Source organism: Salvelinus namaycush, chromosome 32, assembly GCF_016432855.1.
Source record: "Salvelinus namaycush isolate Seneca chromosome 32, SaNama_1.0, whole genome shotgun sequence".
NCBI lineage: Eukaryota > Metazoa > Chordata > Actinopteri > Salmoniformes > Salmonidae > Salvelinus > Salvelinus namaycush.
In genome coordinates, this window is record NC_052338.1 from 28,551,967 (window position 1) to 28,612,789 (window position 60,823).

At 44.3% G+C, this 60,823-nt stretch overlaps 1 protein-coding gene across 1 annotated transcript; it reads right to left on the reverse strand.

Moving 5' to 3' along the window:
- Window positions 1-24,556: 24,556 nt before the first annotated feature.
- Window positions 24,557-42,808, reverse strand: LOC120027087 (cyclin-dependent kinase 6-like). The gene is made up of 5 exons (XM_038971927.1): window positions 42,390-42,808; window positions 37,627-37,762; window positions 27,877-28,058; window positions 27,705-27,738; window positions 24,557-24,682 (listed from the first exon to the last, which is right to left on the reverse strand). Exons 1-5 carry the CDS (start codon window positions 42,611-42,613, stop codon window positions 24,557-24,559), a joined length of 702 nt encoding a protein of 233 aa, XP_038827855.1. The 5' UTR covers window positions 42,614-42,808.
- Window positions 42,809-60,823: the final 18,015 nt, after the last annotated feature.

Below are 60,823 nucleotides of genomic sequence, written 5' to 3' on the forward strand. Positions count from 1 at the left end.
AACCCCATCCCCTCCCCCCCCCCCCCTACTTTTTTTTTTTTGACACAGAGTCACTGTGTTGGTGTGTAGAGACAGAGTGGAGAAGACGAGTTCACTGGTGTGGTGTGTGAAGAGGACAGAGTTCACTGGTGTTGGTGTGTGAAGAGAGACAGAGTTCACTGGTGTTGGTGGTGAAAGAGACAGGGTTACTGGTGTTGGTGTGGAAGAGGACAGAGTTCACTGGTGTTGGTGGTGAAGAGAGTACAGAGTTACGAGTCATGGGTGTGGTGTGTGAAGAGAGACAGAGTTCACTGGTGTTGTTGTTGTGAAAGAGAGAGACAGAGAGAGTTCACTGTGTTGGTGTGTGAAGAGACAGAGGTTCACTGGTGTTGGTGTGTGAAGAAAAGACAGAATTCACTGGTGTTGGTGAGTGAAGATGACAGAGTTCACTGGTGTAGTGTGTGAAGAGACAGAGTCACTGGTGTTGGTGTGTGAAGAGAGACAGAGTTCACTGGTGTTGTGTCGTGTGAAGAGAGACAGGTTCAATGGTGAGGTGTGTGAAAGAGACAGAGTTCACTGGTGTTGGTGTGTGAAGAGAGACAGGGTTCACTGGTGTTGGTGTGAGTGAAGAGAGACAGAGTTCACTGTGTTGGTGTGTGAAGAGAGACAGAGTTCACTGTGTTTTGGTATGTGAAGAGAGCAGAGAAATTCACTGGTGTTGGTGTGTGAAGATAGAGACAGAGTTCACTGGTGTTGTGTGTGAAGAGAGAGCAGAGTTCACTGGTGTTGGTGTTGAAGACGAGACAGAGTTCACTGGTGTTGGTGTGTGAAAGAGACAGAGTTCACGGGTGTGTGTGTGAAGAGACAGAGTTCACTGGTGTTGGTGTGTGAAGAGACAGAGTTCACTGGTGTTGGTGGTGAAGAAAGACAGAATTCACTGGTGTTGGTGAGTGAATGAGAGACAGAGTTCACTGGTGTTGGTGTGTGAAGAGAGACAGAGTCACTGGCGTTGGTGTGTGAAGAGACAGAGTTCACTGGTGTTGGTGTTTGAAGAGAGACAGAGTTCACTGGTGTTGTTGTGTGAAGAGAGACAGAGTTCACTGGTGTTGGTGTGTGAAGAGACAGAATTCACTGGTGTTGGTGTGTGAAGAAAGACAGAATTCACTGGTGTTGGTGAGTGAAGACTGACAGAGTTCACTGGTGTTGGTGTGTGAAGAGAGACAGAGTTCACTGGTGTTGATGTGTGAAGAGACAGAGTTCACTGGTCTTGGTGTGTGAAGAGAGACAGAGTTCACTGGTGTTGGTGTGTGAAGAGAGACAGAGTTCACTGTTGTTGGTGTTTGAAGAGAGACAGAGTTCACTGGTGTTGGTGTGTGAAGAAAGACAGAATTCACTGGTGTTGGTGTGTGAAGAAAGACAGAATTCACTGGTGTTGGTGAGTGAAGACTGACAGAGTTCACTGGTGTTGGTGTGTGAAGAGAGACAGAGTTCACTGGTGTTGGTGTGTGAAGAGAGACAGAGTTCACTGTTGTTGGTGTTTGAAGAGAGACAGAATTCACTGGTGTTGGTGTGTGAAGAGAGACAGAGTTCACTGGTGTTGGTGTGTGAAGAGAGACAGAGTTCACTGGTGTTGGTGTGTGAAGAGAGACAGAGTTCACTGGTGTTGGTGTGTAAAGAGAGAGAGAGTTCACTGGTGTTGGTCTGTGAAGAGAGACAGTTCATTTGTGTTGGTGTGTGATGAGACAGAGGTCACTGGTGTTGGTGTGTGAAGAGAGACAGAGTTCACTGGTGTTGGTGTGTGAAGCGAGAGAGTTCACTGGTGTTGGTGTGTGAAGAAAGACAGAATTCACTGGTGTTGGTGAGTGAAGACTGACAGAGTTCACTGGTGTTGGTGTGTGAAGAGAGAGAGAGTTCACTGGTGTTGGTGTGTGAAGAGACAGAGTTCACTGGTGTTGGTGTGTGAAGAGAGACAGGGTTCACTGGTGTTGGTGTGTGAAGAGAGACAGAGTTCACTGGTGTTGGTGTGTGAAGAAAGACAGAATTCACTGGTGTTGGTGAGTGAAGACTGACAGAGTTCACTGGTGTTGGTGTGTGAAGAGAGACAGAGTTCACTGGTGTTGATGTGTGAAGAGACAGAGTTCACTGGTGTTGGTGTGTGAAGAGAGACAGAGTTCACTGGTGTTGGTGTGTGAAGAGAGACAGAGTTCACTTGTGTTGGTGTGTGAAGAGAGACAGAGTTCACTGGTGTTGATGTGTGAAGAGACAGAGTTCACTGGTGTTGGTGTGTGTGAAGAGAGAGAGTTCACTGTTGTTGGTGTTTGAAGAGACAGAGTTCACTGGTGTTGGTGTGTGAAGAGAGACAGAGTTCACTGGTGTTGGTGAGTGAAGACTGACAGAGTTCACTGGTGTTGGTGTGTGAAGAGACAGAGTTCACTGGTGTTGGTGTGTGAAGAGAGACAGAGTTCACTGGTGTTGGTGTGTGAAGAGAGACAGAGTTCACTGGTGTTGTTGTGTGAAGAGAGACAGAGTTCACTGGTGTTGGTGTGTGAAGAGACAGAGTTCACTGGTGTTGGTGTGTGAAGAAAGACAGAATTCACTGGTGTTGGTGAGTGAAGACTGACAGAGTTCACTGGTGTAGGTGTGTGAAGAGACAGAGTTCACTGGTGTTGGTGTGTGAAGAGAGACAGAGTTCACTGGTGTTGGTGTGTGAAGAGAGACAGGGTTCACTGGTGTAGGTGTGTGAAGAGACAGAGTTCACTGGTGTTGGTGTGTGAAGAGAGACAGGGTTCACTGGTGTTGGTGTGTGAAGAGAGACAGAGTTCACTGGTGTTGGTGTGTGAAGAGAGACAGAGTTCACTGGTTTTGGTATGTGAAGAGAGAGAGAACTCACTGGTGTTGGTGTGTGAAGATAGAGACAGAGTTCACTGGTGTTGGTGTGTGAAGAGAGACAGAGTTCACTGGTGTTGGTGTTTGAAGAGAGACAGAGTTCACTGGTGTTGGTGTGTGAAGAGAGACAGAGTTCACTGGTGTTGGTGTGTGAAGAGACAGAGTTCACTGGTGTTGGTGTTTGAAGAGAGACAGAGTTCACTGGTGTTGTTGTGTGAAGAGAGACAGAGTTCACTGGTGTTGGTGTGTGAAGAGACAGAGTTCACTGGTGTTGGTGTGTGAAGAAAGACAGAATTCACTGGTGTTGGTGAGTGAAGACTGACAGAGTTCACTGGTGTTGGTGTGTGAAGAGAGACAGAGTTCACTGGTGTTGATGTGTGAAGAGACAGAGTTCACTGGTCTTGGTGTGTGAAGAGAGACAGAGTTCACTGGTGTTGGTGTGTGAAGAGAGACAGAGTTCACTGTTGTTGGTGTTTGAAGAGAGACAGAGTTCACTGGTGTTGGTGTGTGAAGAAAGACAGAGTTCACTGGTGTTGATGTGTGAAGAGACAGAGTTCACTGGTGTTGGTGTGTGAAGAGAGACAGAGTTCACTGGTGTTGGTGTGTGAAGAAAGACAGAATTCACTGGTGTTGGTGAGTGAAGACTGACAGAGTTCACTGGTGTTGGTGTGTGAAGAGAGACAGAGTTCACTGGTGTTGGTGTGTGAAGAGAGACAGAGTTCACTGGTGTTGGTGTGTGAAGAGACAGAGTTCACTGGTGTTGGTGTGTGACGAGACAGAGTTCACTGGTGTTGGTGTGTGAAGAAAGACACAATTCACTGGTGTTGGTGAGTGAAGACTGACAGAGTTCACTGGTGTTGGTGTGTGAAGAGACAGAGTTCACTGGTGTTGGTGTGTGAAGAGAGACAGAGTTCACTGGTGTTGGTGTGTGAAGAGAGACATGGTTCACTGGTGTTGGTGTGTGAAGAGAGAGAGTTCACTGTTGTTGGTGTTTTGAAGAGAGACAGAGTTCACTGGTGTTGGTGTGTGAAGAGACAGAGTTCACTGGTGTTGGTGTGTGAAGAAAGACAGAATTCACTGGTGTTGGTGAGTGAAGAAAGACAGAATTCACTGGTGTTGGTGAGTGAAGACTGACAGAGTTCACTGGTGTTGGTGTGTGAAGAGAGACAGAGTTCACTGGTGTTGGCGTGTGAAGAGACAGAGTTCACTGGTGTTGGTGTGTGAAGAGAGACAGAGTTCACTGGTGTTGGTGTGTGAAGAGAGAGAGTTCACTGGTGTTGGTGTGTGAAGAGAGAGAGAGTTCACTGGTGTTGGTGTGTGAATAGAGACAGAGTTCACTGGTTTTGGTATGTGAAGAGAGAGAGAGTTCACTGGTGTTGGTGTGTGAAGATAGAGACAGAGTTCACTGGTGTTGGTGTGTGAAGAAAGACAGAATTCACTGGTGTTGGATGAGTGAAGACTTACAGAGTTCACTGGTGTTGGTGTGTGAAAAGAGACAGAGTTCACTGGTGTTGGTGTCTGAAGAGGGACAGAGTTCACTGGTGTTGGTGTGTGAAGAGAGACAGAGTTCACTGGTGTTGGTGTGTGAAGAGAGACAGAGTTCACTGGTGTTGGTGTCTGAAGAGGGATAGAGTTCACTGGTGTTGGTGTGTGAAGAGAGACAGAGTTCATTGGTGTTGGTGTGTGAAGAGAGACAGAGTTCACTGGTGTTGGTGTGTGAAGAAAGACAGAGTTCACTGATGTTGGTGTGTGAAGAGGGACAGAGTTCACTGGTGTTGGTGTGTGAAGAGAGACAGAGTTCACTGGTGTTGGTGTGTGAAGAGAGACAGGGTTCACTGGTGTTGGTGTGTGAAGAGAGAGAGTTCACTGTTGTTGGTGTGTGAAGAGAGACAGAGTTCACTGGTGTTGGTGTGTGAAGAGACAGAGTTCACTGGTGTTGGTGTGTGAAGAAAGACAGAATTCACTGGTGTTGGTGAGTGAAGACTGACAGAGTTCACTGGTGTAGGTGTGTGAAGAGACAGAGTTCACTGGTGTTGGTGTGTGAAGAGAGACAGGGTTCACTGGTGTTGGTGTGTGAAGAGAGAGAGTTCACTGGTGTTGGTGTGTGAATAGAGACAGAGTTCACTGGTTTTGGTATGTGAAGAGAGAGAGAACTCACTGGTGTTGGTGTGTGAAGATAGAGACAGAGTTCACTGGTGTTGGTGTGTGAAGAGAGACAGAGTTCACTGGTGTTGGTGTGTGAAGAGAGACAGAGTTCACTGGTGTTGGTGTTTGAAGAGAGACAGAGTTCACTGGTGTTGGTGTGTGAAGAGAGACAGAGTTCACTGGCGTTGGTGTGTGAAGAGACAGAGTTCACTGGTGTTGGTGTTTGAAGAGAGACAGAGTTCACTGGTGTTGTTGTGTGAAGAGAGACAGAGTTCACTGGTGTTGGTGTGTGAAGAGACAGAATTCACTGGTGTTGGTGTGTGAAGAAAGACAGAATTCACTGGTGTTGGTGAGTGAAGACTGACAGAGTTCACTGGTGTTGGTGTGTGAAGAGAGACAGAGTTCACTGGTGTTGATGTGTGAAGAGACAGAGTTCACTGGTCTTGGTGTGTGAAGAGAGACAGAGTTCACTGGTGTTGGTGTGTGAAGAGAGACAGAGTTCACTGTTGTTGGTGTTTGAAGAGAGACAGAGTTCACTGGTGTTGGTGTGTGAAGAAAGACAGAATTCACTGGTGTTGGTGTGTGAAGAAAGACAGAATTCACTGGTGTTGGTGAGTGAAGACTGACAGAGTTCACTGGTGTTGGTGTGTGAAGAGAGACAGAGTTCACTGGTGTTGGTGTGTGAAGAGAGACAGAGTTCACTGTTGTTGGTGTTTGAAGAGAGACAGAATTCACTGGTGTTGGTGTGTGAAGAGAGACAGAGTTCACTGGTGTTGGTGTGTGAAGAGAGACAGAGTTCACTGGTGTTGGTGTGTGAAGAGAGACAGAGTTCACTGGTGTTGGTGTGTGAAGAGAGAGAGAGTTCACTGGTGTTGGTGTGTGAAGAGAGACAGAGTTCACTGTTGTTGGTGTTTGAAGAGAGACAGAGTTCACTGGTGTTGGTGTGTGAAGAAAGACAGAGTTCACTGGTGTTGATGTGTGAAGAGACAGAGTTCACTGGTGTTGGTGTGTGAAGAGAGACAGAGTTCACTGGTGTTGGTGTGTGAAGAAAGACAGAATTCACTGGTGTTGGTGAGTGAAGACTGACAGAGTTCACTGGTGTTGGTGTGTGAAGAGAGACAGAGTTCACTGGTGTTGGTGTGTGAAGAGAGACAGAGTTCACTGGTGTTGGTGTGTGAAGAGAGACAGAGTTCACTGGTGTTGGTGTGTGACGAGACAGAGTTCACTGGTGTTGGTGTGTGAAGAAAGACACAATTCACTGGTGTTGGTGAGTGAAGACTGACAGAGTTCACTGGTGTTGGTGTGTGAAGAGACAGAGTTCACTGGTGTTGGTGTGTGAAGAGAGACAGAGTTCACTGGTGTTGGTGTGTGAAGAGAGACAGGGTTCACTGGTGTTGGTGTGTGAAGAGAGAGAGTTCACTGTTGTTGGTGTTTTGAAGAGAGACAGAGTTCACTGGTGTTGGTGTGTGAAGAGACAGAGTTCACTGGTGTTGGTGTGTGAAGAAAGACAGAATTCACTGGTGTTGGTGAGTGAAGAAAGACAGAATTCACTGGTGTTGGTGAGTGAAGACTGACAGAGTTCACTGGTGTTGGTGTGTGAAGAGAGACAGAGTTCACTGGTGTTGGCGTGTGAAGAGACAGAGTTCACTGGTGTTGGTGTGTGAAGAGAGACAGAGTTCACTGGTGTTGGTGTGTGAAGAGAGAGAGTTCACTGGTGTTGGTGTGTGAAGAGAGAGAGAGTTCACTGGTGTTGGTGTGTGAATAGAGACAGAGTTCACTGGTTTTGGTATGTGAAGAGAGAGAGAGTTCACTGGTGTTGGTGTGTGAAGATAGAGACAGAGTTCACTGGTGTTGGTGTGTGAAGAGAGACAGAGTTCACTGGTGTTGGTGTGTGAAGAGAGACAGAGTTCACTGGTGTTGGTGTGTGAAGAGAGACAGAGTTCACTGGTGTTGGTGTGTGAAGAGAGACAGAGTTCACTGGTGTTGGTGTCTGAAGAGGGACAGAGTTCACTGGTGGTGGTGTGTGAAGAGAGACAGAGTTCATTGGTGTTGGTGTGTGAAGAGAGACAGAGTTCACTGGTGTTGGTGTGTGAAGAGAGACAGAGTTCACCGGTGTTGGTGTGTGAAGAGAGACGGAGTTCACTGGTGTTGGTGTGTGAAGAGAGACAGAGTTCACTGGTGTTGGTGTGTGAAGAGACAGAGTTCACTGGTGTTGGTGTGTGAAGAGAGACAGAGTTCACTGGTGTTGGTGTTTGAAGAGGGACAGAGTTCACTGGTGTTGGTGTGTGAAGAGACAGAGTTCACTGGTGTTGGTGTGTGAAGAGAAACAGAGTTCACTGGTGTTGGTGTGTGAAGAGACAGAGTTCACTGGTGTTGGTGTGTGACGAGACAGAGTTCACTGGTGTTGGTGTGTGAAGAAAGACACAATTCACTGGTGTTGGTGAGTGAAGACTGACAGAGTTCACTGGTGTTGGTGTGTGAAGAGACAGAGTTCACTGGTGTTGGTGTGTGAAGAGAGACAGAGTTCACTGGTGTTGGTGTGTGAAGAGAGACAGGGTTCACTGGTGTTGGTGTGTGAAGAGAGAGAGTTCACTGTTGTTGGTGTTTTGAAGAGAGACAGAGTTCACTGGTGTTGGTGTGTGAAGAGACAGAGTTCACTGGTGTTGGTGTGTGAAGAAAGACAGAATTCACTGGTGTTGGTGAGTGAAGAAAGACAGAATTCACTGGTGTTGGTGAGTGAAGACTGACAGAGTTCACTGGTGTTGGTGTGTGAAGAGAGACAGAGTTCACTGGTGTTGGCGTGTGAAGAGACAGAGTTCACTGGTGTTGGTGTGTGAAGAGAGACAGAGTTCACTGGTGTTGGTGTGTGAAGAGAGAGAGTTCACTGGTGTTGGTGTGTGAAGAGAGAGAGAGTTCACTGGTGTTGGTGTGTGAATAGAGACAGAGTTCACTGGTTTTGGTATGTGAAGAGAGAGAGAGTTCACTGGTGTTGGTGTGTGAAGATAGAGACAGAGTTCACTGGTGTTGGTGTGTGAAGAAAGACAGAATTCACTGGTGTTGGATGAGTGAAGACTTACAGAGTTCACTGGTGTTGGTGTGTGAAGAGAGACAGAGTTCACTGGTGTTGGTGTCTGAAGAGGGACAGAGTTCACTGGTGTTGGTGTGTGAAGAGAGACAGAGTTCACTGGTGTTGGTGTGTGAAGAGAGACAGAGTTCACTGGTGTTGGTGTCTGAAGAGGGATAGAGTTCACTGGTGTTGGTGTGTGAAGAGAGACAGAGTTCATTGGTGTTGGTGTGTGAAGAGAGACAGAGTTCACTGGTGTTGGTGTGTGAAGAAAGACAGAGTTCACTGATGTTGGTGTGTGAAGAGGGACAGAGTTCACTGGTGTTGGTGTGTGAAGAGAGACAGAGTTCACTGGTGTTGGTGTGTGAAGAGAGACAGAGTTCACTGGTGTTGGTGTGTGAAGAGAGACAGAGTTCACCGGTGTTGGTGTGTGAAGAGAGAGAGAGTTCACTGGTGTTGGTGTGTGAATAGAGACAGAGTTCACTGGTTTTGGTATGTGAAGAGAGAGAGAGTTCACTGGTGTTGGTGTGTGAAGATAGAGACAGAGTTCACTGGTGTTGGTGTGTGAAGAGAGACAGAGTTCACTGGTGTTGGTGTGTGAAGAGAGACAGAGTTCACTGGTGTTGGTGTGTGAAGAGAGACAGAGTTCACTGGTGTTGGTGTGTGAAGAGAGACAGAGTTCACTGGTGTTGGTGTCTGAAGAGGGACAGAGTTCACTGGTGGTGGTGTGTGAAGAGAGACAGAGTTCATTGGTGTTGGTGTGTGAAGAGAGACAGAGTTCACTGGTGTTGGTGTGTGAAGAGAGACAGAGTTCACCGGTGTTGGTGTGTGAAGAGAGACGGAGTTCACTGGTGTTGGTGTGTGAAGAGAGACAGAGTTCACTGGTGTTGGTGTGTGAAGAGACAAAGTTCACTGGTGTTGGTGTGTGAAGAGAGACAGAGTTCACTGGTGTTGGTGTTTGAAGAGGGACAGAGTTCACTGGTGTTGGTGTGTGAAGAGACAGAGTTCACTGGTGTTGGTGTGTGAAGAGAAACAGAGTTCACTGGTGTTGGTGTGTGAAGAGACAGAGTTCACTGGTGTTGGTGTGTGAAGAGAAACAGAGTTCACTGGTGTTGGTGTGTGAAGAGAAACAGAGTTCACTGGTGTTGGTGTGTGAAGAGACAGAGTTCACTGGTGTTGGTCTGTGAAGAGGTTGATTATGTGCATTAAAAAAAGTCATCATGTTCTTCATGTGAACTGATAGAATGGTCAGATGCTATTTCTGGGGGCACTATTTCAGATCATTCTTCCTGGTTTAGTGGAAATGGAGAGGAAGTCGAAGCAGAGAACAGTGTTGGTTAGCTCTTGTCACGTGACCTGAGATGAAATGCACATAACTCAGGCAGGCCAGTGAAGATTTTTGAGTAGTGAGGGGGAGTTGAGAAAAACCATGAATGAAATGGTGGTTGCACTGCCCAATTGGCAGGATCATCTTCTGCATGACAATGAATGTGATTTCATTTCATGTTTTTTTTCTTATCACATATATCAATCTCTCTCTCTTGCCACAGCTCTACGTCATAACCACATTGTATACAACTGAATTGAGTGTTGATGCGAGCTTTCATATTTCAGACCAAAAAAGGTCTCAAAATGAAATTACAGAACATACCACCACAATTAGAGAGACATAGATCACTCCGATAAAACATGGATAAAGGCATGTGTACGATATCAAACCCAATGAGGCTCTTTCCTGTGGTTATGTTTCTCAAAGGGAAAGACAGATGCCTGCTGTTTCTGCAGGTGACATCTATTTCAAACACCACAAAGCAGCTAGCAGCAGACTTCTAGGAAGAACCACATAGTCAATGCTAACTGATGTGAGTGTTTAAGTACGTATATCCGCTGTTATTCGAAGGCTAGGCCACAGACAGACACAGCAGGAAGTGCATTGCAGTAAGTGTTGTTACCATGCAGAACTGGCCCGGAGAAGACTTGCTGCAACACACAGTAATGATTTGTGCCTTTAGAGAGCCATTTCCTGGTCCCAGATCATCATGTGTTTGGTATGGCATACATACACCAGGTACAGCAATGATCGTCAAAGGAGTGTGACTGGCTGGGCTTGAACCCTGACCCCTGAGCACCACAAGACTGCATTGGCCTGCGGAGCGAACGCCTAGGGCCTAGGTACTAGCCCAGGGAGCAAACTCAAGTCTTCAGGTCTCAGCTAAGGTTATTCATCACGCAAGTCAAGTGTTTGTGTCCCCTATGGGCCCTGGTCAAAAGTAGTGCACTACATAAGGAATAGGGTGCCATTCAGGATACAGTCAGAGTATTCCTTTCGTTCTATTTGACAACTATGCATACTTTATAATGGTTAAAGGGCAATCATTTGGCATTCCTGAAGAAATAATATGCTGCATGTACCAAGTGGAAGTGATTCATAAACACCTGCATAAAGCCTCATGGCCTTTATGCAGACCCAGAAAACGGCAGGCGTCACTACTGCTAAAGATGACCCGCTGAAGCGCACGCGTCCTTTGTTTCTCCTCTCTCTATAAAATATCTACACATCTCTTTATATAATCCTTATGTGTCTGTAAAACACATACAGTACGTCTCTCTGTATTCCAAGGAAGCATATACACCTCTGTCCTATGTCTCTGTCTGCACACAGACAATTCACTCTCTCTCTCCATAAAACACATCGGTCGGCATCTCTCTATAAATCAGGATATACTCTGTGAAATAACGGAGCAGTTGAACAGTAACTCAATCAAGACATGAAGACTTCTGATTGTGGAAAGAGGAATGTCCAATTCAACATGTACAACTTAAAGGGGCAATTTGGGATTGATACATCACTTTTTGGACTTTTAAATGAATGGTATATATCCCCAAAAAGAGGCAGGGTGAAAGCTTGGTTGTCCCCCGAACCCCCCTGTTTCAGTCTCCCGTATCTCTGCTGCAATATCTTATGTGCCGGGGGGGTTATGGTCAGTCTATCATATCTGGTTACTGTGTGATCTTAAATTCTCCTGTCCTATCTGGTTACTGTGTGATCTTAGTCATGTTCCCTCTAATTCTCCTCAGTCTCTCTCTCTAGGAGCCCCAGGACCGTGCCTCAGGATCCAGTTCTGCCGTTGTGTCTGCGGTTATGGAACCCTGACTTGTTTCACCGGATGTGCTACTTTGTCTCGGACCTACTCTTTCTCTCCCTCTCTCCCGGACTTGCCGTCTCGACCTCTGAATGCTTGGCTATGAAAAGCCAACTGACATTTATTCCTGAGGTATTGAATTGCTGCACCCTCTATAACCAGTGATTATTATTTGACCCTGCTGGTCATCTATGAACGTTTGAACATCTTCAAGAACGATCTGAACTTAATGGCCATGTACTCTTATAATCTCCACCCGGCACAGCCAGAAGAGGACAGGCCACCCCTCAGAGCCTGGTTCCTCTCTAGGTTTGTTCCTAGGTTTCTGGCTTTCTAGGGAGTTTCTTCTAGCCACAGTGCTTCTGCATCTGCATTGCTTGGTCTTTTAGGCTGGGTTTCTGTATAGTACTTTGAAACAACTGCTGATGTAAAAAGGGCTTTATAAAATATATTTGATTGATTGATTTGATTGTTTGAATCCCAGATTACGCTTTTAAGAAAAATTATTAATCAAGGCTGTTATCATACTGATCTAATTTGTAAAAAAATCTTCTAACTTTCTTTCTACAGTCGTGGCCAAAAGTTTTGAGAATGACACAAATATTACTTTTCACAACGTCTGCTGCCTCACTTCGTATGATGGCAATTTGCATATACTCCAGAATGTTATGAAGAGTGATCAGATGAATTGCAATTAATTGCAAAGTCCCTCTTTGCCATGCAAATGAACTTAATCTCAAAAAAACATTTCCACTGCATTTCAGCCCTTCCACAAAAGGACCAGCTGACATCAGGTCAGTGATTCTCTCATTAACACAGGTGTGAGTGTTGACGAGGACAAGGCTGGAGATCACTCTGTCATGCTGATTGAGTTCGAATAACAGACTGGAAGCTTCAAAAAGAGGGTGGTGCTTGGAATCATTGTTCTTCCTCTGTCAATCATAGTTACCTGGAAGGAAACACATGCCGTCATCATTGCTTTGCACAAAAAGGGCTTCACAGGCAAGGATATTGCTGCCAGTAAGATTGTTCCTAAATCAACCATTTATCGGATCATCAAGAACTTCAATGAGAGCGGTTCAATTGTTGTGAAAAAGGCTTCAGGGTGCCCAAGAAAGTCCAGCAAGCGCCAGAACCATCTCCTAAAGTTGATTCAGCTGCGGGATCGGGGTACCACCAGTACAGAGCTTGCTCAGGAATGGCAGCAGGCAGGTGTGAGTGCATCTGCACGCACAGTGAGGCAAAGACTTTTTGAGGATGGCCTGGTGTCCTGAAGGGCAGCAAAGAAGCCACTTCTCTACAGGAAAAACATCAGGGACAGACTGATATTCTGCAAAAGGTACAGGGATTGGACTGCTGAGGACTGGGGTAAAGTCATTTTCTCTGATGAATCCCCTTTCCGATTGTTTGGGGCATCCGGAAAAAAGCTTGTCCGGAGAAGACAAGGTGAGCGCTACCATCAGTCCTGTGTCATGCCAACAGTAAAGCATCCTGAGACCATTCATGTGTGGGGTTGCTTCTCAGCCAAGAGAGTGGGCTCACTCACAATTTTGCCTAAGAAAACAGCCATGAATAAAGAATGGTACCAACACATCCTCCGAGAGCAACTTCTCCCAACCATCCAGGAACAGTTTGGTGACGAACAATGCCTTTTCCAGCATGATGGAGCACCTTGCCATAAGGCAAAAGTGATAACTAAGTGGCTCGAGGAACAAAACATCGATATTTTGGGTCCATGGCCAGTAAACTCCCCAGACCTTAATCCCATTGAGAACTTGTGGTCAACCCTCAAGAGGCGGGTGGACAAACAAAAACCCACAAATTCTAACAAACTCTAAGCATTGATTATGCAAGAATGGGCTGCCATCAGTCAGGATGTGGCCCAGAAGTTAATTGACAGCATGCCATGGCGGATTGCAGAGGTCTTGAAAAAGAAGGGTCAACACTGCAAATATTGACTCTTTGCATCAACTTCATGTAATTGTCAATAAAAGCCTTTGACACTTATGAAAAGCTTGTAAATATACTTCAGAATTCCATAGTAACATCTGACAAAAATATCTAAAGACACTGAAGCAGCAAACTTTGTGATAATTAATATTTGTGTCATTCTCAAAACTTTTGGCCAGGACTGTATATCCCCACCCGTCTCACTGTCTCCCCTCCCGCCCCATTCTCTCTCTCTATTATTTTTCTCCCCCCTGTGCCTCCTTCCCACCCACCCTCCATCTCCTCTTCTTCTCCCATGTCTGTGCAGGCCAGGGCCAGGGGGCTGGGACTGTAGCCTGACTGACAGGTATGCAGGCCTCTCCTTTAGCTCTGCTTGTGTGGAGCTGCTGCTTGTCTGCTAACAGAACAGAGGCGGTCAGATAAAGCAGCCGTGTCCTGGGCTGGCTGACTCCAGATTAAAGGACAACATTCTGGGCATTCCTTTCTGCTGAGAGCATCCATCCCGTCTGGCCCAACTCGCTCTCTGCTACACACTGGAGAGGAAATGGCAAACAGGCAGCACAGGCAGACAGGCAGGCAGAACAGGCAGCACAGGCAGGCAGACAAGCAGCACAGGCAGGCAGACAAGCAGCACAGGCAGGCAGAACAGGCAGCAAAGAAAGCAGCCATGCAGCAGATCCTCCAAGGCAAGCTCCACTGGCCGAGCACATCCGCCTTCCTCCCTCTCGTGTTGCCCCTCTCGCTCTCTCTTTTGTTGCCTTTCTCCCTCTCCCTCTGCCTCTCTCTCTCTTTCCGTCTGCCCGTCTCATTCTCTCTCTCTTTCCCTCTGTCTTTATCTCTCTTTCCCTGTCTCTCTCACTCACTCTGCCTCTCTATTGTTCTTTCCCTCAGCCTCTTTCTTTATCTCTTTCCCTGTGCCTCCCTCTCTCTCCCTCTGCCTCTCGCTCTCTCACCTCTTTCCCTCTGCCTCTCTCTCTATTTCCCTCTGCCTCTCTCTCTCTCTTTCCCTCTGCCTCTCTCTTTCCCTCTGCCTCACTTTCCCTCTCTCTTTCTCTCTCCGTCGCAGCGCTGTGTCCAGTACAACTGTACTGTTAAAGACTGGACCAGTGTGGAGCGCTAAAGAGATCATTGGGCAGGCATTGTGCCCTGTTAATAGAGCCTTAAACTACCTCCATCCCCCCTTCTCCCCCCTCAGCCAGTACTATCCACCCACCCCAACCCAGCACTATTCCACTATTGCCCCAGCCAGCGTCTCTCTTTGATATCCCCTGTGGAATTAAAACAATCGAGACACAATGTGATTAGTCGTAAGCCTGGCTGATGGGCTTGGCCGGGGGCCCGTGTTTACATTCTCTCTCTCAAAGGAATCTCAGGATGAAAGGCCCCTGCCTTCAACACAGTCTGTGTCCCAAATGGCACCCTATTCCCTATGTAGTGCAATACTTTTGACCATGTGGCCCGCGGCCACATTCTTTTCTACATGTAGGGCTCCCGCCCCGGATGGACTGACACCTTTAAAAGGACCAGATCCACCAAACGTTTTGCTAAGGACAAAATGGCGATAAAGAAAGTCGCACACTCCATATTTAAACTCCCAGAAATGTAATGGGTATTTACCAACGTCTCGGCATCCCTGCGTCTTCCTCAGGGCCAGTTAGAGTTCATACAGTTCAAGTCGGAAGATTACATCCACCTTAGCCAAATACATTTAAACTCAGTTTTTGACAGTTCCTGACATTTAATCCTAGTAAAAAATTCCCTGTCTTAGGTCAGTTAGGATCACCACTTTATTTTAAGCATGTGAAATGTCAGAATAATAGTAGAGAATAATTATTTCAGCTTTTTTTCCCATCACATTCCTAGTGGGTCAGAAATTTACATATACGAAATTAGAAATTTGGTAGCATTACCTACAAAATTGTTTAACTTGGGTCAAACGTTTCAGGTAGCCTTCCACAAGCTTCCCAAAATAAGTTGGGTGAATTTTGGCCCATTCAGCCCAGAGTCAGGTTTGTAGGCCTCCTTGCGCACACACTTTTTTTCAGTTCTGCCCACAAATTTTCTATAGGATTGTGGTCAGGGCTTTGTGATGGCCACTCCAATATCTTGACTTTGTTGTCCTTAAGCCATTGTGCCACAACTTTGGAAGTATGCTTGAGGTCATTGTCCATTTTGGAAGACCCATTTGTGACCAAGCTTTAACTTCCCGACTGTTGTCTTGAGATGTTGCTTCAATATATCCACATAATTTTCCTGCCTCATGATGCCATCTATTTTGTGAAGTGTACCAGTCCCTCCTGCAGCAAAGCACCCCCACAACATGATGCTGCCACCCCCGTGCTTCACGGTTGGGATGGTGTTCTTCGGCTTGCAACCCTCCCCCTTATTGCTCCAAACATAACGATGGTCATTATGGCCAAACAGTTCTATTTTTGTTTCATCAGACCAGAGGACATTTCTCCAAAAAGTACGATCTTTGTCCCCATGTGCAGTTGCAAACCATAGTCTGGCTTTTTTGTGGCGGTTTTGGAACAGTGGCTTCTTCCCTGCTGAGTGGCCTTTCAGGTTATGTCGATATAGGACTCGTTTTACTGTGGATATAGATACTTTTGTCCCTGTTTCCTCCAGCATCTTCAAAAGGTCCTTTGCTGTTGTTCTGGGAGTGATTTGCACTTTTCACACCAAAGTACGTTCATCTCTAGGAGACAGAACGCGTCTACTTCCTGAGCGGTATGACGGCTGCGTGGTCCCATGGTGTTTAGACTTGCATACTATTGTTTGTACAGATGAACGTGGTACCTTCAGGCGTTTGGAAAAATGCTCCCAAGGATGAACCAGACTTGTGGAGGTCCACAATTTTCTTTCTGAGGTCGGCTGATTTCTTTTGATTTCCCCATGATTTTCCCAAAGAGGCACCGAGTTTGAAGGTAGGCCTTGAAATACATCCACAGGTACACCTCCAATTGACTCAAAAGATGTCAATTAGCCTATCGGAAGCTTCTAAAGCCATGACATCATTTTCTGGACTTTTCCAAACTGTTTAAAGGCACAGTCAACTTAGTGTATGTAAACTTCTGACCTACTGGAATTGTGATACAGTGAATTATAAGTGAAATAATCTGACTGTAAATAATTGTTGGAAAAATGACTTGTGTCATGCACAAAGTAGATGTCCTAACTGACTTGCCAAAACTATAGTTTGTTAACAATAAATTTGTGGAGTGGTTGAAAAACGAGTTTTAATGACTCCAACCTAACTTCCGACTTCAACGGTATATGGAGTGTGTGACTTTCTTTATTTTGATAGTTTATGGTTCATTCGACGTTAATCAACACCTCCACACAAACTACATTTTTCTGGGTGTGCGTCAGCTCATGTTTTTTAAGGACAAAATGGTGACAGAGAGAGAGACAGCAGGTTCCTTTCAGTGGTTTAGGGCCAAGAGTTTTACCTGCCTGGTCAGGTCGTGTGTTCAGGAAAATAATTAGGGCCCTGACCAGGAAAACCTCCTGACCCTAACTGTCATATGTAATAATGCATAATTTAGGGCCCTGACCAGGAATACCTCCTGAGTAGGTGGCTCGTTTCAGGTTGTTGTATCTTGTTCTTGATACCATGTCTTGTTTTTAGGTGTTTTGACTGATATCATGTCTATGCTAATATGGCTCAAATTCACTAGCAAGCTAACGACGTACAGTATTTGAGAGACAACAAGTGCTCATTGTGCAAATGTATTAATGTTCTCAATAAACATTCTAAACTAAATATAGTTGACATGTTGTCAACAGTCTAACCAACCCGTCTGTTTTGCCCCATAGTCAAGTCGGTTTTGTTGCTAAAAAAGCAAGCCGTCTATAGTGAAGCATGGTAGAGACGGTACTTACTGTACTTTACTGTACTTACTGTACTTTACTGTACTTACTGTACTTTACTGTTTTTACTGTACTTTACAGTACTTTACTGTTTTTACTGTACTTTACTGTACTTACTGTACTCTACTGTACTTTACTGTTTTTACTGTACTTACTGTACCCTACTGTACTTACTGTACTTTACTGTTTTTACTGTACTTACTGTACCCTACTGTACTTACTGTACTTTACTGTATTTACTGTACTTACTGTACTTTATTGTACTTTACTGTACTTACTGTACTTTACTGTACTTTACTGTTTTTACTGAACACTTCACCATGATAAACATGTCCTGTTTAGAAAGACACTTCACCATGATAAACATGTCCTGTTTAGAAAGTAAGCTCAGCAGTCAGATAGCCAATAGACACCACTATTTTCAACAGAGTCACTTTGACTTTTAACCTTTTCTCTTTCAAAAGAAAATTGACATGAAAGACAACAACAATACCCTCACTGCAGGCCAAGAAGGACAACAATACCCGCACCGCAGGCCAAGAAAGACGACAACAATACCCTCACAGCAGGCCAAGAAAGACAACAACAATACCCTCACAGCAGGCCAAGAAAGACAACAACAATACCCTCACAGCAGGCCAAGAAAGACAACAACAATACCCTCACAGCAGGCCAAGAAAGACAACAACAATACCCTCACAGCAGGCCAAGAAAGACAACAACAATACCCTCACAGCAGGCCAAGAAAGACAACAACAATACCCTCACAGCAGGCCAAGAAAAACAACAACAATACCCTCACAGCAGGCCAAGAAAAACAACAACAATACCCTCACAGCAGGCCAAGAAAGGAAAGAAGACTCAGAGTTAGAGTCACAAGCTTACAGTAGAGAGCAGCCGCAGCATAAACTGTATACAGTTATAAAATGGAGCACAACAGTTGCCAAAGTATACACAGTGTACAGGAATGCTGCATGGGGCCCTCTCCCAGCGAACAAAGACAGCACAGTCAGCCTCTTTCCCCTCAGTGCTATAGCTACCACATCCGCACATCATTAGTTGGAAAATTCCTCATATATGCTGTAATTTTATTTTCTTCATTGCTGTTACAGGCAAGGCTTTAATATCCAGATGCCCTTAACCTCCCCACTCCCCCATTCCCTCACCCCCCAATCATTCCCCCTTTTCTCGACCTGAACCGTGGCCAAGAGCCCGTCAACAATTAACACAGATGGGGCCTGAAGTGCAGGGGGTGCGCTGCCTGGCTGGCTGGCTGTAGAGGTTACACAGGAAATACCAAATAAGACGTTCACTGTGCATTGTGCTCTCCACCGCTGTGTGTGTGTGTGTGTGTGTGTGTGTGTGTGTGTGTGTGTGTGTGTGTGTGTGTGTGTGTGTGTGTGTGTGTGTGTGTGTGTGTGTGTGTGTGTGTGTGTGCATTCATATCCTCGTGCGTGTGTTTGGGGACAGCCCTCTTCTCCCGCTGCAGTTGGAGCATGGAGAGAGAGAGGAGAGAAAGAGGGAAGTTTTCCTTTTTCCGTTGAGGAGATATCTAAACATTCCCAGAGAGGGCTGCATGTGCTCTGCTGCATGATGTGTGGGGTTTTTCCCTTTCCAAACTAAGCTGAGTTGTTGCCTGAGTGTCTGTCCAGAGTGGAAGCACATTGTCTGGCAGTGAGAACATAAAGGACTGGAGTCAGACAAAACCTTCCAATGAGATTCATCCTTGGCTATGACTGAGAAATTCATATTAAAGCGTTTTATTTTTTCCTCCATTCTCACACAGTAGTGGACTAGACCGACATTAGCTGTTGAGGTACTGGGTCTCAAGAGACATGGAACGTACTGATAAATGTATTGATTACTTATCATTACTGGCACGGCCATGAAATCCAAGATAGGGTCATGGGGAATTCAAAAAAGTGAAAACAGAAAGCAATGAATCATTGAATAAGAGACATCTGACTGGCTTCTAATCAAAATCTGGATCCTAAAATGACTAAAAGTGGTGAGTAAACGGTAAGTGGTTTCCCCACCCACACTCATAGTTGAACTGAAATGCGTGCAATCATGCTTATTTAAGAGTTTTTCAAACTCAAACTGACCTCATCTAATTCAACACTACTTGCTGTGGAGCCGCGCAGCGTACGGTGACAATGTCAGACAGGAAAAGTGGAGCCTGGTCCCAGATCTGTTTGGTCATTGTCACAGAGCTGGCAAGAGGGCACAAACAGATCTGGGACCAGGCTACACTTTTCGCGCTGCGCGGCGACAACAAGTATGTTGTTGTCGTGGGAGTCATCTGGAGTCTGTCACTTCCTGCCCGGCCAACGGAATGAATTCCTCATGTTGGCAACACCTAGCGACCGACCAGCCGACCACTTCTCAGGTCAGCTTCCTGCTTGCACCCGCTGGCTTGCTTGCCAGCCTGCCTCATTCTGAATGTTCCCTGTATCTATGTGGAGAAACATACCCCACACTAACACCTGTATCTATGTGGAGAAACATACCCCACACTAACACCTGTATTTATGTGGAGAAACATACCCCACACTAACACCTGTATCTATGGGGAAAAACATACCCCACACTAACACCTGTATCTATGTGGAGAAACATACCCCACACTAACACCTTTATCTATGTGGAGAAACATACCCCACACTAACACCTGTATCTATGTGGAGAAACATACCCCACACTAACACCTGTATCTATGTGGAGAAACATAACCCAGACTAACACCTGTATCTATGTGGAGAAACATACCCCACACTAACACCTGTATTTATGTGGAGAAACATACCCCACACTAACACCTGTATCTATGTGGAGAAACATACCCCACACTAACACCTGTATCTATGTGGAGAAACATACCCCACACTAACACCTGTATCTATGTGGAGAAACATACCCCACACTAACACCTGTATCTATGTGGAGAAACATAACCCAGACTAACACCTGTATCTATGTGGAGAAACATACCCCACACTAACACCTGTATTTATGTGGAGAAACATAACCCACACTAACACCTGTATCTATGTGGAGAAACATACCCCACACTAACACCTGTATCTATGTGGAGAAACATACCCCACACTAACACCTGTATCTATGTGGAGAAACATACCCCACACTATCACCTGTATCTATGTTGAGAAACATACCCCACACTATCACCTGTATCTATGTTGAGAAACATAACCCACACTATCACCTGTATCTATGTTGAGAAACATACCCCACACTAACACCTGAATCTATGGGGAAAAACATACCCCACACTAACACCTGTATCTATGTGGAGAAACATACCCCACACTAACACCTGTATCTATGTGGAGAAACATACCCCACACTAACACCTGTATCTATGTGGAGAAACATACCCCACACTAACACCTGTATCTATGTGGAGAAACATACCCCACACTAACACCTGTATCTATGTGGAGAAACATAACCCAGACTAACACCTGTATCTATGTGGAGAAACATACCCCACACTAACACCTGTATCTATGTGGAGAAACATAACCCAGACTAACACCTGTATCTATGTGGAGAAACATACCCCACACTAACACCTGTATCTATGGGGAAAAACATACCCCACACTAACACCTGTATCTATGTGGAGAAACATACCCCACACTAACACCTGTATCTATGTGGAGAAACATAACCCAGACTAACACCTGTATCTATGTGGAGAAACATACCCCACACTAACACCTGTATCTATGTGGAGAAACATACCCCACACTAACACCTGTATCTATGTGGAGAAACATACCCCACACTAACACCTGTATCTATGTGGAGAAACATACCCCACACTAACACCTGTATCTATGTGGAGAAACATAACCCAGACTAACACCTGTATCTATGTGGAGAAACATACCCCACACTAACACCTGTATCTATGTGGAGAAACATACCCTACACTAACACCTGTATCTATGTGGAGAAACATACCCCACACTAACACCTGTATCTATGTGGAGAAACATACCCCACACTAACACCTGTATCTATGTGGAGAAATATACCCCACACTAACACCTGTATCTATGGGGAAAAACATACCCCACACTAACACCCGTATCTATGTGGAGAAACATACCCCACACTAACACCTGTATCTATGTGGAGAAACGTACCCCACACGAACACATGTATCTATGGGGGAAAACATACCCCACACTAACACCCGTATCTATGTGGAGAAACATACCCCACACTAACACCCGTATCTATCTGGAGAAACATACCCCACACTAACACCTGTATCTATGGGGAAAAACATACCCCACACTAACACCTGTATCTATGTGGAGAAACATACCCCACACTAACACCTGTATCTATGTGGAGAAACATACCCCACACTAACACCTGTATCTATGTGGAGAAACATACCCCACACTAACACCTGTATCTATGTGGAGAAACATACCCCACACTAACACCTGTATCTATGTGGAGAAACATACCCCACACTAACACCCGTATCTATCTGGAGAAACATACCCCACACTAACACCTGTATCTATGTGGAGAAACATACCCCACACTAACACCTATATCTATGTGGAGAAACATAACCCAGACTAACACCTGTATCTATGTGGAGAAACATACCCCACACTAACACCTGTATCTATGTGGAGAAACATACCCCACACTAACACCTGTATCTATGTGGAGAAACATACCCCACACTAACACCTGTATTTATGTGGAGAAACATACCCCACACTAACACCTGTATCTATGTGGAGAAACATACCCCACACTAACACCTGTATCTATGTGGAGAAACATACCCCACACTAACACCTGTATCTATGTGGAGAAACATACCCCACACTAACACCTGTATCTATGTGGAGAAACATACCCCACACTAACACCTGTATTTATGTGGAGAAACATACCCCACACTAACACCTGTATCTATGTGGAGAAACATACCCCACACTAACACCTGTATCTATGTGGAGAAACATACCCCACACTAACACCTGTATCTATGTGGAGAAACATACCCCACACTAACACCTGTATCTATGTGGAGAAACATACCCCACACTAACACCTGTATCTATGTCTCTTCACCCTGGGTATTACAACGACCACCGTTTATTTTGGTAGCTGGAAATATGTAACAACAATCAGTGGGAATGAAGCAACACAGTGCACATGATGCTTCCCCGGGAGAGAGAATGTGTGTGTTTGTGTGTGTGTATGTGTGTATGTGTGTGTGTGTGTGTGTGTGTGTGTGTGTGTGTGTGTGTGTGTGTGTGTGTGTGTGTGTGTGTGTGTGTGTGTGTGTGTGTGTGTGTGTGTGTGTGTGTGTGTGTGTGTGTGTGTGTGTGTGCCTAATTCCATTCATGGGACAATCCAGTCAGTCTGCTTCCCATTATAATGACTGACCGTGGTATGAATGGACGGACGGACAGGGAAACCCCCACAGGCCGAATCAATTATAATAATGAGCCACTATATGGTTCTAAATATGCCTTGAGGAAACAGACCATTAGGAGTTTGTTCTGGTGTGGCCAAAGCGTCTTGAAGCGAGGGACAAGATCTCATAGCTTTTGATTTAGGGACCAAAATACATAAAAAACAAACATGTTTTCCCCTCAATGTGCTGCATGTGCTTGTGAGAAAAGCAAAAGGTTGATAATCCTCAGTTTGATGGGAGGAAAAAGGACATGGTTGTCTCTTTTCCTCTTTCCTAAGCCATCAGCTTAACTCTGCAGCTTTACACATCGGCTTGTCACTCAGAGACAGACAATCAGGTGTCAGGAGCCTGAGGTCATTATAAAACAATAAACAAAGCATTGGACCCCCAGCCACTCCCAGGGTCAGCCTGATCTGCACCTCCGCGCCACCCGATGGGTGGTCCCTGAGTCCCCCTTTCACTCAGGGGAGGAACTGTCAGGGGGCCTCTGAGGGATGCAGCGACCCCATCACACACACACACACACACACACACACACACACACACACACACACACACACACACACACACACACACACACACACACACACACACACACACACACACACACACACACACACACAGACACATGTAACACATAAAAGAGAAGTTCAGTTGTCATAAACCGTCAACTGCCTTTCTGAATTAGAACAGTTTCAGTTGAGGAAAGAAAAATCCAGAAGAGGCCCTTTTTGTACCTTATGCAAATGCAGCTCTCATATACTCTGTAAGAAAGCAGAATATGAATCATATTGATTCATATCCTGACTGTGATGGAGACAGAACAGACACATCTTCTATTCAGAGACAGCATTTCTCAGTGCCCTGGGTAGTTTGGAATGAGTCAAGCGGAGCCAGGTGTGGTAATGAGTTGTATGTACCTGGGCTGCCTGTAACTGTGCCCTTTTATAACTAGACAGGCCACTCTCAGTGTGCTGGTAACTGGTGGGTATCATCCTTTATCATCGGACAGAAAGGGACAAATCCTACTATGAGTGTGTGTGTGTGTGTGTGTGTGTGTGTGTGTGTGTGTGTGTGTGTGTGTGTGTGTGTGTGTGTGTGTGTGTGTGTGTGTGTGTGTGTGTGTGTGTGTGTGTGTGTGTGTGCCGCGTCTCTAACTGTGAATGGGTTGTGTTTTTGCATACTGAGTGAGAGCACAGTCACGGCAGGGCATTCTTTATCTGAGCCATAGGAAACATCACTGGGGAGGGAGATAGGGGGATTCCAGACACACACACACACATACAGGAACATTAATCTGGAACCCCCACACACACGCGCACACACACACACACACACACACACACACACACACACACACACACACACACACACACACACACACACACACACACACACACACACACACACACACAGGATCTGTATTTCTGTCACCGATGCCTAAGGTGAATTCCCAGGTGAATTTCCAGAACAGAAGCTCTAACTGTCAACCTAACAAGATGTGGCCATGCCCCGTCTATCATAAAATAACTGAACCCAGCAAATAGAACCACAGGCCAGGTACACATTGGATGACACATCTTAACTTGACTGTCTGTTCATTTCTCTAGGTAGTGCTTCATAAAGTTGATCCTCAAACATTTAGAAATGAAACAACAATGTCTCCCTTGGACATATTTGGCCATCTTTACTTTGTATAAGTAATATAATACTATACATATTTGTATATTCACATCACTATTCCCACAGATAAATGAATGTCCTCAGTTAGTCCAGAAATACTCTTGTTAAGGTCTGCTAATCTAATAACGTCTCATCTCTCCCTGCTCCCATCCCTTTCAGACCTTCTCCCTCTCTCTGTCATCCTCTGTCCTGCTATTTCTGGACATCAGAGCCCAGTGCAAGACAGTCCCACTTCAAAGCCTTGATGGAAGAAGGGTAGGAGGAGGAGGAGTAAGGGGGGGTGGTATCGCTGACTCAATCTCTCTCCGTCCCCCCGCCAGGCTCCCTCCCTCACTGTCTATTTCATCCTTGTCACGTCCACTTCAGGGATTCCTGAGACTTGCGTCTCTTCAGCCCTTCCTTCAATCTCACTCTGCACACCCCATATCGTTTACTGGTCTTCTCTCTGCCGTGCAGGCTGGTGCCCTTCAGTGCCCGCTACATCACATTAGCCGCTTTTCATCTGTGTCCCAGGAGACCATCCTGCCTTCTCTCTCTCGTTCTGTCTCTCTCTCGTTTTGTCAGTCTCTCTGTCTCTCATTCTGTCTGTCTCGCTCTCGTTTTGTCTGTCTCACTCTCTCGTTCTGTCTGTCTGTCTCTCTCGTTTTGTCTGTCTCCCTCGTTTTGTCTGTCTCTCTCGTTTTGTCTGTCTCTCTCTCGTTCTGTCTGTCTTTCTCTCGTTCTGTCTGTCTCGCTCTCTTTCTGTCTCTCTCTCATCCTGTCAGTCTCTCTCTCTGTTTGCCTGTCACACTCCCCATTCTACCTGAGGGACTCCAGACTTCAGACTGACACCAGAAAACGCTCTGTCTGCTTCCCAAATGGAACCCTATTCCCTTATAGTGCACTACTTTTGACCAGGACCTATAAGGCCCACTGTGCACTATATAGGGAATAGGGTGCCATTTGGAACACAGACGATGTTTTACTGAGCTGGTCTACCAATGAGAAGATAAGTATCCTGAGTGGGAGGTGAGAGTGAGACTATAAAACATTGGGACATGAGGCCATAGAACATCCCAATGTCTTGATGAGAGAGAGAGAGAGAGAGAGAGAGAGAGAGAGAGAGAGAGAGAGAGAGAGAGAGAGAGAGCGAGAGAGAGAGAGAGAGAGGCCACTAGGTAAAGGGTGACTTCTTCTCAGCATCCCAAATGGCACCCTATTCCCTTTTAGTGCACTACTTTTAATCTGGACCCTATGGTAGTGCACTACAAGGGAATAGGGTGCCATTTGGGATGCGCACACATACAGTAAGTGGAAGTTCACCCAATTGGAGAAATAAGAGCGAACCAACCGACCGATAGCAGAGGAGCAGAACATGAGATAAAGATGGACAGAGAGAGTGAAGGAAGAGAAGGAGGGAGGAGGAGAGAAACAGGGAGATCGGGTTTTTAGAAGAAGGGCCTGAAGCCAGTCGTTTGTCCCAGAAGAACAAGTATTTTGTGTTGGAGAGGGCTGAGGGAGATATTCTTTAAAAAATATTCTTTACATTGGGAAGTAACACACACAGTCCCAATACATAACCTCTGTTATGTCATCTCCTAACTATCTGTTATCTAATTACCTGATATTAACCAGACGTATGCTGCTTGAGACTATGGGGTCTGACTAGTGAGACTGTAGGAAGAGGAACCAGGCTGGCTATATGTAACAGACTTGTGTCAAGTATGTGAAATATTTTGGGAGGTTTGGTTTTCCATGTATAATTGAACCAATGGAATAGTACAAAAAGTGCAACCCAAGGAAAATCAAGCACCTCAAATGCTTTCCAAAAAGTATTTGACTTAGTCTATTATATATCCTTTAGCCAGTAACTGGTATAACCTGGTATAACCTCATACCTAGGCTATTGTGAACAGCGCATATAAGCCTGGTACAGCAACAATTCAAAGTCAGCCTTAGTTGGAGTGACCGTAGAATTCTATGGGAGTAACCTTACTGAGTAAAGTATTTATCATCATTTAATTTTAGCGAATCACACAACTGCGAGGCGTGGCTCTGTGCTTGAGGTGTGCTAGCGTACGGGGAAGGTGTTCTGGGAGATGATTGGTTGGTAGATTAATCCAGTGTTAATTTCGTCAACAAAAATAGTGACTAAAATATTCACCAAATACCTATTTTTCTGTGTTAATTTACGAGACTATAACTAACTAAATAGACTCAGAAAAAAATATAACTAAACAAAGAATATGTTTAATTTCAGTTGACTATGACGAGACTAAATTATCTCTGTGACTAAAATCTTACTACAATAGTTTTTTGGAGTGATTGAGAGTTTTTCAGTGATAAGTACAATTAATATTAGCAGAACAGACGCACAGCGCAGTTCTGTTCAGCAGTGGGAAGGACGCGCCACACCCGGCACACACAGCCTAGCCTACATCAGCTGGTGCGCTGCGGGGAAGCAAGCGTTGAGTGTGGGCAGACAGGCAGACAAGCTTCGCTCCGCCTCCTATTACACACATCACGCAGGCTACTTTATTGTTTCTCCGTAGCTAACCAGTCACCGCCAGCCTTCTAGTTAGCTACCCTTTGCCTGGTCAAGCTGCTTTATGAAATTAAAAACAATAGCAGCATTAAGTGTAATAGTAAAACAACAGTCTAGCTATGTTTTTCTTTCCCTAGAGTATAGAAGTCTTTAAATTTGTAGTCTTGCTCAACCCTCACACTTTCCCCACTGCATTTCATAGCCAGGTTCTGTAGCCAAAGTACTAGCCAAGTCTCCCTCTGTTCCTGGGAGAAACGGCTTGATTCAAGCCATTACCATTCAAAAGATATTACCCATAATATCGGCGCTACATTTTAGAATAAAGCTGTACGTAACAAAACGTTGAAAAAGTGAAGGGGTCTGAATACTTTCCGAACGCACTGTATGTTTGAGCACATGGAAGTCAGTGATTTGTTTACTATAGGTTAATGAGGCAATACAAATGTGATATGATTAAAATGTAACTAAAATGAAAGGGCATTTAGTTGACTAAAATGGCCCAGTGTTTTCATAATTTTTACAATAACTAGACTAAATCATTATTCAAATGACAAAAAATGTGACTAAGACTTAATGATATTTCATGATGGCTCAAAGAAGGCAAAGTTTGACGCATTGGTCCAACAGACTCTTCGCGCATTTGGGCGGAAGTGTCTGGGAATGAGATTGGTACTGGTATAATGTTAAAATGCTCACCAAGGAGGTCAGGGCCATCTGAAAGCTGTATATTCTGGTGTTTTAACAGTTTATAAGAGGTTTATAACAGGTGTATAACAGTAAGGTTCTCACCACGGAGGTCAGGGCCATCTGAAAGCTGTATATTCTGGTGTTTTAACAGTTTATAAGAGGTTTATAACATGTGTATAACAGTAAGGTTCTCACCACGGAGGTCAGGGCCATCTGAAAGCTGTATATTCTGGTGTTTTAACAGTTTATAAGAGGTTTATAACAGGTGTATAACAGTAAGGTTCTCACCACGGAGGTCAGGGCCATCTGAAAGCTGTATATTCTGGTGTTTTAACAGTTTATAAGAGGTTTATAACATGTGTATAACAGTAAGGTTCTCACCACGGAGGTCAGGGCCATCTGAAAGCTGTATATTCTGGTGTTTTAACAGTTTATAAGAGGTTTATAACATGTGTATAACAGTAAGGTTCTCACCACGGAGGTCAGGGCCATCTGAAAGCTGTATATTCTGGCAAGACCGAAGTCGGCCAGTTTTATCTGTCCTCCGCTGGTGACCAGGATGTTCTGGGGTTTCAGGTCCCGGTGAACCACACGGTGTGAGTGCAGGAAGTCCAACCCCTGCAGCAGCTGGTACATCATATCCTGTTAGGACACATGGACATTCAGACACAGTCTTAACAGGTACAACATGACACACGGACACTGAGAAAATACACCTGATATCCCTGACAGAGGGTGCAATGCTTCAGCATCATTGGTTTCTCTTCTAAATCAACCATCAACAGGCCTCAGAACACTGAAAAGTCCCACAGAGAGAAGTTAAATCACTGAGGCCTTGTAGGCGGTGTAGCAGCCTGTCGACTAGGAAAAAAGAGAGCGTGTCCCTTTAAAGCCTTTGTGTGGCAGATGCTGATAACTGACACGACTGTGGAGAGAGAGCAGGGCAGGAAAGACATGTTGCTGTGGGGAGTAGTTATTATATGTATTCCAAATGGCACCCTGTTCCCTATAAGCCCTGGTCAAAAGTAGTGTACTACAAAGGGAATAGGGTGCCATTTGGGATGCTACCTCGATCTGTTGGTGGTGGGCCTCTCTGCCTCCTTCCCTGCCCACCCTGCAGCTGTCTGGGCCGAGCTGAGGAGGATTGATCATTGTAGACCCACTAGTTCAAGCTGTAGCCAAGGACGGCCCCACAGGCCCTAATACCCACAAGCACTCAGTCCGGGGAGAGAGAAAGAAAGGAGAAAGAGAGAGAGAGAGAGAGAGAGAGAGAGAGAGAGAGAGAGAGAGAGAGAGACTGAGAGGAGGGATAAACGGCCATTTCCTCATTCTGGTGGAAACTCTCAGCCCAGCCACAACAACATAAGGACTGAGGGTGATAGTGGCAGTGGGGGCTTTTTGAGTGATAGAGACAGAGAGATTGGGGCAGATTAAAAAAGAAAGAGAGGGAAAGAGAACTGGAGAGGGAGAGAAAGAGGGGCGCTTTCACAGTTGCGACATGAATCGGCCTGCTGCTGGGGTTGCAGCAGGCGGCGGTGCGGCCTACCCCCCCGAAACCCGTCGCCAAGACCTCACAAGTGACATGGACCTGGGCCCGCGCGGGGCTCCATTCACTGACCCTAGCAGCTGGTGAGTGATTAAAAGAGCTGAAACAATGAGCTGCACACTCAAGAAGAAAACATTAGCAAACGGCGCGGGGTGACCAGGGTCGAGGGGAGGGGACTAGAGCCCCTCACAATGCACGGAATAGGGACAGGACCCTGGATGTGTGTCTGTGTGTTAGAGAAGATACAGGGCAGAGGGAATGTGTGTGTGTGGCAGGCTAGAGAGCGTAAACAGGCCTTCCTTTTTGAATATCCATCCACCCATGACCTAGCAGGTCAACAGACAGGGGCAGAGGCAGTTATTTAGGGAGCTGACACAATGGTACCGCCCCCATGAGTTCCTCTCTGTTTGCTTTAAATGGCCATTTGCGACATGTTTCCTTTCAACAGCATTTCCTACAAAACCCCAATTATCTCAGAAGTGTGACTCGAGGACAAACATACAAACAACAACCATTCCCCCTCGATGCTCCATCTCCTCTCTCCTGTTTCAGTTCATTCATATAACAGTCATACAGTAGTACATGATGCAAGTGAAGATTCATGATGCAGAGTTTATCCATTTTAGTTGCAAATAGCAGTGAATAGCTTGTAGGGCTGGGGATAATGTCAAACTATCAGACTGACATTAATATCTAATCTCTCATCTGCAGATAGTATGCACAAAAAAACCTGACTTGATGCAAACCAATGTCACAGGAGGTGACACAGAGCAACAAGTTACCCAACAACCTAACCGTCTATGACAGCAGCTCAGCCAGAGAAAGCTGGCTAGGAAACACAAGGCAAGCGACCAAAGCCCCCCAAAAAAGAAGAGTACCCAAGAAAAAAAGACCTGAAAAAAGTCAACCACATAAAAAAGAGTCAAAACATTGCTTCTCTGAGTGCAGCCCCTTTTCTCATGCTAATATGCAAGAGGCGGCCATATTGTTTATTGTAGCTGGGCACAATACAGGACATCTGCCAGTTAGCGTTAGTGTAACTCCCTCCCTATGCTTCATTAACCAGCCTTTTACAGGCCTGGAGACGGGGGACAGATGAGGGTTCTGGGGGGGCAGCGTCAGACCAGCCGTACTCCCCAAGGCTGGGGGAGAGAGACCGGCCGCTTGATGTCCTTCCAGCTCATTTGATTCCCGGGGCCTCTTTCATCAATTACCATGCGGTGGGTCTGACTGGAGGCCTGAAAGGGGTCAGGAGGAGTGGATGGACAGGCTGGGCTAGGGTGAGATGGGCAGTGGGGTTGGAGGAGTGGGCTGGTGCGGGCTGGAGGGGTGGTCTGCAATCTGGTGTCCTCTGGTCTGGAGGGGTGTAAATTAAGTAGTTGGGGGGCCGGGGTTTGCAGTGTCCACTGTCATGGAAATAAAAGGGACGGTGCCGCTGTCATCTTGCACTTGATCGTTATCCATTGTCCCTCATCCCTCCAGATGCTGTTTGGATGTTGAGAATGAATGGGGGAGATCTCACTCCCACCCAACAAGTGGTTTTCCATACTTGCTTTGGAGTCTATGTGGTTCGGCTGAGTATGCCTCGATGGTAAAGCTTACTTCAAGAATACATATCCAGTCGACTTGATCTTACATGTTTGGCTATTCCACCAAAACAGCTGCATTTAGAAAAACTACACTGATGTACAGTATATGAAAACACCAACACAGGGTTCACGTTAGCTCATAGACCATAAAGCTGACCATTTGCTGTGAGCAGACAATAGTCACAAGGTTAACACTAAGGTCTATTAAATATCCTCAGGTAAGCTCTGACACCTATTACAGCTGAGGAGTCATGGCAACATTAAGCCCTGTCACAGGAAGCGGAACACAACACCTGTCTGATTGACAACATTAGAGAAAGAGGAGACAGGAATCCCATTGGGAAATACTTTTTTCAGGTCTTTTTTTCTTGGGTACTCTCCCCAAAGCCAACACCTCATTTGGCCGCCTTTCCTTCCAGTTCTCTGCTGCCAATGACTGGAACGAATTTCAAAAATCGCTGAAGCTGGAGACATATTTCCCTCACTAACTTTAAACATCAGCTATCTGAGCAGCTTACCGATCGCTGCAGCTGTACATAGTCCATCTGTAAATAGCTCACCCAATCTACCTACCTCATCCCCATATTGATTATATTTACTTTTCTGCTCTTTTGCACACCAGTATTTCTACTTGCACATCACCATCGGCTCATCTATCACTCCAGTGTTTGTAAGTAATTGTAATTACTTCGCTACTATGGCCTATTTATTGCCTTACCTCCTCACGCCATTTGCACACACTGTATATAGACTTTCTTTGTTTTCTATTGTGTTATTGACTGTACGCTTGTGGCGAAATCCTGCACGGAGCCTTCGTTTGTTTACTCCAGTTGTAACTCTGTGTTGTTGTTTGTGTCGCACTGCTTTACTTTATCTTGGCCAGGTCGCAGTTGTAAATGAGGACTTGTTCTCAACTAGCTTACCTGGTTAAATAAAGGTGAAATAAAATTTAAACAATTTAAAAAAAGAGGAACGTATAACACCTCACCCAGCAGACTTTCGACCAATCGCGTTCATGTTGTCATGCTGCGTCACGCGGTTGCTAAGCTAATCTTCACGCAATTCTCAAAGTCAGGGTATGAATCAAGAAACCTGCTTATTTTCCTTGAAAGTATGTAATGTCACTATTCCAAAACTATATGATATGATAGAGAACAAAATAATTCTCTCATATCTCGGAAAAGATTTGTAATATTGCACCCAATTGACTCCCATTCACTCCTTGAAGGAGAGCTCTACTTGTCACAGAATTGCCCAGAATTGCACCACGCGGCTCATTGACGACGCATGGGCAACGTACACAACGTTTCCATTTCCTCAAAAGTCCTCAATCAGACAGACCCAAATGTGTTCGCATTCGTTGAAGGGTCGAGGAGGTACTCAGATCCAGACTACGGTTAAGAAACACAAGCTGCTTTATGAAATTAAAAACAATAGCAGCATTAAGTTTAATAGTAAAACAACAGTCTAGCTATGTTTTTCTCTCCCTAGAGTATAGAAAAGTCTTTACATTTGTAGTCTTGCTCAACACTCACACTTTCCCCACTGCATTTCATAGCCAGGTTCTGTAGACAAAGTACTAGCCAAGTCTCCCTCTTTTCCTCAGAGAAACAACTTGATTCTAGCCATTATCATTCATGTATTGGCGGACCGCATTTTACACATTGGTGACTCAGACTTGGATTCGAGCACAGGGGACTTAGAACTTGATTCGGACTCGAAGTTTAGTGACTCGAAAACATCAATGGGCAAAACAGTCATTATTAGCTCCAGTTCAAAGTCATTATCCCCCATTCTACTAACATCAGAAGCCTCCTCCCTAAGTTTGTTTTATTCACTGCTTTAGCACACTCTGCCAACCCTGATGTCCTAGCCGTGTCTGAATCCTGGCTTAGGAAGGCCCCCAAAAATCCTGAAATTTCCATCCCCAACTACAACATTTTCCGACAAGATAGAACTGCCAAAGGGGGCGGAGTTGCAATCTACTGCAGAGATAGTCTGCAGAGTTCTGTCATAATATCCAGGTCTGTGCCCAAACAATTCAAGCTCCTACTTTTAAAAATCTACCTTTCCAGAAACAAGTCTCTCAATGTTGCCGCTTGTTATAGACCCCCCTCAGCTCCCAGCTGTGTCCTGGATACCATATGTGAATTGATTGCCCCCCATCTATCATCAGAATTCGTACTGTTAGGTGACCTAAACTGGGATATGCTTAACATCCCATCCTACAATCTAAGCTAGATGCCCTCAATCTCACACAAATTATCAAGGAACCTACCAGGTACAACCCTAAATCCGAAACCATGGGCACCCTCTTAGATATCATCCTGACCAACTTGCCCTCTAAATACACCTCTGTTGTCTTCAACCAGGATCTCAGCGATCACTGCCTCTTTGCCTGCGTCCGTAATGGGTCCGCGGTCAAATGACCACCCCTCATCACTGTCAAACGCTCCCTAAAACACTTCAGCGAGCAGGCCTTTCTAATCGACTTGGCCCAGGTATCCTGGAAGGATATTGACCTCATCCCGTCAGTAGAGAATGCCTGGTTGCTCTTTAAAAGTGCTTTCCTCACCATCTTAAATAAGCATGCCCCGTTCAAAAAATGTAGAACTAAGAACAGATATAGCCCTTGATTCACCCCAGACTTGACTGCCCTTGACCAGTACAAAAACATTCTGTGGCATTCTGCATTAGCATTGAATAGCCCCCGCAATATGCAACTTTTCATGGAAGTCAGGAACCAATATACAGTTAGGAAAGCTAAGGCTAGCTTTTTCAAACAGAAATGTGCATCCTGCAGCACTAATTCCAAAAAGTCCATAAAGAATAAGAGCACCTCCTCCCAGCTGCCCACTGCACTGAGGCTAGGAAACACTGTCACCACCGATAAATCTACGATAATCGATCATTTCAATAAGCATTCTACAGCTGGCCATGCTTCCACCTGGCTACCCCTATCCTGACCCCTACCCCTACCCAGCTCTGCACCCCCTGCAGCAACTTGCCCAAGCCCCCCCCCCCCCCCCCCCCGCTTCTCCTTCACCCAAATCCAGACAGCTGATGTTCTGAAAGAGTTGCAAAATCTGGATCCCTACAAATCAGCTGGGCTAGACAATCTCTTTTCTAAAATGATCCGCTGAAATTGTTGCAATCCATAATACTAGCCTGCTCAACCTCTCTTTCGTATCATCTGAGATCCGCAATGATTGGAAAGCTGCCACGGTCATCCCCCTCTTCAAAGAGGGAGACACTCTAGAACCAAACTGTTATAGACCTATATCCATCCTGACTTGCCTTTCTAAAATCTTTGAAAGCCAAGTTAACAAACAGATAACCAACCATTTCAAATCCCACCGTACCTTCTCCACTATGCAAACTGGTTTCCGAGCTGGTCATGGGTACACCTCAGCAACGCTCAAAATCCTAAACGATATCCTAACCGCCATCGGTAAAAGACAGTACTGTGCAGCCATCTTCACCGACCTGGCCAAGGCTTTCGACTCTGTCAATCACTGCATTCTTATCGGCAGACTCAATAGCCTTGGTTTCTCAAATGACTGCCTCGCCTGGTTCACCAACTACTTCTCAGATAGAGATCAGTGTGTCAAATCGGAGGGACCTCTGGCAGTCTCTATGGGGGTGCCACAGGGTTCAATTCTCGGGCCGACTCTTTTCTCTGTATATATCAATGATGTCGCTCTTGCTGCTGGTGATTCTCTGATCCACCTCTACACAGACGACACCATTCTGTATACATCTGGCCCTTCTTTGGACACTGTGTTAACAAACCTCCAACCAAGCTTCAATGCCATACAACACTCCTTCCGTGGTCTCCAACTGCTTTTAAATGCTAGTAAAACTAAATGCATGCTCTTCAACCGATTTCTGCCCGCACCCGCCCGACTAGTATCACTACTCTGGACTGTTCTGACTTAGAATATGTGGACAACTACAAATACCTAGGTGTCTGGTTAGACTGTAAACTCCCCTTCCGGACTCACATTAAGCATCTCTAATCTAAAATTAAATCTAGAATCGGCTTCCTATTTCGCAACAAAGCCTCCTTCATGCATGCTGCCTAACATACCCTTATAAAACTGACCATCCTACCGATCCTCGACTTCGGCAATGCCATTTATAAAATAGCCTCCAACACTCTACTCAGCAAACTGGATGTAGTCTGTCACAGTGCCATCCGTTTTGTCACCAAAGCCCCATATACTACCTACCACTGCGATCTGTATGCCCTCGTTGGCTGGCCCTCGCTACATATTCGTCGTCAAACCCACTGTCTCCAGGTCATCTATAAGTCTTTGCTAGGTAAAGCCCCGCCTTATCTCAGCTAACTGGTCACCATAGCAACACCCACTCGTAGCACGCACTCCAGCAGGTATATTTCACTGGTCATCTTCAAAGCCAACACTTACTTTGGACGCCTTTCCTTCCAGTTCTCTGCTGCCAATGCTTGGAACGAATTGAAAAATCACTGAAGCTGGAGACTCATATCTCCCTCTCTAACTTTAAGCGTTAGCTGTCAGAGCTGCTTACCGATCACTGTAGCTGTACACAGCCAATCTGTAAATAGCACACCCAACTACCTCATCCCCATATTGTTATTTATCTTCTTGCTCTTTTGCACCCCAGTATCTCTACTTGCACATCATCATCTGCACATCTATCACTCCAATGTTAATACTAAATTGTAATTATTTCGCCTCTATGGCCTATTTATTGCCTTATCTCCCTACTCTTCTACATTTGCAGACACTGTACATACGGTTTTTCTATTGTGTTATTGATTGTACGTTTGTTTATGTGTAACACTGTGTAACACTTTCTTTCTCTTCTTCCTTTCTTTCTTTCTATCCATCTTTCTTTCTCTCTCTCGGAGGACCTGAGCCCTAGGACCATGCCTCAGGACTACCTGGCCTGATGACTCCTTGCTGTCCCCATTCCACCATCTATGAACATTTGAACATCTTGGCCATGTTCTGTTATAATCTCCACCCGGCACAGCCAGAAGAGGACTGGGCACCCCTCATAGCCTGGTCCTCTCTAGGTTTCTTCCTAGGTTCTGGCCTTTCTAGGGAGTTTTTCCTAGCCGCTGTGCTTCTACACCTGCACTGCTTGCTGTTTGGGGTTTTAGGCTGGGTTTCTGTACATAACTTTGTGACATCAGCTGATGTAAGAAGGGCTTTATAAATACATTTGATTGATTGATGTGACTAAAATGTGACTAAAATAAAAGGGAATTTAGTTGACTAAAATGGCTCGATGTTTTCATCATTTTGACAATAACTAGACTAAATCATATTCAAATAACAAAAATGTGACTAAGACTTAATGATATTTTAGTCAAAATGGCTAAGACTAAATCTAAAAAAAGAGAGCCAAAATTAACACCGGACACATGTGCTGCCCTTCAACAAGCCTGAACACTTTCTGATGTTTGGGAGTTCCATCCTCTCTGTTCCTGTCTGGGCCAGGGAAGAAACATTCCCTGAATACTCTGCAAAAAACAAGATCCACATACAGTGCCTTGGGAAAGTATTCAGACCACATGACTTTTTCCACATTTTGTTACGCTATAGGCTTATTCTAAAATTGATTTAAAATATATTTTCCTCATCAATCTAATCAATCAGACCCTTTCCTATGAGACTGTAAATTGAGCTCAGGTTTGCCTGTTTCCATTGATCATCCTTGAGATGTTTCTACAACTTGATTGGAGTCCACCTGTGGTCAATTCAATTGATTTTGACATGATTTGGAAAGACACACACCTGTCTATATAAGGTCCCACAGTTGACAGGGCATGTCAGAACAAAAACCAAGCCATGAGGTTGAAGGAAATGTCTGTAGTGCTCCGAGACAGGGTTGTGTCCAGGCCCAGATCTGGGGAAGGGTGGCAAAAAAATTCTGCAACATTGAAGGTCCCCAAGAACACAGTGGCCTCCATCATTCTTAAATGGAAGAAGTTTTGGAACCACCAAGACTCTTCCTAGAGCTGGCCGCCCGGCCAAATTGAGCAATCGGGGGAGAAGTGCTTTGGTCAGGGAGGTGACCAAGAACCCGATGATCACTCTGACAGAGCTGCAGAGTTCCTCTGTGGAGATGGGAGAACCTTCCAGAAGAACAACCATCTCTGCAGTACTCCACCAATCAGGCCTTTATGGTAGAGTGGCCAGACGGAGGCTACTCCTCAGTAAAAGGTACATGACAGCCCGCTTGGAGTTTGAACCATAGTGTGGCAGCATCATGCTGTGGGGATGTTTTTCAGCGACAGGGACTGGGAGACTAGTCTGGATTGAGGGAAAGATGAACGGAGCAAAGTACAGAGAGATCCTTGATGAAAACCTGCTCCAGAGCGCTCAGGACCTCAGACTGGGGTGAAGGTTCACCTTCAAACAGGACAACGACCCTAAGCACACAGCCAAGACAATGCAGGAGTGGCTTCGGGACAAGTCTCTGAACGCCCTTGAGTGGCCCAGCCAGAGCCCGGACTTGAACCAGATCAAACATCTCTGGAGAGACCTGAAAATAGCTGTGCACCGACACTCCCCATCCAACCTGACAGAGCTTGAGAGGATCTGCAGAGAGGAATGGGAGAAACTCTCCAAATACAGGTGTGCCAAGCTTGTAGCGTCATACCCAAGAAGACTCAAGGCTGTAATCACTGCCAAAGGGGCTTCAACAAAGTACTGAGTAAAGGGTCTGAATACTTGTAAATGTGATATTTTCAGTGTTTTTTTATTATAAATTTGCAAAAAACTGTTTTTGCTTTGTCATTATGAGGTATTGTGTGTAAATTGATGAGGGACATTTAAAAAAAAAAATCAATTTTAGAATAAGGCTGTAACGTAACAAAATGTGGAAAAGGTCAAGGGGTCTGAATACTTCCCGAATGCACTCTATTCATAGACCTAATGAGTACAATTTACAATTCAACTGAGAAGTTGCCCCTAGACACTAAAATCTGTGTTCGTGTTTCCCCCTCCAATGGGGAAGGGTATTAAGTGAGGGTAATCTGATCCAAGATCTGTATCAATCCCAGCAGTAACGTCAGACTCACCTTGATAGTTTCAGGTGGCACCCCAGGATCAGGGGCTTTCTCCAGGTATGTGGTCAGGTCCTGGTCAACATGCTCAAAGACCAGGGTCAGCTTGGTCTCGCGGTCGGTCCGAGACACAGTACACACATCGAACAGTCTGCAGAGAGAGAGGCAGAGGAGAGTGAATACTGCTGCTTAGCATTGTTATGTGAGTCTGATATTATGATAACACTTATATAAAAGTCTAATCTATAAAATGTTTATAGATGTTTATAAAAGGGTTTATAAAAGGTTTGTTTGTAGTTCATTAAGGCTCCCGAGTGGCGCGGCGGTCTAAGGCACTGCATCACAGTGCTGGTGGCGTCACGACAGACCCTGGTTCGATCCCGCTTGTTCAGGGACACATTATTCCATTTCTGTTTGTCACATGTCTGTGGAACTTGTTCAGTTTATGTCTCAGTTGTTGAATCTTGTTATGTTCATTCAGATATTTACACATGTTAAGTTTGCTGAAAATAAACACAGTTGACAGTGAGAGGACGTTTCTTTTTTTGCTGAGTTTACATTGTTATTCCTAAAGGCCTCGTTAGTGTCCTAAGTTTTCATAACTGTGACCTTAATTGCCTACAGTCTGTAAGCTGTTAGTGTCTTAACGGCCGTTCCACAGGTGTGTGTTCATGAATTGTTTATGGTTCATTTAACAAGCATAGGAAACAGTGTTTAAACCCTTTACAATGAAGATCTGTGAAGTTATTTGGATTTTTACGAATTATCTTTATAAGACTGGGTCCTGAAAAAGGGAAGTTTTTTTTGTTGCTGAGTTCACCATCTATGATAAACCATATTTTTCCAGTGCAAACTGCCTTCTGAAATATGGAGAAAGCACACTTGATAGGATCTCTAGTATCATTCCAAACCTGAGAGAGATCTAATCTATTTAAATAATCAAGATTCAGTTAGGGAAGAAATTCCTTTATAGTGTCAGGTAACTGTCCAGGCTAGTTTTACTAACAGTTTGAAAGAATGCGAGCAATGCTTTAACCTACTGGGGCTCTGTTGGCTAAACGAAAGGAACCAATCTGAAATGACTCCTTACTCCTGAATGATGATCTCCTAGCCATTATTCCAGTGAAATTACACTGCTTTAGAGTATGTGTGGAATGGTACAGTACAGTAACCACAACAAGATCACTTGAGAGTTGAACACCTTGTCAAAGAAATTGAATAGGAATTCTCATTCTTAAAAAACATGCAACTGCAACCTACCAGGGTTGGAATCCAGGTCTCCTGCATGCCACAAGACCCCTTAGCCCGCTGAGCTAAAGCCTTAGCCAATACATCTGGGAGCAAATGCAACTCTTCAGGTCTAAGAAAAGGTGACTCATCAAGCGAACGTAGTTACGACCTATCTCCTTCAGGCATGTTTTGATTTCTGACCACAAAACTAAACCTATCCTTCAGGCTCTATCCTGACAATGCCAATAATAATGTTGTAGCTACATTATATGACTTTTACGAGGGAAACCCTTGGCGACTCCTGAGCATCCAACACAATACATCAACTTGTGGTTGTATTTTTACAGGGAAACAAAACGAGCCCAAACATCCAGATTATTCTGGCAGTTGTGTCAGGGGCAAGCTTTGGTGAAAAGCCTAGAGAAGACGGCCAGTGTCTTCCTCAAAGAGCCGAGGACCACAACAAACATTCCTCCAGGAGCACCACGGCAACGCGTGATGCGCCATGGCAACTGAAGCAGGGACTGCCCATGACTAACCACCAGACGTTGTTGGAGCAGCATCTCTCACCACGGCAACCAACCAGTGTGTGAAAGGAACATGGATGGAATCTATCCACTCACTGACATCGCTCTATCATTATTTCAATGGCACTATGGGGCCAATATGGTCTGTATGCCACATTGCGTTCATGCAGTAATTCTTATATTTAATTTAAAATATTTCATATTTACAGTGAAATCCATATTTCAATTTCTTCAAATATTTCGAAAGTCAACAGCACTGCATTAATAACAGTAACATTGCATTTGATGTGTGTAATGTCTGAATTGTTTTGAAGTAAAGCATGGGAAAGCTGCCCCACCAACTCTTAAGGAAGGTAGTCCTTTTCTTTCTATGCACCGCGCAACGCCCCCCTTGTACTGTTATCAAAGGTTTATAAGGAGTGATTCTTTCAAAGTATTATAACCATACGCCCATGATGTCACGGAACGAGCGAGCCTCCCGGTTGGAAACGCAAGGTTAAACGCTCCTCAGAACCGTGATTGTTCTGCTACAATGCAGCCTCTCGCCAGACACTGAACATATGGGATGACTAATGGGCGTCATTCTAAAACATCCAGGGGTTGGCAGGCCTGTAGTTACACAGTAGGTCCAGAATGCATCCTGCTCAGTGTCAGCTCACTCCCATGCTGTTTAGCTTTACAGATATAGACCAGACCAGACCCCCTTTGGTGTGGATTCAACCTTGGGCTTATGTATACATTCTTAGAGGAAAAAGTGCTATCTAGTCCCTAAAAGGGTTCTTCAGCTATTCCCATAGGAGAACCCTTTGAAGAAACATTTTTGGTTCCAGGTATTATCCTTTTGGGTTACATGTAAAACCCTTTCCACAGAGGGTTCTACATGGAACCCAAATAGGTTCTACCTCAAACGAAAAAGGGTTCTTCCTGGAACCAAAATGGATTCTCCTATGGGGACAGACAAAGGACCCTTTAGGAACTATTTTTTTCTAAAAGTGTAGGGAACTTTACAGAATAGACAGATTAGATGCATACCATAAAGTATAGGGAGTCATGGTACATTTTGTGTCATCATTTCATGAAGCTCAATCTGGGGAACCTTCGATACGTGGAATCTCAAATGAGAATCTATTCATTTATTCAGTTTAAGAGGATAATGATGCACTTTGAGGCTGTGGTGGGACCAGCAGGGCGTAGAATAACATTTGTATTATTAAAACGTTTCCATTAAGCTTTTAATCCAAAAGCACTCAAAAGCCAAATGGCAAGGTTAGACCTTGAGCAAGGCCGGTAAATGACGTGGTTTCCCTGACGGACCGAACTGACCTCCAAACTGACCCATGGGAGTCTACAGCTGCAAGCATAACAACCTTTTTATGTTGTCTTGTGGCCTGGATGACTAAAGACAACACAGTTTATATCCCCAACTCTTGTAGGATACTGGAATGGGGCAAAATCAGCTGAATACAGTATCTCTTCTTTCTTCTTATTCATTCCTAACAGCAGTTCATTGACTTTTCTGTGAAATGTCACTCTCACCAGCATTGGGAATGACTTTACCCATGACTAATCTAGTGAACAGATATCACCCAAGAATGTCTGTCACAGGTACTGCACACAAAAAATCCATCAAGTTGTATTACCACAGTTTGATCCATAATACCCATAAATACCCATAAATAAAAAAGTCACCTTGTCCAAGAGATATTTACACGGTTATCAAAACATCACACCAGGGTAAGCCTACATGAAACACAGTCCTTGTTTTAAGTGTTTCTAAAATTCCCTATATGAAAAATGAATGGTGGAAAAACAATTGGAACCATTTCCCTGTTTGACTGCTAAGTATTATGACACCTCCACTGTGGGGCCCTATAGTAACACCAGTATCAAAAAGTGTTTATAGTTACAAAACTACTACTTTTCAAAATGTCAATAAGACAACTCCATAAGCCTCTGCAATACATCCCAAGGAGGCAGATACTGTATATCTGACATTATATAGATGTATTTCTGACATATGCAAATTATATACACTGAGTGTACAAAAGAATATGACATAGACTGACCAGGTGAATCCAATTGAAAGCTATGATCCCTTATTGATGTCACTTCAATCCACTTCAATCACTTCAATTGGCCTCCCGGGTGGTGCAGTGGTCTAGGGCACTGCATCGCAGTGATAGCTGCGCCACCAGAGTCTCTGGGTTCGCGCTGGGCTGGGTTCGCGCCCAGGCTCTGTCGCAGCCGGCCGCAACCGGGAGGTCCGTGGGGCGACGCACAATTGGCATAGCGTCGCCCGGGTTAGGGAGGGTTTGGCCGGTAGGGATATCCTTGTCTCAGTATGTAAAATGTAATGAAATGTAAAAAATAAATAAAAAATAAAATAAAAAATGTGATAAAATGTATGCACTCTACTGTAAGTCGCTCTGGATAAGAGTGTCTGCTAAATGACTAAAAAGTAATCAGTCCAGATGAAGGGGAGGAGACAGGTTAAAGAAAGATTTATAAGCCTTGAGACATGGATTGTGTGTGCGCCATTCAGCAGGTGAATGGGCAAGACAAAAGACTTAAGTGCCTTTGAACGTGGTATGGTAGTACAGTAGGTGCCAGGTGCACCAGTTTGTGTCAAGAACTGCAACGCTGCAGGTTTTTCACGCTCAACAGTTTCCCATGTGTATCAAGAATGGTCCACCACCCAAAGGACATCCAGCCAACTTGACACAACTGTGGGAAGCATTGGAGTCAACATGGGCCAGCATCTCTGTGGAACGCTTTCGACGCCTTGTAGAGTCCATGCCCCAATGAATTTTGGCTATTTTGAAGGCAAAAGGTTGGGGGCTGCAACTCAATATTAGGCAGGTGTTCTTAATGTTTTGTACACTCAGTGTATATAGACATTATGCAGCCATTTAAAGAGAGAAATACCAGGAGTTATAAGAGCATGAAGAGATAATGGAACTCCTGGTAGAGGAGAGGCCCTTGTTAGATGCACCCCCCTCTCCCAGTTCCATCTCTGCTTACCTGACCACGTTGGGGTGTTCGAATGCCTCCAGTTGCCTCAGTACCGCCACCTCACGGATGGTCGAGAGGGGCATCCCTTCCTCCTCCGTCTGAACCCGAACTCTTTTTAGGGCTACAAAGCGTCCCGCGTTCTTCAAATCTCGTGCCTTGTACACCTTTCCGTAAGCACCTTCGCCAATCTCGGCGACAGGCTCGTATCTTTGTCCTACACTTTCATTGTCCATTTTTGCGGATTTTTTTTTCTTGTTGAGAATATTGCGGGGAATCCCGACGAATGTGAAGAGCCAGGGTTTTTACAAAGCCATCCTCACATAACAGAGTTGTTGGCACGTGCAATGCCTAAATTAGAGGAAGACAGAGGTTGCAGAGGTAAACATCTTATATGTCTGCCTGTTTTTGGTCAAACGGAGGTCCAGGTAGGCTACAACATTGTGTCATCATTCCGACTATGAACAAGAGAACCCCCAATGCGTTCGACTTGATCCACTCCCACTTCATTACGCGCATGAACCTCATGTCCTTCTAGCAACCTCACACAACATCTGGCATCTCTAAAACAAGGACATTTACATTTGATCACTTTTACATAAGTTCTCTAAGTGCATAAATCAGTCCATAATACAACAATAACGTAATACGTATATTCATGCGTATAATGAGGGATTTGTAGACGAATGAGTTAGAAAAAGCAAAAGAACTTGAAAGAACAGAATATAAAATATAAAGCAAAATTACTATATGATATGCACAAAAACATCCAGGCTACGATATCGTTTTCCAAATGTGATCAGTCGACTAATTATGGTTTATTATAGGCGACAAACTGTTGCGAGCACGTGGTTGTTTACCGACTTGTATTGTTTAAACTGCCTATAGTCCATTTAAACACATATCTCTCCCTTTCCATGTCATTAATAGTTATGGTGTAATAATGCAATTTTATCGCAGTTTTTTGCACAGCAGATTTTTTTATTTTAATTGAATGTGTTATTTTTTATTTTTTTAATAGTCTACATTAATGAAAAAGGGAATGCAGCAATTTAATTGGTAAAATAACACAATAAGGACATGCATGCAAAATACATGTTTCTAACCCAAAAAGTAAAATATGAACATTTCAGCCTACCTTGTTTCATGCTATCAGTGAAAGTCGCAACATTGGTCGTGTCCATGAAATTATGAAACATTCCTCCTTTGGATAAATGTTCAAACTAACACACAGCACATCATATATCCCACACAGGTAGTCGGATGGTGCACGCTTCTCTAACCCCCATCCCTCAGCAGTAAGCTACCACCTCTTCAACTGCAGCTCAAGCAAAGCAGTAACTATAATACCGGGGTTGAGGGGGGGGGGGGGGGGGGGGGTTGGGGCGTATTCCTTACAGAAAAACACAGTTCCTACTGCAACTTTTTTGGGGAGGTCATAGGACAAAAGCTTGATATATTCTCCAAGCCATGCTCTTCTCATTTTTTTCCTGTTTTAACGCTCTTTTTTTCCATTTTTGTCTGTGAGCTCCGTCTCTTCTTCGCTTTCCCACGCTGGCTGAATGTGCCTTGACCCCCTTCAGAGAAGTTTGACACAGAGCAGGAACATTTCCGCATTCCTCCCGACTACAAAGGCTAACCGCCTCCTTTTGCCCTCCTTGGTTCTTTATCATTCATAGTTCTCTCTCGGTTTTGTCTCAGTGTCAAAACCAGCAGCACCACAGGGGGGAAAAGCTGGGCAGCAAGAAAAGTGTATTTGATGGACCAGTCGATCTATCCGGCCATTGAAAACTATTCGTTGACAATACACCAGCGGGGAAGCAGGGTGACAAGCTCGCCTCTGGACCATAAGGTCAGGTTCAAGGACCAGTGGCTTGGGTTGTGTCAGGGGTGATTCTCCCAAAGCGCTCCTTCGAGGGTGCTCGGTTTCACTGCTTCATCCAAACGTGAGATGCCAACTGCACACGTGAGAGATAGTCCATGGCTTTAAATGGTATGAATTTTGGAAATAATAATGAAATATGTAAATGATCAAATTAAATTGGATAATCCATTAATCCAATACATATTATTAACATTCATGGCGCAGAAATATAAATATAATTAACATATTTGTATTAATGTCTGCGTATTTCAAAAGTGGGATGGTAAGTGATTTCTCAGAAACTATTTTGAGATGACTGTTAGATCTATCAGTTTGGACAATAAGATTTATAATTCTAAATATTTTACATTTAACATAAAACACTTTCTTTTTGTTTTATGCATGACATTGATATTCTGTTTATTACATGTTCTTTAGAATGAACCCAAAGGCTTTGTAGTCAGTGACGATAGATTTACTTTGTATTTCAGTAGCTAATATGACCCCAACAACTGGCTCAAGCCCCCTCCCCACCCCCCAAAAAGCCTTGAGCCAGGAAATTTATCTCAAGTGAATCACAAAGTAGCCTATATAGATGAGGCTAAAAAAATCCTTTCACAATGGATATGGTTGAGACTGGAGCATAACATGACAAGACTTGATGTCAGATCCTCATGAAAGAACCATCACTGGCATTTTATAATGCCTTATTATCCTAATGTTATTTAAAGGCATGGATCAGATACAGTTTCAATGAACGTTTCCTCAGAAAGATGTCTTGTGTACTGCTATCATTTTCATATAGTGTGTGCAAGAATGTAAAAATTTAGATTCTACTTTGATTTCAACTGAAAAAGTAAATGTGGGGTGGGGGGCGGCTGTGTGTGGGTGGGTGTGGGGGGGTCGGTGATGGGAGTCTGAAGTATGTATGGAAATATACCCCCCGCCCCCCCAACCCAATCCAAGTCCACCCTAGCCAATCATCATTAGCATTACAAAGCACACAATGCAGACAATGTATTCCAACCAATAACTGTAAATGTGGCATTTTAGCATCATCATTGTCTGCTTTAAATTAGCACTGAGAACCATCGCCCAGATTGAATACATTCGAATGCATACTCTTTATTGGGCTGCAAAATAGCCAATTAAATTCCTCCGTTGTGTGGGGTAAGTAAGCACAGACACACACTTATGCAAACACATGCACACACGCAAGCACACACACACACACCCATAACCCTGCTAGGAGCGATTGTAACTTTGAAACCTGGATAATTGTCGCACAATACTGTCAAAAGTCAAAATACTCTACAAAGATGAAGAGTAAGCACAGGGCATATACGTTTGGGCTTCTCCTATCTTTAAATCTATGAATGTTAATTTCATTATTCATCAGCATTCCTCTTTTCTATTTCTATACGTTTGCTGTTCTATTACTATACATTCAGGCATAACACAGAGGTCAAGGTCTAATAACACAGAGGTAAAGCTGTTATAACACAGAGGAAAATGTGTTACAACGACGATAAATGTGTTATAACACAGAGGGGAAAGTGTTATAACATAGAGGTAAAGGTGATATAACACAGAGATAAATGTGTTAACTCATAGGAAAAGTTGTTATAACACATTGGTAAAGGTGTTATAACAAAGAGGTAAATGTGTTATAACATAGAGATAAATGTGTTATAACATAGGAAAATGTGTTATAACATAGAGGTAAAGGTGTTATAACACAGAGATAACTTTGTTATGACACAGAGTTAAAGGTGTTATAACACAGAGATACATGTGTTATAACACAAAGGAAAAGGTTTTATAACAGAGATTAATGTGTTATAACACAGAGGTCAAGATGTAATAGCACAGAAGTCAATGTGTTATAACACAGAGGTAAAGGTGTTATAACACAGAGGTAAAGCTGTTATAACACAGATGAAAATGTGTTACAACAGAGATAAATGTGTTATAACACAGAGGTAAAAGTGTTATAACATGGAGATAAAGGTGATATAACACAGAGATAAATGTGTTATAACTCATAGGAAAAGGTGTTATAACACAGAGGTAAAGGTGTTATAACAAAGAGGTAAATGTGTTATAACACAGGAAAAGGTGTTATAACAGAGGTAAAGGTGTTATAACACACAGATACATTTGTTATGACACAGAGTTAAAGGTGTTATAACACAGAGATACATGTGTTATAACAGAGGAAAATGTGTTATAACAGAGATTAATGTGTTATAACACAGAGTTCAAGGTGTTATAACACAGAGGTACAGGTGTTATAACACATATATAAATATATATATATATATAAACACAAAGGAAAATGTTTTATAACAGAGGTAAAGGTGTTATAACACAGAGGTCAAGGTGTAATAACACAGAGGTCAATGTGTTATAACACAGAGGTAAAGGTGTTAACACACAGAGATAAATGTGTTATAACTCAGCAGAAAAGATGTTATAACACAGAGGTAAAGGTGTTATAACACAGAGGTAAATGTGTTATAACACAGAGGTTAATGTTTTATGACTCAGAGATAAATGTGTTATAAGACAGAGTAAAATTTTGATAAGACAGAGATAAATGTGTTATAACATAGAGGAAAATGTGATATAACACAGAGGGAAAGGTGTAATAACAGTGATAAAGGTGTTACAACACAGAGGTACATTTGTTACAACACAGAGACAAATGTGTTATAACACATAGGTAAAGGTGCTATAACTCCTAAATAAAGGTTCTATAACTCAGAGATAAAGGTTCTATAACTCAGAGGTAAAGGTGTTATAACACAGAGGTAAAGGTGTTATAACACAGAGGTAAAGGTGTTATAACACAGAGGTGTAGAACAACAGTAATGGTGGAACATGAACCGATAAACAAAGCCAGTGGTTTATATGCTCCTTGAGTTTTGTCCCCCTCAACTTCTCTGTTCTCTCCTCAGGATGAAGAAGAATAAAGCCTGTTTTGCAGCTTTACCGCCACGTTAATCATCACTTGTTGAAACATTTAAATACACCCACATTACAGTTCAAACACAACACCAGTCGAAGCGAATACCTTTGTACCAGTATACCACAGAATCTGTAATGACAGTTTCAAGCGCAATACGTGGAATGTAGTTTGTTAACCAAACCCACCCTTTTGGGAATTTACAAGTCTCTTGTTTTTCAGACGAGACCACTGTCATTGCCCTGAATGCCACCATATGACAAAGTTTAGTAAGAGAGTTTGACAGTTATGAATAAGACATATAATTGGCAGCCTTCTAGCAGCCTGAAAGCTGTGGGGTTAAGACAGTTTGTCTCTTTAACCCGAGGCTTAGCATGGATAAAGTGATAACATAAGCCTGGCTGGAGAGATAAAGTAGAACAGTCGACCTCTTGGTTGGACACTTCCCAGTTGTGCTGATGTTTTGATCATCGCTCCTGCCCTCTGTTGAGGTAAACTGGACATCTACTGTTGGGTCTCAGGTCAATGACCTATAAGCATTGGTACTTTTCTGATTGTCTAATTCTAAATGTACAGTGTATAAAATCTTTACATACACTGTACCTCAAATTGGTTTATTTCAAAACGGGAGTATGACGAATTTGAGAGGATCCGAGCATGGCTGGGGAGATTTGGACAGTCCAGTCTTTCTTAATCCACAGAGAAGATCACTGTTATAAACCCTGCATAAAATCAGGAGACAATGCTAGGTTGTTTTCTGTGTTGGCTTGATTTTCCCTTTTTTTCAAGTCAAACTGAAGACCAGAGAGCAGCCAGCTAGTAAAGCCTTCCCTCCCCAGCCCAGGCCCCTCAAAACAAGCCTCTTTCTGTTGGGAATCTCCATGGAAACCAAGCAACTAACTTGAGGAGGGATATAAAACCTGCTCTTTGAGGGACTGAAGGAACACCTGCCACCTCTACAGATGGGGGTCAAAATAGACTGACACACTGCCACCTCATAATGAACAGAGGGTTGTGTAACATTTAAATGAGTCCCCGTCCCGAACATCTGCTCATCGTCAATTACTTATTCACTGATAACTCCTCCTATTTTATCTGTTAAAACAGACCCAATCTTTACTGGAAATCACTTGATGCAATAGTGTAGTCATTTAGGTCGCAATTGTAAATGAGAACTTGTTCTCAACTTGCCTACCTGGTTAAATAAAATAAAAATATATTTTTTAATGACTATTGGTTCAGATTGCAGATCGGTTAAAATGACAGTAATAACTGATATGGACTGTTCATCATTCTAAGATTGAAGACGTTAGGTCCGTAATTGATTAGGGAATCTGCATCACGTCTTGAAGTCAGAGAGCTCGGAAGGTTTTGAATATAAGATATTTGGTTGTGTGGCCGTTAGTTTGTACATAAAATGGGTTCCATTGAAATCCAGCAACTGCATTTTTCTGGTAGCGACACCACACTATCCCCTGGCTGTTACTGTCAAAGCAAAAAGCTGATGTTGGACACATAGCCTGAACACCCTTAATTAACACCTGCAGAATAGCCTCGCTGTTGTTTTTTTGCTGCTGCTCTTTAATTGTTACTGGTTTTTATTTTTTTTAACTGCATTGTTGGTTAAGGGCTTGTAAGTAAGCATTTCACTGTAATACCTGTTGTATTCGGCGCATGTGACAAATAACATCTGATTTTATTTGAGAACCACAACATAAATAAAAGAAAAGTACTGTTAACCACACCTACATTACTGGTACTGTTAACCACACCTACATTACTGGTACTGTTAACCACACCTACATTACTGGGATTGTTAACCACTGCTACATTACTGGGATTGTTAACCACACCTATATTAACGGGATTGTTAACCACTCCTACATTACTGGGATTGTTAACCACACCTACATTACTGGGATTGTTAACCACTCCTACATTACTGGGATTGTTAACCACACCTACATTACTGGGATTGTTAACCACACCTACATTACTGGTACTGTTAACCACACCTACATTACTGGTACTGTTAACCACACCTACATTACTGGTACTGTTAACCACACCTACATTACTGGGATTGTTAACCACACCTACATTACTGGTACTGTTAACCACACCTACATTACTGGTACTGTTAACCACTCCTACATTACTGGGATTGTTAACCACACCTATATTACTGGGATTGTTAACCACTCCTACATTACTGGGATTGTTAACCACACCTACATTACTGGGATTGTTAACCACACCTACATTACTGGGATTGTTAACCACACCTACATTACTGGGATTGTTAACCACACCTACATTACTGGGATTGTTAACCACACCTACATTACTGGGATTGTTAACCACGCCTACATTACTGGGATTGTTAACCACTCCTACATTACTGGGATTGTTAACCACGCCTACATTACTGGGATTGTTAACCACACCTACATTACTGGGATTGTTAACCACACCTACATTACTGGGATTGTTAACCACACCTACATTACTGGTACTGTTAACCACACCTACATTACTGGGATTGTTAACCACACCTACATTACTGGTACTGTTAACCACACCTACATTACTGGGATTGTTAGCCACACCTACATTACTGGGATTGTTAACCACACCTACATTACTGGTACTGTTAACCACACCTACATTACTGGGATTGTTAACCACTGCTACATTACTGGGATTGTTAACCACACCTATATTAACGGGATTGTTAACCACTCCTACATTACTGGGATTGTTAACCACACCTACATTACTGGGATTGTTAACCACTCCTACATTACTGGGATTGTTAACCACACCTACATTACTGGGATGGTTAACCACTCCTACATTACTGGGATTGTTAGCCACACCTACATTACTGGGATTGTTAGCCACACCTACATTACTGGGATTGTTAACCACACCTACATTACTGGTACTGTTAACCACACCTACATTACTGGTACTGTTAACCACACCTACATTACTGGTACTGTTAACCACACCTACATTACTGGGATTGTTAACCACACCTACATTACTGGGATTGTTAACCACACCTACATTACTGGGATTGTTAACCACACCTACATTACTGGTACTGTTAACCACACCTACATTACTGGGATTGTTAACCACACCTACATTACTGGGATTGTTAGCCACACCTACATTACTGGGATTGTTAACCACACCTACATTACTGGTACTGTTAACCACACCTACATTACTGGTACTGTTAACCACACCTACATTACTGGTACTGTTAACCACACCTACATTACTGGGATTGTTAACCACACCTACATTACTGGGATTGTTAACCACACCTACATTACTGGGATTGTTAACCACACCTACATTACTGGTACTGTTAACCACACCTACATTACTGGGATTGTTAACCACACCTACATTACTGGTACTGTTAACCACACCTACATTACTGGTACTGTTAACCACACCTACATTACTGGTACTGTTAACCACACCTACATTACTGGGATTGTTAACCACTGCTACATTACTGGGATTGTTAACCACACCTACATTACTGGGATTGTTAACCACACCTATATTAACGGGATTGTTAACCACTCCTACATTACTGGGATTGTTAACCACACCTACATTACTGGGATTGTTAACCACACCTACATTACTGGTACTGTTAACCACTCCTACATTACTGGGATTGTTAACCACACCTACATTACTGGTACTGTTAACCACACCTACATTACTGGTACTGTTAACCACACCTACATTACTGGTACTGTTAACCACACCTACATTACTGGGATTGTTAACCACTCCTACATTACTGGGATTGTTAACCACACCTATATTAACGGGATTGTTAACCACTCCTACATTACTGGGATTGTTAACCACACCTATATTACTGGGATTGTTAACCACTCCTACATTACTGGGATTGTTAACCACACCTACATTACTGGGATTGTTAACCACACCTACATTACTGGGATTGTTAACCACACCTACATTACTGGGATTGTTAACCACACCTACATTACTGGGATTGTTAACCACACCTACATTACTGGGATTGTTAACCACGCCTACATTACTGGGATTGTTAACCACTCCTACATTACTGGGATTGTTAACCACACCTACATTACTGGGATTGTTAACCACACCTACATTACTGGGATTGTTAACCACACCTACATTACTGGGATTGTTAACCACACCTACATTACTGGGATTGTTAACCACGCCTACATTACTGGGATTGTTAACCACACCTACATTACTGGGATTGTTAACCACACCTACATTACTGGGATTGTTAACCACACCTACATTACTGGGATTGTTAACCACACCTACATTACTGGGATTGTTAACCACTCCTACATTACTGGGATTGTTAACCACACCTACATTACTGGGATTGTTAACCACGCCTACATTACTGGGATTGTTAACCACTCCTACATTACTGGGATTGTTAGCCACATCTACATTACTGGGATTGTTAACCACACCTACATTACTGGGATTGTTAACCACACCTACATTACTGGGATTGTTAACCACACCTACATTACTGGGATTGTGAACCACACCTACATTACTGGGATTGTGAACCACACCTACATTACTGGGATGGTTAACCACTCCTACATTACTGGGATTGTTAGCCACACCTACATTACTGGGATTGTGAACCACACCTACATTACTGGGATGGTTAACCACTCCTACATTACTGGGATTGTTAGCCACACCTACATTACTGGCATTGTTAACCACTCCTACATTACTGGGATTGTTAACCACACCTACATTACTGGGATTGTTAACCACACCTACATTACTGGGATTGTTAACCACACCTACATTACTGGGATTGTTAACCACACCTACATTACTGGGATTGTTAGCCACACCTACATTACTGGGATTGTTAACCACACCTACATTACTGGGATTGTTAACCACACCTACATTACTGGTACTGTTAGCCACACCTACATTACTGGGATTGTTAACCACACCTACATTACTGGTACTGTTAACCACTCCTACATTACTGGGATTGTTAACCACACCTACATTACTGGGATTGTTAACCACACCTACATTACTGGGATTGTTAACCACACCTACATTACTGGGATTGTTAACCACACCTACATTACTGGGATTGTTAGCCACACCTACATTACTGGGATTGTTAGCCACACCTACATTACTGGGATTGTTAACCACATCTACATTACTGGGATTGTTAACCACACCTACATTACTGGGATTGTTAACCACACCTACATTACTGGGATTGTTAACCACACCTACATTACTGGGATTGTTAACCACACCTACATTACTGGTATTGTTAACCACACCTACATTACTGGTACTGTTAACCACACCTACATTACTGGGATTGTTAACCACACCTACATTACTGGGATTGTTAACCACACCTACATTACTGGGATTGTTAACCACACCTACATTACTGGTATTGTTAACCACACCTACATTACTGGTACTGTTAACCACACCTACATTATTGGGATTGTTAACCACACCTACATTACTGGGATTGTTAACCACTCCTACATTACTGGGATTGTTAGCCACACCTACATTACTGGGATTGTTAACCACACCTACATTCCTGGGATTGTTAACCACACCTACATTACTGGGATTGTTAACCACACCTACATTACTGGGATTGTTAGCCACACCTACATTACTGGGATTGTTAACCACACCTACATTACTGGGATTGTTAACCACACCTACATTACTGGGATTGTTAACCACACCTACATTACTGGGATTGTTAGCCACACCTACATTACTGGGATTGTTAACCACACCTACATTACTGGGATTGTTAACCACACCTACATTACTGGGATTGTTAACCACACCTACATTACTGGGATTGTTAACCACACCTACATTACTGGGATTGTTAACCACACCTACATTACTGGTACTGTTAACCACACCTACATTACTGGGATTGTTAGCCACACCTACATTACTGGGATTGTTAACCACACCTACATTACTGGGATTGTTAACCACACCTACATTACTGGGATTGTTAGCCACTCCGTCTTTTTGTAACCTTGCTTTTTAGGGCTAATTGCCCTGACTTTCCAGAGTTCAGGGGTCAAACAGTTTGCCAACAAGCATTAGGGAACAACAACCAACAAATACTGTATGTGTGTTGTCACACAGGAATTCAATCAACTGTTCAGCTTTTGCGATTCAAAGGAATCTCCTTCAAGTGTTACAATGACTATAAACACATCTTGTGCACCACCACCACTATCACTATCAATACAGTGAGTCCCTCACATTTCAGCTGTTGTATTTCCGCTTACCCTCACCCATTCACACCCCAAACATCAAAGGCCCTATCACAAGTGGCATGCAGGGGTCATCCATCCAGCCACCCAGCCTCATCTTAGCCTACAATGCCGGAGACAATATGCTCTGGGATGCATCCCAAATGGTACCCCATTCCCTTTATAGTGCACTATATTAATTTGACCAGGGGCCAAGGGGATCTATATAGAGCATAGGGTACCAGTCTTCCATGTTCCTCCCCAGGACTCCCCAGCCCTTCCCGCTCCTCCCCAGCCCTTCCCAATCCTCCCCAGTCCTCCCCAGTCCTCCCTGCTCCTCCCCAGCCCTTCCCAATCCTCCCCAGTCCTCCCCAGTCCTTCCCAATCCTCCCCAGCCCTCCACAGTCCTCCCCAGCTCTTCCCAATCCTCCCCAGTCCTCCCCGCTCCTCTCCAGCCCTTCCCAATCCTCCCCAGCCCTCCCCAATCCTCCCCAGCCCTCCCCGCTCCTCCCCAGCCCTCCCCAATCCTCCCCAGTCCTTCCCAATCCTCCCAGTCCTTCCCAATCCTCCCCAGTCCTTCCCAATCCTCCCCAGCCCTTCCCAATCCTCCCCAGTCCTTCCCAATCCTCCCCAGTCCTTCCCAATCCTCCCCAGTCCTCCCCAATCCTCCCCAGTCCTTCCCAATCCTCCCCAGCCCTTCCCAATCCTCCCCAGCCCTCCCCAATCCTCCCCAGCCCTCCCCGCTCCTCCCCAGCCCTCCCCAATCCTCCCCAGTCCTTCCCAATCCTCCCCAGTCCTTCCCAATCCTCCCCAGTCCTTCCCAATCCTCCCCAGTCCTCCCCAATCCTCCCCAGCCCTCCCCGCTCCTCCCCAGCCCCCCCAATCCTCCCCAGTCCTTCCCAATCCTCCCCAGTCCTCCCCAATCCTCCCCAGTCCTTCCCAATCCTCCCCAGTCCTCCCCAATCCTCCCCAGTCCTTCCCAATCCTCCCCAGCCCTCCCCAATCCTCCCCAGTCCTCCCCAATCCTCCCCAGTCCTTCCCAATCCTCCCCAGTCCTCCCCAATCCTCCCCAGTCCTTCCCAATCCTCCCCAGTCCTCCCCAATCCTCCACAGTCCTTCCCAATCCTCCCCAGTCCTCCCCAATCCTCCCCAGTCCTTCCCAATCCTCCCCAGTCCTCCCCAATCCTCCACAGTCCTCCCCACTCCTCACAACTCCATTCATGTGTTAAAGTGACGGCTGCTCCTCACATTCCCCTGAAAATTAACCAGCAGGCCAGAAAAAGGGACAAATAACAACTGAGAGATTTGTTAATATAAGGTGTGGAGTGTAGAGTAATCTCGGCACCAAGCACCAAATCAGCTACCTACACTCTTAGAAAAAAGGTGCTATCTAGAAGAACCCTTTTTGGTTCCAGGTAGAACCCGTTTGAGTTCCATGTAGAACACTTTACACAGAGTGTTCTACATGGTACCCAAAAGAGTTATACCTCGAACCAAAAAATGGTTCTACTTGGAACCAAAAAGGCTTGTCCTATGGGGATAGCCGAAGAACCCTTTTGGAACCCTTTTTTCTAAGAGTGTATGTTAAGGCAGTAAAGACAGTTGCTGGTTCTGTAAGGGTGATATGTTGGTATCGTAAGAGGATTATTTATTTAATTAAAAAGGTTACGCAACACCCAATGCCCCTGTGTGAAAAAGTAATTGCACTCAATAACTGGTTGTGCCACCTTTAGCTGCAATGACTGCAACCAAATGCTTCCTGTAGTTGTTGATCAGTCTCTCACATCACTGTGGAGGAATTTCAGCCCACTCTTGCATGCAGAACTGCTTTAGCAACATTTATGGGATTTCATTCATGAACTGCTCGTTTCAAGTCTTGCCATAACATTCAATTGGGATTAGATCTGGACTTTGACTAGGCTATTCCAAAACTTCAAATTTGTTGCTTTTTAGCCACTTTCATGTCGACTTGATTGTGTGTTTGGGATCATCTTGCTGCATGACCCAGCTGCACTTCAGCTTCAGCTCACCGATGGATGGCCTGACCTCCTGTAGAATTCTCTGATACAGAGCATAATTAATGGTTCCTTCCATTAAGGCAACTTGTGCAGGTACTGGGGCAGCAAAGCATCCCCAAACCATCACACTATCACCAGCATGCTTGACTGTTCGTATGAGGTTCTTACTGTGGAATGCAGTGTTTGATTTTTGCCAAGTATAATGGGACCCATCTCATCCAAAAAGTTGACTCAAGTTTACCAAAAAGCACCTGGATGATCATCAAGATTCTTGGAAGAATGTTCTATAGACAGGTGATTCAAAAGTATAACTTTGTTTATGAAATAAATCTGTAATTGTTGTGTTATTTGTTCCCTCAGGTTCCCTTTCTCTAATATTAGGTTTTGGTTGAAGATCTGATAACATTTTGTATCAAAAATATGCAAAAGTAGAGAAAATTAGAAAGGGGCAAATATTTTTTCACAGTACTGTAGTTGATTTCACAACTAATTATTTTATTGGTGTCATTCACATAAAAATAGATAGGACAACAAGGGAGTTGTGTTGGGCACTCTTTTCAATTGAATGTTGGATCAATATGGATGTTATATGTTTCTGAGTCTAATCTGCTAGTTTGAATCCAGGGCTCAGTTTCCTCTGGATTATGTTATACTGTAAGAACAGTATAGCATAGGGACTTTTCTTCAACATTATCATTACAAGAAACCAAGCAGCTTCTTTTTCTCAGAGCGCAACCCAACACATGAAAGTTATCAAGATTGGTTGCATGGCAACACATATTGTGAAGTTAAGTGTACCCATATTGGTAAGAAAAACATCACCTCGTCATTGTCAGCTCACCCTAAAGTAAATGCTATGTCACTGTCTGTGGCAACCGTTTTAAAGTGAACGTGTTTCATATTAACAAACCATGTCCAATTGTAAAAGTCATCAATGAATGCTGGCATGTTACTTTATATTAGTGGTAAAGGTGTAAAAGGTCATATTATCTTTCCGGAGAAAAGGGACTTTGATTGGGTCTTGAAAGGCACCGCCATCATTGCTTGGAATCTCAGGCTCATTCTTTTGCCATTCATTGAGGAGCTGGTATATTATTTTACCTGGGAATGATTATACAGCACCTGTAATCAGTCTACTGCTAGTCCTGTTTGACTAGCCTGTTCCCACATCTCTATGTGCTTTAGCCAACTCCTCAGATAATCAATGTCATACAATACATCCATGCTGTATATACTGTTTGGCATGGTAACAATTGTCAGAGGGGTTAGCTAAAGGTACATACAGAACTAGCACCAGGCCAGTGGTGTTAGACAGCTCAATCATAGACATTCTACTAAGCTAACATATGGAATTGTTTTAAGATGGTCAAACAAAGGATAATTTAGCTATTTGACCCCTGTAGGTATACTTTTTTAAATAAAAACAATTTATTTGATGAAACATTGAAGTTGGCCTTACTGCTACACACATTGAACAGATTATTACATGGAAAAACAGATAGTAAAAAATAAATCGAAAGGAAAATTGTTTTGAAGTGTCTGTCCTATAGCTGAGATATATTATAAAGCTCAGGAAATTAATAATAAAATGTTTACAGTGGAATTACCCGTATACCTTTGAAGTGGAAATGCACTATTCACTTCCATAATGTTTTTCAGCCCGCTACCAGGTTACCTTCAGACGAGTCTCCTGACACTTGTGGGGTTCATAGAGCAAAAGGGAGAACACTCTCCTGTTCGTGAGAGTCTCATCTTTCCATAGAAGGGCCATAATAGTTTGTCTGCCACCTTCCACCGCAGATGCGGAAGACCAACATCGGCAGATGTGGTGGATTGAGACGCAGCCCATGCAAAGAAACAGATATCTCCAGCTAAAAGATAGAATCCTTAATTGAAACATTAACAAAGTGGCCACCCCACATCTGTTTTGGTAAAAAGCTGAGGGATGAGCCTGGAGAAATGTAGCCACTCAAATTCATAGACAGAGCTATCCATGAAATTCCATGAAATTTAAATTTTTGTCACACCCTGATCTGTTTCACCTGTCCTCGTTATTGTCTCCACTCCCTCCAGGTGTCGCTTGTTTTCCCCAGTGTATTTATCCCTGTGTTTCCTGTCTCTCTGTACCAGTGTATTTATCCCTGTGTTTCCTGTCTCTCTGTGCCAGTTTGTCTTGTTTTCCCCAGTGTATTTATCCCTGTGTTTCCTGTCTCTCTGTACCAGTGTATTTATCTCTGTGTTTCCTGTCTCTCCGTGTTCCTGTCTCTCTGTGCCAGTTTGTCTTGTTTTCCCCAGTGTATTTATCTCTGTGTTTCCTGTCTCTCTGTGCCAGTTTGTCTTGTTTTCCCCAGTGTATTTATCCCTGTGTTTCCTGTCTCTCTGTACCAGTGTATTTATCTCTGTGTTTCCTGTCTCTCTGTGCCAGTTTGTCTTGTTTTCCCCAGTGTATTTATCCCTGTGTTTCCTGTCTCTCTGTGCCTGTTTGTCTTGTTTTCCCCAGTGTATTTATCCCTGTGTTTCCTGTCTCTCTGTACCAGTGTATTTATCTCTGTGTTTCCTGTCTCTCTGTACCAGTGTATTTATCTCTGTGTTTCCTGTCTCTCTGTGCCAGTTTGTCTTGTTTTCCCCAGTGTATTTATCTCTGTGTTTCCTGTCTCTCTGTGCCTGTTTGTCTTGTTTTCCCCAGTGTATTTATCCCTGTATTTCCTGTCTCTCTGGGCCAGTTTGTCTTGTTTTCCCCAGTGTATTTATCCCTGTGTTTCCTGTCTCTCTGGGCCAGTTCGTCTTGAATGTCCAAGCCTACCAGCGGTTTTCCCATTTTCCTGCTTTGCCTTTTCTCCTTTTTCTAGTCCTCCTGGTTTTGACCCTTGCCTGTTTCTGGACTCTGTACCCGCTGCCTGACCATTCTGCCTGCCCTGACCTCGAACCTGCCTGGCACTCTGTACCTCATGGACTCTGATCTGGTTATGATCTCATGCCTGTCCCGACCATTCTCTTGCCTATTCCCTTTGGATTTATTAAACATCTTAAACTGCGTACTGCGTACTGCGTAGGCCTACAGTATGTGTGAGTGTGCATATATGTGTGTGTGTGTCTGTGTGTATGTTTGCATGTGTTCACGCACGTATATGCGTCTGTCTGTGTGTCTACAGTGTGTGTGTGTGTGTGTGTGTGTGTGTGTGTGTGTGTGTGTGTGTGTGTGTGGGTGTGTGTGTGTGTGTGTGTTGGTATAGAGACCAAACCAATCCCATCTGGCTTGTCTTGCTGAATAGTTTGGTGATAGAGCAGTTAGGCCTAAGCCAAATGACTTCTGGCTGTCTCAGGGTGCATCCCAAATGGCACCCTATTCCCTATATAGTGCCCTGTGGGTCCTGGTCAAAAGTAGTGCACTATGTAAGGAATAGGGTGCAATTGAGGATGCAGCCTTTAGTCTGGCGGATGGCTAATGCTCAAATCTGTATGGGCCACTGTATAGCTGGAAAAACCTTCCTTTGTATTTCATCATCCCAGTGAAAACTTGGCCTGGACCCCCGGTGTGTTTCCCAACAACATGTTTCTTTCACTGTCGGGCCCTGTCCGCTGAGGAGACCAGGGGAGAGCCACGTGAGGGAGACCTGAGCTATGTGTCTGTGTCTGTGTGGGTGGATAGGTGTGTGTGTGTGGGTGGGTGGGTGGAAGTGTGGGCATATGTTTGTAAACATCCTGTAAATATTCGTGGCTTTTTCTGTTGTTTTCTATTTTAATATGTGATTTTGTCAATGTAATTTTACTGCTGCAAAATCAATTGCCTCTTGAGGACATTCAAGTTTTCTGAATCTGAATACAATTGTGTGTGTTACATGTGTGTACGTGTGTGTGTGTGTAATTCTGTGTTTCTGTGTGTTTCTCTGATTGCATTTTAAACTGTGTTCTGTAGGTGTATGTACATGTATACACTCCATCAGTAGGGCTGCACTAATGACTAGCTTGTAACAGTACATGTAGAGGCCAACAAACAACAAATCCACTGTTGACACGGTCTGTTTTCTCCACACCCCACTGTTGACACAGTCTGTTTTCTCCACACCCCACTGTTGACACAGTCTGTTTTCTCCACACCCCACTGTTGACACGGCCTGTTTTCCTCACACCCCACTGTTGACACGGCCTGTTTTCCCCACACCCCACTGTTGACACGGCCTGTTTTCCCCACACCCCACTGTTGACACAGTCTGTTTTCCTCACACCCCATTGTTGACACGGTCTGTTTTCCCCACACCCCACTGTTGACACGGTCTGTTTTCCTCACACCCCACTGTTGACACGGTCTGTTTTCCTCACACCCCACTGTTGACACGGCCTGTTTTCCCCACACCCCACTGTTGACACGGTCTGTTTTCCTCACACCCACTGTTGACACGGCCTGTTTTCCTCACACCCCACTGTTGACACGGTCTGTTTTCCTCACACCCCACTGTTGACACGGTCTGTTTTCCTCACACCCCACTGTTGACACGGTCTGTTTTCCTCACACCCCACTGTTGACACGGCCTGTTTTCCTCACACCCCACTGTTGACACGGTCTGTTTTCCTCACACCCCACTGTTGACACGGTCTGTTTTCCCTCACACCCCACTGTTGACACGGTCTGTTTTTCCCACACCCCACTGTTGACCACGGCCTGTTTCCTCACACCCCTCTGTGACACGGTCTGTTTTCCCCACACCCCACTGTTGACACGGCCTGTTTTCTCCACACCCCACTGTTGACACGGCCTGTTTTCCTCACACCCCTCTGTTGACACGGTCTGTTTTCCCACACCCACTGTTGACACGGCCTGTTTTCTCCACACCCCACTGTTGACACGGCCTGTTTTCCTCACACCCCTCTGTTGACACGGTCTGTTTTCTCCACACCCCACTGTTGACACGGTCTGTTTTCCCCACACCCCTCTGTTGACACGGCCTGTTTTCCCCACACCCCACTGTTGACACGGCCTGTTTTCCTCACACCCCTCTGTTGACACGGTCTGTTTTCTCCACACCCCACTGTTGACACGGTCTGTTTTCTCCACACCCCACTGTGACACGGCCTGTTTTTCCACACCCCACTGTTGACACGGCCTGTTTTCCTCACACCCCTCTGTTGACACGGTCTGTTTTCTCCACACCCCACTGTTGACACGGTCTGTTTTCCCCACACCCCTCTGTTGACACGGCCTGTTTTCTCCACACCCCACTGTTGACACGGCCTGTTTTTTC

Excerpts from the sequence above, each read along its gene's own strand:
- LOC120027087 (XM_038971927.1), bottom strand. The coding sequence starts at position 42,613 with ATGGACAATGAAAGTGTAGGACAAAGATACGAGCCTGTCGCCGAGATT. Across the intron at positions 28,059-37,626 it reads TGCCACCTGAAACTATCAAG|GATATGATGTACCAGCTGCT; the intron begins GTGAGTCTGACG and ends GTGTCCTAACAG. Across the intron at positions 24,683-27,704 it reads AGATGGCCCTGACCTCCGTG|CGGGCACTGAAGGGCACCAG; the intron begins GTGAGAACCTTA and ends AATGTGATGTAG.